Below are 72,089 nucleotides of genomic sequence, written 5' to 3'. Positions count from 1 at the left end.
CAAAGAAGGAGTGAGGAAGGAGTAAAGATTGGAGCTACAATTTTCTTCAAAAAAGGCAGAGCATTGTCATTTCTCGATATATTCTCATCCATTGTAATAATTATGTGTTACGGGCTCAATGAGAGTTCCAAGCTGTAAAGAAGATGTCAGTGTGCCTAGGTAGTAAAGATCAACAAAATTGAAGTTAGTGGAGAACATGTGCCCAACTTAACAATAAATTTCTCATATTAGTTACACCAATATATTTTACCTTTGGAAATAAAAATTACATAAAGGATTTAAACAATAAGGTTTGTTTGAGACTCCCCTACTACCTTAGTCCAAAAAGAAAAAAAAATATTGATGTCGTATGCAACTCTGCCATGTCGTTTTATAAAAGGCCATGCAATTGGAGACACGAAAAAGTAGGTGACAATACCACACTTTGGTGATATGCATTGACTCTCTCTCTCTCTCTCATACACACACACACACACACACACACTCACACTCACACATACACACACGAACTCCTTCACGCTACTTAAATGGTTTTCCCTACAATGCAAGTTTAATCTACACGTCCTCCATACTTACTCTACACACACACACACACACACACATGATTCCATACTAGGTGGAATTCTCATATTGGCTTACTCTACACACACACATACACACGATTCCATACTAGGTGCAACTTTGCTTTCACTTCCCTCCATCGACTACTTTTAGTTTGGATTACAATTAACTTTATCTTGGTGCTTTTGCCACCTAGAGAAATAAAAATGAATACAATAGAGATATTTTTTCTAAATCTATATGGCTCACACTTTAACTTGATGTATATATCTCACTCACTATCATCATCTTGACTATTATTATTTTAACTTATTTGGTTGGTAGAAATAATATAATTTTGAAACGTTAAGAATTTATAAAAATAAAGTTTCTCCATACATTTTGAGCATTCAAAATTTGGCATTGACCACACATAGCTTTATATTCCAAGCTAGTAGCCATTCTAAAATCTTACAAGGATAATCTTCCAAGCTAGTAGCCATAATTGATGATAATCTTCCTTTTGGAAAAACATCAACAGGCTTGCCATGAGCCGACAAATACAAGCAAGTATTTTAAATGAAATGGACATGAACGTGGGGATAATAGAGACATGGATGAAAATTGTTGGGTCCACGCTCAAATAAGAAACGTGTTCATTTTATAGTACCTCTTTCATTTTTTAGATGTAGCTAAACATCAGAACTCATTTTTATATGTACACATATTTATAAAACAATATTTGCACCCATCTACACTAGCCTTTGGCAATCCTCTTTTTTAATCCTTTGGTTCAAGTTGTGAATAATGTATGTAAATTAACAGTCAAACACACACCCATTGTCATATTAACTCACCCACATTAACCACCAAATTTATTCCAAATTCTCTTCTCTTGCTTGTCCTTTTGTACACACACACACACACACACACACACGTGCCACTTTGATAGGTGGCTTACTTTTGCCTATCCTCTACATGGACTCTTAGGTCTCTTATGATAAACTATAATGGTTAGCTCTGCGCAGTAAAAAAAAACCTTACAATAGCTGACTAAACAATTGTAGCTATTCTTTAGGGCTAAAACCCTTTCTACACTATGTCATAAAATCTAATATCTAACCAACCCAAATGATTTTCTCATATTAAATCGATCATTAAATGTGGGAGAATAAACGGGAACAAGGGTTAGAATATAGACATGTGCTTATGGATCTGTCTCAACACGGGGCCAAGGTTAAAGGAGTCCAAATGAGATATGGTCTGTTAAAGAGCAATGCTACCTAATGGAGCTTAAATACCTTAGCGTTAGATTCATTAAAGACCTTAGCGTTAGAGGACTCATGTCTAAATGATATAATTAAATAATACAAAAAAGAGAGAAGTGGACCAAGCATGAGAGGGGGTATAATCTCCCACACACACACACCCACACACACTCTCTCTCTCATTGTATGAAGTGCAAAGTGCAAGAGCTCCATCTCCTTCTTCAAGCTTGTTGAGAAGTTGAGAGCCTACACCAACACTTGGCTATGGAATGCAAATCCAACCAAGAGTCATGCTTCAATTCTTAAGGTTGACATCTTCTTCATCTTCATTACTATGCTATTATGCTATGCTAGGCAAGAAGAGTGATGATAAGTGAGGAACTATTTCTTTCTCCTACGAATGATTCTTCTTCCTCTTCCCTATCCTCATTCCCTGCTAGCTCTCTCCACCTTTGAAGGTGTTTGAGGCCTCGGGATAGTTAATGCTTTTTTGCAAATTTTATGTTATGCTCATGATGCATGAAGCTTTCCATCTTCATTGCATCACCTAGGTCACAAAGATTGTATTGTATCAAGTCTCTCTTGATGGAAGAATCTATAATACAAACACCTTTTGGAGGGGGGACCGGCTCCAAGTAAATCCAGTCCTCAACTATTGTCATGTTCTCCAATACTCTCTCTTGCAAAAGTATTGTTCTTGCCGAGTTAATTAAGTACTATGTTTATGTTGCTACCATCAATTAAGTTCACCCTCTATGTTTTCAAAGTAATCTCACAAAAATGCTCACTCTATTTTCTTAATTTTGCTATTCTCAAGGTTTATAGGCCGTTTCCATTACATTGGTATCAGAGCATTTGGTTTCTCTTTTCTTGCTTAAGAAGAGAGGTCCTTAAGTAGCCTATTAATGGTTGATTTTCTTAATTATATTAGGGTAAGTGGGACTGGGATCTATTATCGATTTTTTTGAGCCCATTTTGTGGGATATGGTGCACACCTTAGGAGATTTGGTCTTAATAATGTTGTTTTTTTTTTACTTGCCTACGGCTTTACCATTATTGATCCATAAGAAGTCCAAAAGGAGATAGCCCTTAGCCTGCAATATTAGACCCACTCCACTAATCTCTATAATTAACCAATTTGAGTTGTGGGGTGTAGATACTTAAGTGTTAATTTTCAAAGGCTAAGAGGAGTAGCAACTAAAAGAATACACTAAATAAACACATAAGTATAATTAGCATGGCTAAAGATAACCAAGAGAGTAGAATAAACATTGATTACTTTGACTTTTCACATGAAGGTGCTAATAATTATGCCCCCATATTTGTCAATTATCTTGTTACTAGGTTGCAACAAGCTATGGGCAGCCCTGTTTTGCAAGCCGAAGTCACTCAGCAATTTTGTGCTTATGGAATTTCCCTTCCTCTCCTAGAGGAGAGAGAGCTTAGGAGGTCTCTTGATGAGAATCTCAAAACAAGACTCTCTCCCATAGAGAGGAGGAATCCAAAGAACAAGAAAGAAGGGAATCCCTAAGTTTGTCTAAAAATGTGGCTCCACGAAGACGGCGGTCTAGATGGTCGCCAACTCCTCCCAAGAGGAAATGGTCAACCCATAGTCCTTCTCCTCGTTACTCAAAGAGGGAAGAGAGGAAACAAAGGAATAAAAAGGCAAAAAGAGGTCACCCTCTTCTCCTTCTTCTTCACCTTCCTCCTCTTTCGACAAAAGCAATAGCTATTCTCCTAGAGAATACAAGAGGAGAGAACATCACAAATCTTACCTGCATGGAGAAGGTCCCAAAAGCTCAAGAAGTTCAAAGAGGGAGGAAAGAATATCTCTTTTTTCACCTATGATGGCACCTTTGGTACTACCAATAAAGTATTGGCCTTCATCTAGCAATTTGATGCGGCCTTTGGAGATGAGGGCTTCATAGAGTCCTCTAAGCTACATCATGTAGCTATGCACTTCCGGTGGGCTAGACTTTGTGGAAACAACGAGGCCCCAAAGACATTGGAAACTCTATAAGTTTCCATCATGAAGCAATTCCGTGCAAGCAATGCAAAGGACAAAGTGCTTACCGAATGGTGGATCTTGAAGCTGTTCTTCAACGAGTCTATCCACAAATATGTAGAAAACTTTTGGGGTTTACATCTCAAAGCTACAGTCTTTCAAAGGATTGACTTTGCCGAACAAAAGCAACAATTTTGTGTGGGATTACCTGAAGAAATGGCCGAGTATGTCAACTCACAATGGCCTAGCACTATCACCGAAGTCATCCACCACACTATGGTTGCTTCGAGAATATATTTACAACAAGGGGCGAGAAGAAATTTCAAGCCCATGGAAAACAAGGATCAAAATTAATCTAACGGGAAGAGCAATGCTCAAAACTCTTCCCAAGGCAACACCAACACCGATAACAACAAGGCCAAGAAGAAAGGAGCTTACAAAGGTAAAAATAAGCTCTCTCTCCCGAAGAATTAGAGGCCTTTTGTAAAGACCATAAATGATTTAAGTGTGGGGAGCAAGGACATGGTTATCGTTCTTGCCCCAAAAGAAATGTATGCAATGAAACTCATAGAGCTTCCATGGTTGAAGCTCCAAAAGAGGATACTCATTGCAAAGGGGACCCAATGAGACTACAGCATGTGGAAAAGTCTCCACTCGCCTAAAGCAAGCAGGGGGGGTGCTAGGGGGATATACACCATCACACACACTCATTTGAGTCACCATTCTCACTTGGTGAAAGTTGAGGAACACCACCTCCTTCTCCAAGCTTGTGAGAGTGAAAGCCTACACCAACACTTTTGGCTATCGAATGCAAATCCAACTAAGATTCATGCTTCAGTGCTTAAGCTTGCCATCTTATCCATCTCCATTACTATGCTATTATGTATGCTAGCAAGAAGAGTAAAGATAAGTGAGGAACTAATTCTTTCTCCTATGAAATGTTTCCGTTTCCTCTTCCCTATCCTCATTCCTCGCTAGCTCTCTCCACCTTCGAAGATGTTTGAGGCCTTGGGACTGAGGCTTGGGATAGTTGATGCTTTCTTTAAGTTTATGCTATGCTTGTGATGAATGAAGCTTGCCATCTTCATTGCATCACATAGGTCACAAGAAACACAAAGATTGTATTGTACCAAGTCTCTCTTGATAGGAGAAACTATAATACAAATGCCTATTGGAGGGGGGACCGGCTCCACATGAATACGCTCCTCAACTGTTGTCATGTTCTCTAAACTCTCTCTATTGCAAAAGTATTGTTCATGCCAAGTTAACTGTACCATGTTTATGTTGCTACCATCAAATAAGTTCACCCGCTATGCTCACAAAGAATCTCTCAAAAGTGCTTCACCTATTTTCATAATTCCGCTACTCTGAAAGTTCATAGGCAATTTCTATTACATTGGTATCAGAGCATTTGGTTTCTCTTTTCTTGCTTGAGAAGAGAGGTCCTTAAGTAGCCTATTAATGGTTGATTTTGTTAATTATATTAGGGTAAGTGGGACTGGGATCTATTATCGGTTTTGTTGAGCCCACTATGTGGGATATGGTGCACACCTCGGGAGATTTGGACTTAATAATGGAGTCTTTTTATACTTGCCTATGAATTTACCATTATTGAGCCATAAGAAGTCCGAAAGGAGCTATCCCTCAACAACTTTGCTATGTTAGACTCACTCCACTACTCTCTATAATTAACCAATTTGAACCATGGGTAAAGATACTAAATGCCTATTTTCAAAGGCTAAGAGGAGTAGCAACTAAGGTTTTGAATTGCCAAAGCATACACTAAGTAAACACATAATTTTAATTAGCATGGCTGACAATAATCAAGAGAGGAGAATGAACATTGATAACTTTGATTTTGCACATGAAGGGCCAATGATGATGCTCCCATGTTTGTTAATTATCTTGTCACTAGGTTGCAACAAGCTATGTGCAACCCCACTTTGCAAGCCTAAGTTACTCAACAACTTCGTGCTTATGGGATTTCCTTTCCTCTCCAAGAGGAGAGAGAGCTTACGAGGCATCTTGAAGAGACCTCCAAAAGAAGACTCTCTCCCATACGAGAGGAGGAATCCAAAGATCAAGAAAGCAATGAATCCCTAAGTTCCTCCGAAGATGTGGCTCCACGAAGAAGGAGGACTAAACGATCGCCAACTCCTCCCAAGAGGAAACGGCTAACCCATAGTCCTTCTCCTCGTCACTCCAAAAGGGAAGCTCAAGGAAACCAAGGAAGAAAAGGGCAAGAAAGAGGTCACCCTCTTCTCCTTCTTCTTCACCTTCCTCCTCTATCGATGAAAGCTATGGCTATTCTCCTAGAGAATATAAGAGGGGAGGACATCGAAAATCTTACCCTGCATGGCGAAGGTCACAAAAGCTCAAGAAGTTCAAAGAGGGAGGAAAGTGTTTCTATTTTCTCACTTATGATGGCACCTTTGGTGCTACCGACAAAGTATTGGCCTTCATCCAACAGTTTGATGTGGCCTTTGGAGACGAGGGCTTCACGGAGTTCTCCAAGTTACGCCATGTAGCCATGGAGTTCCAAAAATTGGCTCGTCAATGGTGGGCTAGCCTTCGAGGCAATGGCGAAGCCCCAAAGACATGGAAAACTCTACGAGTATCCATCATGAAGCAATTCCTTGCAAGTGATGCAAAGGACAAAGTGCTCACCGAATGGTGGATTTTCAGGCTTCTCTCTCATGAGTCTATCCACAAATATGTGGACAAGTTTTGGGATTTACATCTCAAGGCTACTGTCTTTCAAAAGATAGACTTTGCTGAGCAAAAACAACAATTTTGTGCGGGATTACTTGAAGAGATGGTCGAGTAGTCAACTCTCAACGGCCTGACTCTATTAGCGAAGTAATCCACCATACCATGGTTTCTTCATGCATCAATTTCCAACAAGGGGTTATATGGAATGTCAAACCCATGGAAAATAAAGACAAAAGTGATGCAAAGGGAAAAATTAATGCCCAAAATTTTTCCCACGGCCATTCCAACAACAACAATAGCAATCTGTCCAAGGAGAAAGGAGTTTACAAAGGTAAAAATAAACTCTCTCCTTAAGAGCTTGAAACTTTTTGCAAGTATCACAAATGTTTTAAGTGTGGGGATCAAGGACATGGCTATCGTTCTTGCCCCAAAAGAAATGCTTGCAATGAGACTCCTAGAGCTTCCACTATGAAGCTCCAAAAGAGGATACTCATTGCAAAGGATCACCTCTCTCCTATGCTTGGGGAAAGGTAAGGGAGCATGATGCTTTCATCTTGTTTGACCCTGGTTCTGCTCTCAACTTCATATCAATGGAGTTGGCCACCAAGTTGGGCATTCATGCTTTTGAGATGGGAGATGCTGTAACGGTCGATGCCGCTTTCAAGGGACAACAAGCCTCCGTTACTCCCTTGATTGGGAAGTTGAGGCTTCATGTCCAAAGCTAAGTCGACAAAGAAGACTTCTTCATCTCTCCTCTCCAACATGAGGATGTTATCCTAGGGATACCATGGTTCAACTGCATGGCTACCAAAATGAAGTTCCCTGAAAGAAGAATCTACTTCACCTACAGGGGAAAGAATATGTATATAGATGCTAATGAGTCTGGTCGTACTAAACCACTTGTAAATCCTCTTGCCCTTGATAAATCAATGAAAAGCTCAGTTTTTGCATACATGATTTTTGTCAAAGAATCCCTAAAAGGTCCTAATGTTTCATCAAAGGTGAATGGTAGGAATCAAGAAGAGTTAGACTTGTCTAGCTTTCTAAAAGGATTCCAAGATGTGTTCATTGATGATATACCTATGGACTTACCTCCAAAACGAGGGGATGATGGCATTGAATTGAGCTCCTATCAGGAAGCTCACCGCCTAACAAACCTTCCTATCGAGTTTCACGAGCTCAACAACAGGAGATCGTGAGGCAAGTACAAGAATTGGTATACAAAGGAATGGTGAGGCCTAGCTCCTCTCCCTTTTGCTCTCCAATCCTTTTAGTGCAAAAGAAAGATGGTACATACCGCATGTGTGTGGACTATCGCGCACTAAACCATATCACTATCAAAAATAGATTTCCCGTACCCCGGGTAGAAGATCTATTTGATAAGCTACAAGGCTCTACCTACTTTACTTCAGTAGGATTGACCTTAAAAGTGGCTACCATCAAATAAGGATAGTGAATGAAGATATCCTAAAGACCGCGTTTCGTACAACGTTTGGCCTTTATGAATATCTAGTCATGCCTTTTGGCTTGACTAATGAACCAATTACCTTCAATTGATTAATGGAGAAAAGTTTTAGACCCTCCCACAAATTCACTGGAGTGTTCTTTGATGATATCATCATCTACTCCAATTCCTTGGAGGAACACAAGCAACATCTCCGAGTGATTTTTCAAGCATTATAAGGGAGAATAAGCTTTTTCTCAATCAAAAGAAAAGTGAATTTTTCCTACAAGAGATTCAATACTTAGGTCATATTATCTCTCGAGATGGTATCTGTATGGATCCATCAAAGTTGGAGGTAATAAAAGCATGGCCTAATCCAAGGAATCTACATGAGCTACGAATCTTTATTGGTATGTGTGCATACTATAGACGCTTCATAGAAAAATTCTCTCAAATAGCAGGACCACTACATGACTTAACAAAGAAAAACGTTAAGTATTCATGGACTGCTAAGGAGCAAAGTTCTTTTGACAAGCTCAAAAAGAAGCTTATCTCCCAACCAATCCTTATGCTTCCGGATCTCTCACAGCCATTTGAGGTCCAATGTGATGCTTGTGGTGATTTCCTTGGAGCAGTCTTGCTTCAAGAAGGGCATGCCATAGCATATGAGAGCCTAAGGCTCAACACGGATGAACGGGTCTTAGGCATTTATGAGAAAGAGATCTTAACTGTTCTACATGCCCTAGACACTGATAGTCGTTTTTTCGGCTCTTTGTAATTGCCACAGTGAGTTACCTCACCCTACCAAAATCACCCAAACACTGTGGCTATCCCTACCATTTCACTGTACATAGGCGTGCGTGAGTCACGGGACTTTTCCCATATCTTCTTAAAAACCCTCAGCTAGCTAGTCACTGGGCTAGGTGAGCCAAAAAAATAAAAAAATAAAAGTATATTATGGCCTCTTTGTGTGTAAATATTTCATTGTATATATGGCCTAAATATAGGGATTTTTTATAATTATTTTGGTATTTTATTTAAATATTTCTACTTAGGTGTGTGTTTTATTAAACCTATGTACACCTTCTTTCATCCTCTTACACCATAATTTTTTTTTTTTTTTGCCAATATGTACATACTCTAACCTCATATTTTTCCTTTACACAAATCACTCCCACATTTTCACCCTCACCCTTGTGAAAACAAAAAATTGATTTCTACTCATTGGTTACTTTTATTATATTATTTACTTGCATACCTTTTCCTCTTTCACCCAAAATAATTCAAGGAGGGACCATATCATATGATTCCAATATCTTTCCATATCCATAACTCCTCCATATTTTTATTATTATTTTTACTCATTATTCTAACACCATGTGCTCATTGAGCTAAAGTCCATGAATAGTCCATACACTAGTCCCACCATGTATATATTTCTTATTTCACCAATAATCCTCCTCCATGTATGGGTCAAGGGCAACTTGAATGCTTTGTATTATAATATGACAAATGAGGGGCTCGCTTTTGGATGCATTGTACAAATTCAACAAAGGAGGGGGCCACTAAAAGACTTTTGCAGGCATAAAAAACAGGCTTTTTGGTGAGAATTTTGGCACCTATCTCCACTCCGAATTTGGAGCGGTGGTCAAAAGAGAAAATGTAGCCCACGCTCTGAATAATCATTCCAAATTTTTTCATGATTTTTGGAGCTACCAGCTATGAGCTATGATTTTTTTAGTGGACCCCAGTTTTCCCATGCTATGCAGCCACACTCTCTCTTCCACTTTATCATTTTCCTCTTTCACATACACTTCTCCACTCATCATCCCCATCTCTCTCACCACTCCTCTCTGCACACTACTCACCTTCTCCTCAACCTTGAAGAATAAGAGAAACCATGGTGAACTCATACCTCCCACACACAATTCCATTCCAAAATTGACCACCTAGTCTCATTTTTCCTCCTCCAAATTACCCATATCTATAAAAAAACCACAAAATTCAGCCCCTTCTCTTAAAAGACAGCATCATGGTGGTTGATTACTCAGCTTCAATTACCTTGTCTCTCAAGGAAGGTCAAGAGTGGAGAAAAAATGTACCGTCAAAGCTAGTGGATCGACAACAAGCGTCAAAATTGGCCCTACTCAAGACACTTGGAGCATCAACCTTGTAAGAAATCCACCTTTTCTTACCTCTTAAGAGTTTTTCTTCCTTATTTGTATCCTACATGGATACTCCCATTGTAAATATCCAATTCCATTTGTAAATTAATACTAACTCTACTAACACTAACCCACTATGAAAAGTCCTATCACCTCCATTTCTCTCCTCTCTCTTTCCCCACCAACTTCTTGATAATTCCAAGCAAAAGAAATTAGATAAATTGCTGAAAATCTAACCCAACCATGGTTAGAGGAGTAACCCTAGCCTTAAAAATTGCTATAAAAGGAGGGTGTAGCTAGCATAAAAGGGGGGAGCCATAAGCAAGAGCACTATGCTATAGCTTGAGAAGCCAAGCTCAACCTCTCTAGAAGGAGCTCTTGAGTGGAAGCTCATTGTCTTATGCATGTGCATGTGTTGTAACAGGGGATTAGCAAGGGAAATCTATGCCATTGTAAGAGAGAGAGTGATCATTCAATTGAGAGTAGGAAATCTATCATTTCTCCTACTAGTGTAAGCCCAACATTCGTTGAATCAAGGAGGGTGGATTTGGACTAAGCTTGGATACTTTGTCTCCCTTCCAACGTGAAGTAATGGACAACAATGATGCGTAAGTGTCTTGGTGTTTTTTTTTGTTAAGTTCTTGATAGCTTGTCTCTGGTGTTGTCATCAATCTAGCCATAAATCCCACATACTGTAAGAGGGCGACAGGGTGGAGAGGACTCCCCTGGCCTTAAGACAGTGATTGGGGTGGCTTTTCTTGTGATGTGTTGTGGTGAAATTTACGCAAGCTATGTTGAACAAGTACTAATCTCACTTTGATTTGTCATGACAGATTTGTAAGAAGGTATTAATGCAACAAGCACCCCCTCCCCCTTTCTCTCTCTTTCTTAAATATATAGTTGTGTTTGCTTGATCATCGCCGATACGTTTCAAAGCAGCCCGAGCACTATCTCTCTCTCTCTCTCTCTCTCTCTCTCTATCTCTCTCTCTCTCTATCTCACTATCTCTCTCTCTCTCTCTCGTGTTTTAGTGTGTGAGAGTATTCCATTGGTGTTAGGGTTAGTGTAAATTCCTTGCTTGTTTGTGGGTTGCTCTAACGATTCTCCTCTTTTGCGTCCTAGTTCGCTCTTAAACTAGGTGGTGCCCCTTGTGTAGTTGGGATTTGGCGGTGGGTTTGTTGTTTTGGTTTGTGTTGTGTTGTGCCCCAGCCCCATTGAGCAGCACGGGAGCCTTGAAGGGTGTCTAGAGGCCACTCTTCTTGTTGCCCGCCCCGGACCGTCTCAACACATGGAAGCATTATCTATTGGGGACTCCATTCATCTTACAAACAGACCATCAAAGTCTCAAGGACTTCATGACGCAAACAAAGCTTTTCGACAAACAAATGAGGTGGGAAAATTTCCTTTCACAATTTAATTTCCACATTGCTCACATTGCTGGTAAGCACAATCAAGTGGCTAATGCACTTTCACGACGACCAAAAGTTAATGCTGTGTCAATAGCAACTCACAATGATCTATCTTCTATGATAGATGAGTATGCTACTGACCCTGACTTTAAAGACGTAATGTCAGCCCTTGCTTTGGGGAAGAAAGAGGAACCATTCACCTTGTAGGATGGTTATCTTCTCCATGGCAATAGCTTATATGTTACCCACTCCCTTTGTGAGAAAGTCATGTATGAATCCCATGCTCCTCCCTATGCGGGGCATAGAGGCATTCAACCTACTCTTCAAGGAGTAGAGACGTACTTTTATTGGTCTACCATGAAAGAGGACATACAAGAGTATGTTTCAAAATGTGTAGTATGCCAAAAGACCAAGTATGATAGAGGGAAGCAACCTGGATTACTCCAGCCATTGCCAATTCCTAATTTACCATGGGAGAGTATATCCATGGATTTTATCTTTGGATTACCAAAATCTATCCATGGGAATATGGGAATATGGACAATAGTCGATAGGTTTAGCAAGCAAGCACACTTTATCCCTGTCAAGAAGACTATTAAGGTACACCAAATGGCAACTCTCTTCATATCACAGATTTTCAAACACCATGGATTGCCAACATCCATCGTGTCAGATAGAGATTCTAGAATGACCAGTAATTTTGGAAAGGTCTCTTCAAAAATCTAGGTACAAGATTGCATTTCTCTTCGGCCTATCACTCACTTACGATTCTTGATCTACTAAAGACCTATGTTTTAGAAGTAGATCAACTCTCACAATGGGAAAAGTACTTACCACTTGTAGAGTATGCGTATAATAACACTATCCATACTTCTACGGGAAAAGCACCTTTTAAAATCATAGAAGGAATACCTAAAAGTCTCTTGCTACTTAAAGTACATAGGAAGATCTTCGTTGCCGATGAGTATAGCCGTGACCTGCAAACATATTTTCAAAATATTAAGGAGGCTATATCCATCTCCCAACTAAGGCTAAAATTTGATGTTGCTGACAAGCACAGAAGGGCCTTAACATTCAAAGAAAATAATTGGGTCTTACTTAAGTTTCCTAAGGCTTGATTGAGGCAAACGACGGGCAAAAATCCTAAGGGCCATCAAAAGTATTATGATAAACTAGCAAAAAGATACTATGGTCCTTTTCAAATTTTGAAGCCAATCAATGAGGTAGCTTATCAACTCAAGTTACCTAACCATTGGCTCATACACAATGCTTTTCATGTGAGCCTACTCAAGCCCTACAAAGGAGAGCCTCCAAATGAACCAATTATTGAAGACCCTCCTGAAATTGAAGATCAAGAAGAGGTACTACAACCCGAAGCTATCCTTCGGCATGAAGACAAGGTACTACAACATGGTAAGATTATCGGACGGTATCTTATTAAGTTCAAAAATTATCTTTTGAAGATGCTAGATGGATACAAGGAATCCAGCTTAAGGATAGTATGAACCTTGTCAACGCTTACAATGCTACATTAGAGTAACCAAATGTACATGTTTCTTTTAAATGATTAATGCTTTTGTCTTATAAGACTAATTCTCTCTTTATTGTGCACAAATTTAAGTAGTATGCATACTAAGAATCATGTTTGGGATGACGGAGTCTCTCAAACACCATGTAGAATTTGTCACTCTACTTGGGAGAATGAAATGGACTAAAGAGCAGACATGCTTGTGGCGGCAGCTATGTCTCCCAAGCACCAAATGGATTAGTCATCCATCTTGGAATGATGTCGTAGGGTAAAAAGGCTACCCGCTAAGACAAATTGACTAATGACTATGACTTTATCTCTTTTACCTCATAGTCGAGGACGACTATGATTTCAAGAGAGAGGTAATGTCATTAAATATCTAATATCTAACCAACCCAAATGATTTTCTCAAATTATACTGATCATTTAATATGGGATAATAAACGGGAACAAGGGTTAGAATATAGACATGTGCTTACGGATCTATCTCAACACGGGGCCAGTGGTAAAGGGGCCCAAATGAGAGATGGTCTATCAAAGAGCAAGGTTAACTAATGAAGCTTAAAAGACCTTAGGGTTAGCTTCATTAAAGACATCCAATGATTAGTGTTAAAAGTACTTTTGACCTTAAGCAAGCTAGGGTTGTGCTTGAGGTGGGAACCTTAAGCAAACTAGGGCTGTGCTTGAGGTGGGAATCTTAAGCAAGCTAGGGCTGTGCTTGAGGAGGGAATCCGATCTAAACTTGGGCAAGCTAGGGCTGTGCTTAAGGTGGGAACCGGACCTAAACTTAGGCAAGCTAGGACTGTGCTTGAGGTGGGAAATCCACCTAAGGTGCTTGTCATGCTTGATGATTAAGGTACTTGAGGTACTTGTCACATTTAATGAGGAAGTTTCTTGAGAAGCTTCCTATGCATGGGGGGTAAGATGCTTGAGTCAAAAAGAGAACCTACTCACTAAAAGAGGAAGCTGCTTGAGAAACTTCCTATGCATAAAAATATCAAAGTTAGGGGAATTATAAAAGAGCACATGGGACACATGTCAGACTCTCACTAAGCTTAACCACATGGTGAGCTTGAATGCTATTGGTTGGGCTAAAGAGGGGTCCAATGAGCTTCTAATTCCATCTAACAAATATCTAAATATTTTCAAGCTCTCTCTCTCTCTCTCTCTCTAAGGGGTAAGGAGGACACTTGTCAGAAGACTACCCATGTACTTGACTGCATGCTACATATGATTAGCCAGGGGGAGAGGGGCCCAATGAGCTTGCAGCATGTGGAAAAGTCTCCACTTGCCCAAAGCAAGGAGGGAGGGTGCTAGGGGGATATACACCATCACACACACTCATTTGAGTCACCATTCTCACTTGGTGAAAGTTGAGGAACACCACCTCCTTCTCCAAGCTTGTGAGAGTAAAAGCCTACACCAACACTCTTGGCTATGGAATGCAAATCCAACCAAGAGTTATGCTTCAATGCTTAAGCTTTCCATCTTCTCCATCTCCATTACTATGCTATTATGTATTCTAGCAAGAAGAGTAAAGATAAGTGAGGAACTAATTCTTTCTCCTATGGAATGTTTCTTCTTCCTCTTCCCTATCCTCATTCCCCACTAGCTCTCTCCACCTTCGAAGGTGTTTGAGGCCTTGGGACTGAGGCTTGGGATAGTTAATGCTTTATTTAAGTTTATGCTATGCTTGTGATGCATGAAGATTTCCATATTCATTGCATCACGTAGGTCACAAGGAACACAAAGATTGTATTGTACCAAGTCTCTCTTTATGGGAGAAACTATAATACAAATGCCTATTGGAGGGGGGACCGGCTCCATATGAATCGGATCGTCAACTATTGTCATGTTCTCTAAACTCTCTCTCTTGCAAAAGTATTGTTCATGCCAAGTGAACTACGTACCATGTTTATGTTGTTACCATCAAATAAGTTCACCCGCTATGCTCACAAACAATCTCTCAAAAGTGCTTCACCTGTTTTCATAATTCCGCTACTCTCAAAGTTGATAGGCAATTTCCATTACATAGCAGGACCATTACATGACTTAACAAAGAAGAACGTTAAGTATTCATGGATTGCTAAGGAGAAAAATTCTGTTTAGAAGCTCAAAGATAATCTTACCTCTCAACCAGTCCTCATGCTTCCAAATCTTGCAAAGTCATTTGAGCTCCAGTGTGATGCTTCTGGTGATTTCCTTGGAGTAGTCTTGCTTCAAGAAGGTCATGCCATAGCATATGAGAGGCGAAGGCTCAATACGAATGAGCAAGCCTTGGACATTTATGAGAAATAGATTTTAGCTGCTCGACGTGCCCTAGACACATGGAAGCACTGTATATTGGGGACTCTAATCATTTTCCAAACATACCACCTAAGTCTCAAGTACTTCATGATGCAAACCAAGATTCAACAAACAAATGAGGTGGGATAATTTTCTTTCACAATTTTATTTTCATATTGCTCACATTGCTGAAAAGCACAATCAAGTGGTCGATACACTTTCATGATGGACAAGGATAAATGTGGTGTCTATAGAAACTCACAATGATCTATCTTTTATGATATATGTGTATGCTATTGTGCAAGACTTTAAGTACATAACTAGAGACTTTGCATTAGGGAAGAAAAAAAGAACCATTCACCTTGGAGGATGGTTATCTTCCAAATGGCAATAGGCTATGTGTTACTCACCCATACAATAAGAAAGTCAAGTAAGAACACATGCTTATGGTTTCAAATCTCACTTTTGATGAAGTGCAAAAGACATGATCTTTAACAGCAGTGAGTTTTTGACCTAGTTGTTTCTAGCCCCAAATGTATCTAAATGCTTAGCAATGATGCCCCTATACCCCGCCTATGCTTACTTTGTGGTTTCCTAGCTTAAATTCCTACTTATGATGAAATTAGGACATGGGTCGCCAATGCCAATAGCTACAATTTAGCATGATATGTTTATGTCAGTGCTTGAAGTGCTTTTTGATATTTGATCCGCCATTATTTCTTAGGGACTTGCAGAAACTGAATAGTGACTTTATTTTTAAGTTTGATGGCAGAATAACCAAAAAACCTTGCTGTCAAATTGCTAATGACTGGCCCAAAAATCTTTGTACACCATGTGAAGAATCCTGTGTAAAAAGCCTCTTCAAATGCCAACATATTGCTTGATGGCAAGAACATACCTCTAGCATAGAAGCCGTAGAGTACTTCTTCTGAAGGTTGTCCACTAAAATCATAGCACAAGCCTTTGTTACCTTCTAAGAATGACATCTATGGGGCTCTTGCTTGCTCAGGATCATGAAAAACTTGAATGCATGTGAGCAGCATTTTGTAGATTTTATATAGCATTGAACAAGAGAGGTCAGGGAGGCTCTTGAAGAAGTTCATGGCGTCTGTTAGGGTTTTCACCATGTATTCCTCAGTTGTTGGTCCCTGCTCTGGAGCTGGGAATTTTGGGTAATTGAACCAAGTCAGCCTTTTCTTCATTAATGCTTCGTGTGCCTGCCATGTCCTTACCCTTGGTACATGAAAAAATGTTGGATCCTTCTATATTGATGGAGGTGCTCTTGTAAACAAAATAAGATACCTTGAGTTTCTGTTGAGCCAGTTCTTCCTCCATTTAGGATGGAAAGCATCTGACCCTTCTTCTTGCATATCCTTGTAAAGTCTCTTTTTTACTTGCAGCAGCTCTACCTTTATCAAAGGGTAGGACAACGAGACTGTTGATGCCATTGAACATTGATTTGGTTGGGAGTGAGATGTGTTACATTGACAAAGTGAAGGACTCTCAACTCCCAATCCATTGCCACTTTCCATTCAGCATCCACTTCATGGACAATCTGTTAGTTAAGTGCATTTTCTTCAGCTTTAGAAAGTTGGACCATTGACACTTGTTCCTCTTCAGTGATTGGTACTTGGAATTTACAATCTCCTATCTACCCTTTTGTTGACCATATATGCAAAGGAGACTAATGGTATGTCTATATAGTAGCTGGTTAGCTCTCTTTAATTCCTCTATCTCCTTGAGCAACAATTCTTCTCTTTATACCCGCATTAGGGTGAGGTCTCTTCTTTGTGTCTGTTCCAGCTTCAACTCAAGTTCTAGGTCTTCGTTCCTCTTTTTAAATGTCTTGTACACTTCTGTCCCCTTGAATCAAGATACGGATGGGTTTTCCCAGATATACTTTAGGAATGCCGCTTGGTCATTGATTCTCTGCTTTGAGTATTGCAAAGAGGCATTTGCTACATTTAATTGCACTTGGAGCTTTTGTAATGAATGAGTAGTGATCAAAAGTTTGCTTGTTACTTTATTCAAATGTTGGTCCTTGATTTTACATGCATCTGTTAGCTTTGTGAGAAGCTCCCCTAAATCTTCCATCTCCTTTTGTTGCCTTTCTTTGACAATTTGGTGTTGCTCTGCTTCGTATTTGAGATCTTTGATCTGACCTTGAAGATTCTTAATGATGTTCATCTTGTCTTCCAGCTCACCTTAGAGAGTATAAATTACTTGTTCCAACTCTCGAGCTGTAGCACTATGGCTAAGAGCTACTGTTCGCATCTTCTCTATCATCATTTGCATCTGCTTTTCATATTCATTAACTTGGATGGTGACTACATCCGTTGTTTTCCATTCTTCAGATTCTACCTAAGGCTGCTTAGAAGTTCCAACAAATTCAGCTTGTGGATCTTTCGATGGTGCAACGGATTCTGCTTGAGGCTTTGTTGATGGTTCAGTTGAATCGTCTTGAGGCTTTGTAGATGCTTCAAGTGATTCTTCTTGTGTTTTTGTAGAAGGTCCAACTTCATCTTTGTTTGTTTCCTTGGGTTGTTCATAACTGGCTTCCTCCTCTTGTTTCTCTTTCCCTTTTGTTTCCTTGCCTGCAGCATTGGATTTGACAATTGGTGAAGGGCTTGGACTCGGCATTGGTTGATCTTCTTGTTCAGTAGTAGGTGAAGGTGGTCTTGGAGACATCTCTCCTTGTTCATGTTGTGGTTGTTAGAAGCTGGACACACCCCACGACAGTAACTACTCGAAGGATTATTATTTTTGTAATTATTCATTCATTGAGGAAAACCTGATTTTTCACCTTGTAATTATTGGGACTTACAGAAGTTTCCAGATTGTATCCCAGTTTTGATAGTTAGATTGAGTAGATGGTTGATTTTGGAACTTTAGGGTTTGAGAAATTGTAAGGTAAATATATCACTTTTTGACCTTAATGAAAAAACCTTTTGTCATTTTAAAACAAGTTTGAAGTCTATGAGTGAGCGTACTGTGTACGAGAGAGAGAGTGTGAGCTTCATCTTGACGCTACGTGTGCTCCGGTGGTCGGAATCGAGTGCGAAGAAGTGCAACTTGTTGCCCCCGACGAGAGCTACGCGCCGATACCTACATTGCACACGTACGGTCCGATTTTGTGAGCTCCTTCTACGATCTTCAGCGGGTGTTTGAGTGAGCATACGTTGTCCGATTTTGCATTGTAGCATATCCACGCGTTCACATTGAGTGGAACTACACATTAGGCACTTTAGATTTTGGAAACGAAGACCTGCAGATTTTGGCCAGACATCCTACGTGTTTTGGGTCGGGATTTTGGTTCATGGACCTTAGGGAGAGCTACCTATTGGTATTAGTAGGGTCTCCCTCAAGTTCTATGGTGTTTCGAGATTGTTTGATGGGTGTTCGGCTCTAGCAAGCGTTGTAGGAAGTTTCCTCTTATGCACTCTTGAAGGCTGTGACTTAGACAATTGGTAGAGACCTCTGTAGGAATTAGTTAGGAGTCGATCGAGTGTAGGTTGACACCTTATGCTTGCTTCCACGAGCCTGCGGGTCGAGCTTCGTCCTTAACTGACATTACATGTTAGGTGAGTTCTCGCTGTGCTGACGTCTGTCGTGGTGTGTCCGTCCAACATTGGCGCCGTTGCCGGGGACGAAAACCTTAGGTAGGTGACCGAGACTAATCCTTGAGGATTGGGATTCTTGGCTTGCCAAGAGTCTCGCTTTACATTTGGATAGGATCAGAGGGTGGAGGACTCTCCAGGTCTTAGAGGGAGTCTAGGAAGCGTGTGCTTGGCCTAGATCCTTCGAGTTAGGTAGATGAGGTAAACTTAGGTAGTATTTGAGTTCTAGAGTAGGAGTTGGAGTGGTAGAAGCGGTGAGAGGAGAGCTTGAGAGTCTAGAAAGGCCAAAAAGCAACCAAAGACACCATTATCACCATTTCACATGATAGGTAGGACTAGAGTAAGTAGGACATCATGATTCAGGATCTAGAGCATTTCATGCATGTACACTTGCTTGGTAAAGTCATTACAAGTTAGTAAAAGACGCAAAAAGAGACAAAAAAACACAAAAGTGTGTTTGGAAGCCTAATTGAAGTCCAAAAGTTACTGTGAGTGTTTCTGATAGATCTACAGAGCATCAGGAGCATTCCTATCAGAAAAAAGTTTAATTTCAAGCAGGAGACATCCTATGCGTAGGATGTCTATAGGCTAATCTGGGAGGAATTTTGAGATTTTGAGTTGACCAGTGTGTTCAAAATGTAGGGTTTACCCTAATTTCAACTGGAAAGTGGAAATTTGGCCATATCTTGACAAGATAAGGCCAGATAGACTGAAATTACCAGACATCCTATCCAAATAGTGCCAAAACATTATTTTGAGACCAAAACCATTAGATGGATGCATGAGCATGTCTTGCATGATATATTGAGTGACTGAAAGGGGTTTCACCTCATTGGGGTGAGAAAATTGGATTCAAAGCGGACTTTAGCACTTTTGACTGAAAAAGGCAAGAACAGCTGAAATTTGGGACTATTGACATCCAAACCAAAATCTAAGCATACCATTGGGTTACTGACATCAAGGGGAAGCTGTGGGACAAGTCTGGGGTCAAACAAGCCAAAAAGAAATCCTACGCGTAGGATGTCTTCTGAGTGATTTTGGACTCCAAACTAAATTTTGAGTATACCAAAGTGATCATCAACTCAAGGGGAGCCTGGGCTTTGAGTTTGAAGCCATTCTGATGAAAAAGACATCCTACATGTAGGATGTCTAAAGCAATAAATTGAAGCTAGACTTTGACTTTGAGCATAGTAAGGTGTTATATAGCCTAAGGCAAGCCTCCTAGTCAATTTTGGTCCAAATTAGAGTTTATTAGGCTGATCAATATCAGCAACAGGCTGTCGAAACAGATTTCTGACTCATTGACCAGCTAATAGGTGTCCAAACCAAAAAGTAAAAGCACCTGTAAGCTCAGCACAACAACGGGAAACTACATTGCAAAAATCCAGGAAAAACACAGCAGGAGACATCCTACGCGTAGGATGTCTATTGGGGCATACTGCAAAATAAATTTGACCTAGCATAGACAGTGAGATTCCATTTGGTTTAAGGGTGCCAGAACTTCTTTCAGAAATGAAATTGGACCTTGATTGCCCATTTGACAAAGCAAAGACTGAATTCAATCTTTTTCGTGTAAATTGACCAACATATGAGGGCACTACTGTTTCAGATTAGCAGACCTAATCCAGAACATCAGTAGTGTATAAAATACAGTAGTGGTTGAGATTAACTCTCCAGTTATACCAATCATTACTAAGATAACCTCTAGCAGATAAATGATTTGATTCGATTGCCGAAATTAAAACGCTTGTGTACAGGTATATTCAACAACAAAGCGAGAAGTTGTGCATAAACTAACCCTTTTCCAGGTGAGTGGTTGGATTTGTGATAAATTGCATTGATAAGTTTGATGAATTTAAGATCAGGAAGATACATTGTTAGAGGCCAGAAGGTGGCAGGTGACCAAGGTAGCTTAGTGTCCACCGAAGAGAGTGTGACTCAGGCAAGGCTAGATCCGCTAGCACCGATTATTGAGGAGGGTAGTGATACTGACACTTCGTCAGACAAATATTTCTTCATGATGGGTAGTCAACAGCCAGGAGGTTTCACCTATGATGGACCTATGCGTGGAGGAAGCACCTCCCAAAATCCTTTGAATGATTCCAAGCTCACGGTGATCTTCTTAGAGGAACAAACTCGAGAGGAGCCCTAGTCTATTCTGACTATCGAGGCCTCAAGTGCATTTGTATCGAAGAAAGGCCAGCTCAAAGATTGGAGATAATCCGAGTGTATGATGATGGAGATAGATTCCGAGATGAAAAGGGGAACCACTATTTCGAAGAACCGCCACCAAACATTGATTGGCCTAGAGCTGTTTTTATGTATGATAAGAAAACAACCAGGGTTCCAACTTATAACGAGAACGTGGGAATCTACAAACATGAGAGTGAGGGTATAGTCTCTTACTTTTGCAGCAAAGAACCATACATAAAAGAATTAAGAAAAGACACAACGTATTCTCCCAGAGGAGGTAGAGAGGGCAACAGGTCCAGGAGCATCAGCATATGCCCCTGAGGAAGTGCCCAAAGCCACCTACACCCCAAGCAAGTCAACGAATCCTTTTTCAAATGAGTATGACGCAACCTCACATTCCACCCGACCGCAAACATTCAACAACCAAGACCAACCAGCAAACCAGCCATCATTGCAGGCATGGCTTTGGTAGAGTGCAACAATGGAACCAGACCAAAATCGAGATGGTTATCAAGCCGCATGAGGGCTCAGGGATTTGCAAGAACCACCACTCTATTCAAGGTATCAGGTAGAGAGCAAGCCAAAGACTCAAGGGTCAACAGAGCCTGGAGGACCACCCTTAGAATGAGTTCGAAGAGAAGAACCACCTCCAGCGAGAACCGTTAGAAATTATGGCTTAGGAGCACCATTGGGAGAGGAACCAGCCTATTACAAAAGACCTGAGGAGGTGTATCGATTAGGACGAGGGGATCCAATTATGAGGTTTGTAGAACATCAAAGAATTAGACCTTCTCAAGTGCAAAAATGGGTAAACAAGAAATACACAGGAACCAGAGACCCAAGAGATCATGTAACAGCCTTTGTGCATGTAATTAGAGCCGAAGAGGTGTTAGATTTTCCTACCCAATTTGCAGGGTTTGGACTAACCCTAGAGGATGATGCAGCCACTTGGTTCAACTCTGTAGAGCGTAGAGACTTTGAGTCGATGGAGGAAGTGTTTGACGAGTTTATCGAGGAATTCTCTCAAAGGGGAATAGCTCATAATACCGTCTCACAGATCCATAAATTCAAACAGAAAGATGGAGAATCTGTACGAAAGAAAACCCTAAGACTAAAAAGATATGTTAAGTTTTGTCCTGTTGAAGAACTCCCAACTCAGTCCAGACTTATGCTGATATTCATCCAAGGACTAAGGAATGCAGACCTCCAGAAAGACTTACATATGAAGAGGAGCACGACGTTGAATGAGTTGACCAAGGCAGGGCTCAACAGATCATTATGAAGGTTCAGGGTTGTCTCGTGGGCTTCCTGAACATCTATGCGCCCAATGTGGCGAGTGCACATGCAGAGTTTTGGTCTCAGATTGTTGAGTCTTTTCCGCAGGCAGAGCAATGGTGCATAGGGGGTGACTTCAACATGTTGGAGGAACCCTCTGACAGGATTGGTGATAGCCATACTACTATGCATGGAGTTGAGCTGGCAGCTTGGTGATAGCCATACTACTGTGCATGGAGTTGAGCTGGCAGCTTGGGAGAGGTTTTGTATGACTCTGTGGGTTACAAATGTGTAGCAGCATTCCAATTTTGTGAGGCCCCCAGACAGCCTGGACTTCTCCAGCTCGGACCGCAGAGTGGAAGGAATGAATCTCTCTCAGATAGATCGCTTCTACACTAGTGACAACTTATGTGACTTGGGTGGGACAGTTGGCATTCCGGCAAGGAGTTCCTTTTTGGACCATGCTCCAGTGATCCTTATAGTGAGACTGATAGATAGAGGAGGGGGAGCACGATGCTTCACATCCCAGAGAGGGTCTTGCTAGACTCAGCGCTTAGAGAGCAAGTGGAAGCTCTTTGTACAGAGAGCTTAGACATACAAGATTCTCTTGTTGGTAGAGTGGCCTCAAGACTTGCTCAACTTAGTCGACTCTTTCTCCAGGAATCTTTGGCTTGCCTAGCTGCAACGAGAAAGGAGGATTAGCAGCTTTGACAGGGCATTGCTTCCTTGCAGAGGATGCAGGAGTAGCATCCAGACAGTCCTTGGTTGGAGGAGCAGTTACAGCAGTCTCATCAGGAGTTTGTCAGCACAGAGGAGAGTCCCCATGAGTTTTCTTTCCATCGACATGCATCTCAGTGGACCCAGGTGGGTGACAGAGTGACATGCACTTTCTTTGAGGCAGTGGGACCTCGATATTCTCATGCCAAGGTCAACCAGTTGAGGAGGCCCGATGGGTCAATTGCTTCAGATCCAGAGGACATGCGTGCAGCTGCCACTGATTTTTACCGTGATCTAGTATCTACAGAGACTCAGTCAGAGCGTCAGGATGCCTGCATAGAGTAGGTGTGGGCACAGATGCCTTGTCTTGTGACTGAGGAGATGCGCCAGAGGCTTGAGCTTCCTTTGTAGCTAGAGGAGCTACACACGGCTCTTAGCACACTCCCTCGTGGCAGCTGTCTAGGTGAGGATGGCTTGACTCCCAGTTTTCTCTTGGAGTATTGGGACTTGCTTGGCCCAGACCTCTACAGTGCTTTTCTGTACATCCTTCACACAGGAGAGATGCCTGACAGTATCAGTGAGCGCCTGATCTACCTCGTTCCCAAGGAGGGTGACTCCTTGGATGAGATTTGATAGTGGCGTCCCATCACCATCCTCAACTCAGCTACAAAATTCTTGCCAAGGATCTGATTTTGAGGATTCAGCCACTTCTAGAGAGCATCATACATGGGACTCATACAGATTTTGTCAAAGAGCGTAGTATCCTTGACAACATCTTTACTTTTAGGGAGGCTTCTGCCCTAGCGTGGCTCCGTGGTGAGGATCTGGTGATTCTTTTTTTCGATTTTGAGAAGGCCTACGATAGAGTTGACCAAGACTTCCTGGAGGGCACTCTACGCAGCATGGGCTTCTCAGATGCTTGGATTAGAGGGGTCTCAGCTTTGTACAGACGGGCACACAGTCAGGTACTTTTTTCAGGAGGTAGAGGTGATCATTTCATGCTCACACGTTCGGTCAGACCGAGCTGCCCTCTTGCCCCCTTCCTCTTTTTGTTCTATGCTGAGGCGATGAGCAGGTTTTTGGTTTCATAGCAAGTTGGTTTACATGGCTTAGCACTTCCTATTCGGGGAGATGAGCTACTGGCACTGATTTTGCTAACAACTCAGCCTTGTACTTGGATGGCCAGGAGGCCAACCTTCATAAGTATAAGCAGGCTCTTGAGACTTTCTGTTGTGCATCTAGAGCATTGATCAAATGGAGAAATACAGTGGCTTTCTCGGTTGGTAGTGCTCCTATGCCTGATTGGATGCCAGGTGGGGGTTTCAAGTGGATTACCCCAGGGACTGCAGTTCAGTACTTAGGCTATTAGGTTGGTTTGGACTTGTCTCTCAAGCAGCAGATTGCTCCCCTCCTCCTGTCTATCAAGAGGAAGTTGTTACATTGGAGCTCCACATGACATTCTTTGGCAAGCAGAGTTGTAATGGCCAACTAGGTGTTGTTGGCTACCATGTGGTACATCACCTCTTGCTCGATCTTCTCGAGTTCTTGTATCAAACAGGTAGAGAGACTGATCAAGAACTTCCTTTGTCAGGGCGTGACACTCAGATAGATCGGGCCAAAGTGGCATGGCACATCATCACTCTTCCTTGCTCTAAGGGAGGGCTAGGGATCATAGACCCAGCACAGCATAGCAGAGCCCTTCTTGGGAAGTTCATCATCAGAGGACTTCTTCCAAGTGAGGAGCCCTGGAAGGAGTTCTTGCTTCAGCGGCTTAGTGCTAGGGTGCCTCAGGCTGCAGGCCCGTGGCCTACCATCGATTAGATGGATTTTCACAGAGATGCGCAGAGTTGGCTTGAACAAGAGACTTGAGGATCGCTTTATTGTGAGTTTGCTCCGATCTTGGGAGCAATTACGGTAAGGCCTAGAGCAGCGTCAGCCTACATGCATGGAGGAGCGCCTGAGATAGCCCCTTGTTTGGAACCCCATGGTTAGCACTCAGAGAGGCTACTTGGTTGGTACTTGGCCTCATGTTTCCTGGAGTCCCATGGCAGAGGGTCCAGGACGCTCTTTAGGTGACTAGTTACAGTTTTCAGGCTTGTCAGAGGAGCTTGAGGGCTTTCATCTCTACAGGGCATGAGAGGTGTAAATAGCATGTGTCAGGACATCTCAGAGGCAATACCAACGGAGTGGCTCACACCTCTCGAGTCAGCAGCACCCAGATGGATGGGAGCCTTCACGTGACTAGACATTCTCATCTCAGTTTGGCTTGCTCAGAGACTGTATCCTCCTTGTTTTTTGAGCTACAGGGTGAGGCCCCACAAGTGGAAGAGTGTTGTTTTCAGAGGATCCGAGTGGTGGGCATCTGTGCAAGGACTTGTTTCATAGATCCCGACTCAGCAGATCTTGAGTGTGGCCACTGGAGACTGTGGGCTTGGGAGAGTTTTCCACTGGCACGTGTATAGTGGGATCCTAGAGAGTGGCTTTGGAGGGACCCTTTCTCCTCTTCAGACCACCCAAGTGTCCCTTTCTTTCAGTACATTGTTTGACTGGGACGTCACATACTGGCAGCATAGAGAGAGGCTCGTCCTGCTGCAGCACCTCATTGGCAGGAGGAGGGTCTCACAGCTGAGTTCTTGAAAGATTTTTGGGAGAGGTTGTGGGACTCTAGACAACCAAGACGAGTCACTTTGTTCTAGTGGCTCGTTACCCACAGAGCTACAGCAGTTGGGAGCTCGCATGAGCAGCTTGTGACCATCTTGTGGAGAGCCAGCGCCACTATCTTTGGGACTGTCTTTGGCACAACAGGTGTGGCTTTGGGTTCTTCGGCTCATGCCATCTCTCTCCACAGCTCGGCAGTACACTTGGGGGGCAGCTGCTTGGTCCACTCTTACGGGCCCGGCACTTCAGTTTGAGCTATCTTCCACCAGTAGGATGATAGTGATGCAAGGGGGTCGACCTACACTCCAGCTGCCATAGAACTTACTCCACAGGAGTGGTGCAGTGAGAGAGAGGAGTGCTGGGAGCTCATCAGTGGCCTGACACTTTGGTTCATCTGGCGGGCCCACTGCTTCCGCATCTTTGAGGCTCGCCCCGTACCACCGGCAGAGATTGTTCGCGATCTTTGGCTAAAGCTAATCCATACTCTCAGAGGACAGCTCGAGAGACTCCAAAGCAGCTTCGACTGCATGCGGGAGCGCAGAGAGGCTTTCTTTCGACTTTGGTGTCTTGGGCCTTTGTTCACCATGGTCCAGGGTGTACTCAGATGGCATTACCATCCACCTATGTGGCTTTTCCCTCCTTCCATTTCTTGATTTAGCCTCATTATACATATGCTATTTTTTCATTGGGAGAGTCTCTCCATCATGATTGTTGTAGCCCTCTCTTGTAGAGGTGGTTGTAGCCCTATGGGCAGTTTCAGTAACTAATAGAAAGATCTTTTTCTCGGAAACAAAAATATTGGTTTTGTCTACTTGTTATCCTCCTAATTTTGGTTTATGCTATAGTCGACACACATGTGATATGTTCCATCTTTCTCTTGCACTAAAAGTACTAGTGAGACATACTCAGCCATTTCTTCAGGTAATCCCATACATAATTGTTGCTTTTTCTCGGCGAAGTCTATTTTTTGAAAGACAGTAGCCTTGAGATGTAAATCCCAAAACTTGTCCACATATTTGTGGATAGACTCATGGGGGAGAAGCTTCAAACTCTGCCATTTGGTAAGCACTTTGTCCTTTGCATCACTTGCAAGGAATTGCTTCGTGATGGAAACTCATAGAGTTTTCCATGTCTTTGGGGCTTCATCGTTTCCACGAAGGCTAGCCCACCATTGACGAGTAGATTTTTGGAAGTGCATAGCTACATGACGTAGCTTGGAGGACTCTGTGAAGCCCTCATCTCCAAAGGCCACATCAAATTTTTGGATGAAGGCCAATACTTTGTCAGTAGCACCAAAGGTGCCATCATAGGTGAGAATAGAGGTACTCTTTCTTCCCTCTTTGAACTTCTTGAGCTTTTGGGACCTTCGCCATGTAGGGTAAGATTTGTGATTCCCTTCCCTCTTGTATTCTCTAAGAGAATAGCTATTGCTTTCATCGGGAGAGAAGGAAGGTGAAGAAGAGGGTGACCTCTTTCTTGCCCTTTTCTTCCTTTGTTTCCAAAATGGCCTATAGAATAGCGGAATTAGGAGAATTAAAGACAACATTTTTGTGAGATTACTTTGAGAACATAGAGGGTGAACTTAATTAGAGGTAGCAACATAACCATTACACTTTATTAACTGGCATGAACAATACTTTTGCAAGAGAGAGATAGACAACTTGACAACAGTTTAGGACCGGATTTATGTGGAGCTGGTCCCCCTCCAATAGGCTTTTGTATTATAGATTCTCCCATAAAGAGAGACCTGGTATAATACAATCTTTGTGTTCATTTTGACCTTGGTGATGCTATGAAGATGGAAAGCTTCATGCATCACGAGCATAACATAAACTTTGTAAAAGCATTTTATCCCCAAGCACACCCCTTGCTTGCTTTGGTAGACCCCTCCTTGTAGCTCAAAACAATAGGATTCAAGTACACCATGTGGCTAAGCATAGGGAGAGCTTAACATGTGTCCATGTGCCCCTTGAGAAGGGGGTGCCCTTTGGGTGAGTGGAAAGTTAAGTCAAAGATTTTCCTAACTTTGGGGATTTCCCCCTCCTTCGTAGGGTCTCTTTTTGACTCAAGCACCTTACCTCCCATGCATGGGAAGCTTCTCAAGCACCTTCCTCATCAAGCAAGACAAGCACCACAAGCACCTCAAGCACCTTACTCATCAAGCATGACAAGCACCTCAATCTTGGGCCGGGTTCCCACCTCAAGCACAGCCTTAGCTCGCCTAAGGCCTAAGGACTTTTTACACTGACCTTTTGAGGTCTTTAATGAAGCTAACCCTAAGGTATTTTAAGCTCCATTAGATGCATGTTGCTCTTTGATATACTACCTCCTTCTGGACCCCTATTGAGATGTAACCATCTCTCCTCTTGGTCCCTGTAGAGGTAAGTCTAGAAGCACTTATTGCACATTGGTCTTTAGTAGACCGTCTCCTTTTGGACCCCTATTGAGATGTAACCATCTCTCCTCTTGGTCCCCTGATGAGATAAGTTTATTACATATTTCTCTTTGGTAGACAATCTCCTTTTGGACCCCTATCGAGATGTAACCATCTCTCCTCTTGGTCCCCTATTGAAACAAGTCTAGAAGCACCTTTTACACATTGCTCTTTGATAGAAAATCTCCTTTTGGACCCCTATTGAGATGCAACCATCTCTCCTTTTGGTCCCCTGCCTAGATAGGTCTAGAAGCACATGTCTCTATTCCAACTCTTGTTCCCATTTATTCTTCCACATTAAATGATCAGTGTAATATGAGAAGATCATTTGTGCTAGCTAGATATTAGATTTTATGACAAAGAGTGTGAATAGGAAATATTGTGCACATCCCTAGCTTGGTGCATAATCGGTGTTGCATGTGTTAGCCGTTGCTAACGCACCTTCAAGAACTTGAAACCACTTTGAAGTATTGGAAAGCATTCCCTGGCACTTTGAAACACTCGAAAGTGCTTGAAAGTTTCTTAAAATGCTTCATTGTGCTTCCAAGTGCTCTGGATAGTGATTGAAAGTGATAATATATGATAAACCTTCAAGGTTCATGGTTGATTGTGCAATTTTTAATTTTGTTTTGTTTTTCATTTTTTATAGGCAAAGTTTAAGATATGGAGAGGGTGCTACATGAAATAGAAGGCAAGCCTCCTAAAGAGAGAAGGCATGGCCCTTCTAGTGCCTACTCCACCTTCCAATTCTACCTCAAGTGCTAATACTGTTATAATTGGTGAAAATTATGTGTCTTGTGGAGAAGCATTGTGGGCAAACATGCAGCAAGGGTTTTTTATATGCCATGTGTCCACAAGTACCATTCCTTCTGCTTTTCTGTTGTTTGTGTGATTGAGTCAAAGTGAGTTGTATCAGAATTTCAATGGGAGATACCTGTTGTAGCAAGATGTTGGGCCCTTGGTAATGTGTACGAGGAGCCTATAGATAAGATGGAAATTTCATAGAACATGAATTATGCTACTTTGTTATGTATATTAAATATGTGCTATGTTTCAGCTGAGCGAGTGGTTGACAAGGGATGTGACCTAGGCACTTTCACATCGTTCATGGACGATGTGGACGAGCTCTTCGACCTGGATGCCATGGTGAGGAAGTACAAGAACTTTGACGGAGAGATTCTGAAGGAGACACCTTGTTCTACAAGTAACGAAGGTAATATTGGTTTTGTCTACTTGTTATCCTCCTAATTCTGATTCATGGTCAGAGTGTTCATTACCTTACTATTGCAAACTTACATTACCTTATCTCTTATCCTCCTTACTTGCATTACTATTGCAAACCCATGTACTGATATTGGTAAGGACGACCAAGATACTGAGTTGTTGGATCCAGAAATGGTGCAGCCCTGCAATATGTTGTGAGGGAGCTGCGAAAGAAAAGAAAATAGTAGGTGGAGGATGGGCTGGCCCGCGGCCCCAAAAAAAGTATTTAAATACTCCCCAACCAAAGCATGCAAGAATCTTTAGCTTCTTCCAGCTTTGTATGTTTTTTTTCATGTTTTCGTATTGTCTCCCGACATTATAATATATAAGTGTTTTCTCTCAAATTTTGTTCATATGTTAGTTAGAATTCATGTCGTTGGCTCAAAATGCCCACCACCCACTGATGAGATACAAAACATTGATCACAAAGCTCCTCCTCGCATTATCAATCACTCCAATGTCAATAGGGATTTTGGCAGTCATTGTTGACTTCAACAATGTACTTTCATATGTGCACAATAAGCACACAAGAACGCTGCTCCAATATGTATCAATGTTGTACTTTGCCAAAATAACAGGGGATGAGAACATAACCTATTACTTACAGCAAGACACAAAGATTTTCTTACTTGCACTGAGTCAGGTAGTATAGGTGTTTTTGTGGACCTGTCGCACTCAGCAAAAGTTGGAACATGCTATTAACAAGTGTCTGACTCAAGCTAAGTGTTGCTTGAGCGGCTGGCTCTGCTAGAACATCTGCAATGTTAGTAGTTGGATTTTTCAGAATCCTCCGAAGCCAATGTTCTTCAAAAATCTAGAAACTTTTTGGTATCTTTTCCCTAAGTTCAATAAGTCAAACACATTAGTTCTAGATGATCCCTTGTATAAGATGTACTTCAATGATACTTCTTACTATGTGATTCTTCTTGGGTTGGAGCAACAAAATGAGAGGCAGTGGGAGTATTTCCTAAATCAGGATGTAGTCAAATTCGTGTTACAAAGGACTGAGAGTGTTGACAGAGCAAAAACCGTTAGTGAGTGTCCATTTGATGCGAGGAAGGAGGCTCTTTCACAATAAAACTGGGATATCATGCATTATAAGGTACAATCCCAACATGAAATTACCTCTCCTCCCCTCCTGAATGTGCCCCACAACCATACTCGAAAAGCCCCATACAAGCGCCCAAAGATAGGAAAATTTCCATAGTCTTTATATGTTAACATCGGTTCATACCAAATATAATGAATCCGGACGTATAGAGGAATGCTTTCGTGTTGGAGTTTACTTTATTCTTATCTTGAGTGTGATGTAAAGTGGTAGTCAAGTAGTGTGAACCTAGTTTCAAGTAGTACATAGTGCATGATTAATGCTTTTAAACGGTTATCAAACAAAACCTGTTGATAAGTGCTAGAGTGTGTCTGTTATTAGTGTTGATAATTGATGTCAAGTGGTGCTAAGTGGTGGTAAAGTGCTGGAAATGTGTTGTCAAGTAAATCTTATTGGTGGTGAAGTGTTGGAAAGTGCTATCAAGGAGTGTTTTGTTTTGGTGAAGTGGTGGAAAAGTAGTGCTCAGTGGTGGTGAGGTCCTATAAAGTGGTGGAAGTGTGCCGCCAAGTATTGCTTACTGGTTGTGAAGTGTTGGAAAGTGCTATCATGGAGTGATGTGTTTTGGTAAAGTGGTGAAAAAGTAGTGCTCAGTGATGGTGGTGAGGTCCTATAAAGTGTTGTCAAGTGGTGGTAAAGTACCGGAAATGTGATGTCAAGTGGTGCTAAGTGGTGGTAAAGTGTTGGAAGTGTGCTGTCAAGTAGTTCTTATTGGTAGTGAAGTGTTGGAAAGTTCTATCAAGGAGTGCTATGTTTTGGTGAAGTGAAGAAAAAGTAAAGCTCATTGGTGGTGAGGTCATTTTAAGTGTTGTCAAGTGGTGCTTTTATGGTGGTAAAGTGTTGAAAATATGGTGGTGAAGTGTTGAAAAGTGCTATCAAGGAGTGTTATGTTTTGATGAAGTGGTGGAAAAGTAGTGCTCAGTGGTGGTGAGGTCATGTAAACTGTTGTTAAGTGGTGCTTTTGTGGTGGTAAAGTGTTAGAAATGTGTTGTCAACTAGTGCTTATTGGTGGTGAAGTGCTGGAAAAGTGCTATAAAGGAGTGATGTGTTGTGGTGAAGTGATGGAAAAGTAGTGCTCAGTGGTGGAGAGGTCCCGTAAAGTGTTTTCAAGTGGTTCTTTTGTGGTGGTAAAGTCTTGGAAAAATGATGTTACTTTATTAAATTACTCCTATTGACTGAGTACAAGCTGTGGAAAAACTTTGAATGATCACATAGATAGAACTTACAAGATCTTTTGTGGGACACGTTATTATCGATTTGTTGAAATACATCATTTGACATATCATATACATTAGGCTCACCTTCCCTCAGGCACATTGGAAACCCGATGCATTGCATCAAGTGGGAGTAGATAAGAGCAATGGGTTTGTTGTCCAAAAGAACATAGGTATCATCTTGCCCATTTACCTTGTCGTACAATAGTCCCTCAATGACTATTGTACGACAAGGTAAATGGGCAAGTGCTTTATCTTAGTGCATTTGAGGATGTAGAAGTCTGCGCCTAGCTCCTCTACAATCACTGCAAAGTTTTGGCCAACCATCAAACCATCACTCAGGTCATCGTGGTGGCCAATGTATATGGAGGCATATTCATCCTCATACTCGCTTGATGCTTGTCCATCCCTTTCATCCCTAACTGTCGGCTATATTTGCAAGTACTCCCACCCCTCCATGTGCTCTTTGTTTTCACATCTCCTCCATTGACCTTTAATGCACGCATGGCAAAAGAGAGACAATAGGCTGCGCCTTAGCCCGTGCCTATTTGTTTGACTATAGCAATTAACACAATGAAAGGATCAAGACCCTTTGATGTGCATGCAATCCCACGCTATGTCTTTGTCGACACCACCGAGCTTGACCTCCCAAAATAAACGATCGACTTTCTTGTGTGTCTGTGAACATTCTATTCTGAGGATTGCATTGAGGAATGCAACAACTCTTGAAGCGTTATGAAGCACCCATCCGTCAGATTTGAACTGCTCATGTGTGAGAGCTTGTTTGAGCACTACACGAGCCCCATCATGTTCACTCTTCCCATTGCCAGAAGCAAAGAAATTGTGCATCATCTCGATACCGGTCATATTGAAGAATCAGGCTACAAAAGAGAATGGCTGCCTTGCTTTGAATTGTGAAGCAGCACCATCAAACCACACCTTGTGTCGCTTGACACTGTAGCCTTGACTTTTCAGCCACTCATTGTGCTAAAGAAAATAGTGTTGCACAAACAAAGTGTCATGTGTTTTGTCATCAGAGATGTAGAGGTGACTCGTCTTTTGAATGGCACCAAGCACATCACGGATGTATGAAATGTGAATCAAAATTGTGACCTAAGTTGAATACCAATGCATTAATTGAATCTCATTATGCACCTTGAAGGAGTAGTTCTCTGCAAAATCTATTACAAACACCACTACATCGTCAGGAAAGTTATCCAAACATTCCTTGAATTGTTGAGCTTTCCATTTGTAGAGTAGTTGTGTTTGATGAAATTTATTAATTTGTTTTGAAGCAAGGAAATGAAACACATCGGACTGACATGCCGAACCACGATGTCTATTTGGGATTTTGTCATTAGGGCCAAGAACGTCTAAAAAAGGGTTGTTTGGTAATCCAAGATTAAGAAATAGGCCAATACTCACTCGACAGATATACAAAAGTATGGCATTCATGTCTCCTCTAGCTTGAGCTTTTGTGCTCCTACTTTAGCGGAAAATGTCTAAATGTCACTTTCATTTGGCTAAATTGCCTATACTTTATGGCGTTCCTGTTGTTTTTTACGGATAACATCATATTTTGGGCCTGATGTACAAGTGCTCTTTTCTATTTAATAATGTACAATATTAAGCTAGAAGATACGAAATATTTCTTTTCAAATAGTGATGATGAAACCCATTAATGACTAATACAATTTTTTTAATGTCTACTTTTTATTTATCCTCTACTTCTAAGCACCGCATCAAGAGCTTGCACTCATCACGTGCGTACATGATATTTACATCAACATGGGACCACACCTCAAGACATCCGTTCTCACATTGTTTTGGATCAATGACCACATTATGCGATTGTGGCTTGATTGATCTAGTCACTCTACCCCCACTCGCCCCATTTCGGTAGTGTACGCACATCGTGCGCAAAAGGACTCGATGAATTTTTCACTCCTCCCCCTATCACACCGTTCCAGGACTTGCTCACACTGCGCTTGTCATGTGTGAGCTTGTCACCCTCCTATCGCGTTGTTCTAGCTTTGCGGCCACACCACATAAGAACCTTGAATCACCTTGCTAATTCGATTCCTAAGGTTTTTCTAAATCATGTGCAAAAGCGCTCACAGACTTTGACATGCCCCCTGTTGCGTCATCTTAGCTCTTGACCACACCACGCGAAGAGGGCATCATAGAGCATGTCACTCCCCCCCTTATCGCGTCGTTCTGGCTCCATGCACACAACATGCAAAAAAAATCTTGAGTGACTTTATTATTTGGATTCCTATTGTTTTTCTCATACGTACAAGATATTAGAAAAAGGCCTATTTGGTGCCACACTATGCCTTGCTTGCACAACGGGATATGGAGTAGTTTTAGAATCTCACTACCCCAACCTTCATGTTGTGTGGACTATTTTCGGAACACCAATTTGGTGCTACACTATGCCTTGCTTGCACAACAGGATAGGGGTTAGTTTTAGAATCTCATTACCCCAATCGTGACGTGTGGGTTATTTGCATTCACAGATTCACCTTTCCTGCCTACTATAGATCTCTTTTTATATACAGATCTATTAAGCATATTGGACCCAAGCATAGTCACAAAATTACTCAATTCTATTTTACAATATATAATACTTGTAACTTTTTAAGGCTATATTATTTGAAGGTTTTGAAGTCACATATGAGTTAGAAATGTCCAAAAACCCCGAAAACGACTGGCTATATGCCTCGTTTTGACACCCGGAGAAGTCAGTATAGCCAAAAAAGGCCTCCGGAAGCACTATCCCGTACGGTGCGAGGAGATTCTACCCCTCTCCTCGCACCGTACGGGATAGTGCCTCCAGAGGCCTTTTTTGGCCATACAGACCTCTCCGGGTGTCAAAACGAGACATATAGCCAGTCGTTTTTTAGGTTTTTGGGCATTTTTTGACTCATCTGTGATGTTAAAATTTTGTCATTTCTCTCTATTTGAAAGTTATGATTTTAAGTTGAGTTAAAAGAGCTGAAGCGACAAAGTTGTATTGACATGGCTTAAAGGCAAAGGGACTCGAGGGTGATGAAGCTTCTAATAATGTTGGTCCATGCCAATGGTTTCTAGATGTTATGTTATAATCACGGTCACATGGAAATCTACATAGAAGAGTGAAAATTTTTCAAGCTCAAGTTTGATCTCACACAAATGTTAGAATAGTTAAAAGGAAACTTGTCTTAGGAGGTATAGATGAGTAAAACAATTGTGTGGCAAAGGAGAAATAAAGTGTTAATCATGATGTTGCAATGTTTAGAGGAACATATGTTGTAATTTTACAAGGTATTATATTGTGAAAATCAATGTTTTGCAAGGATATTTAAAGTAAATTTACAAGGAATTATATTGTTAAAATGATAGTGTTTTGCAAGGAATGATATTGTAACTTTGCATCTAAATAGTCTCCTCCTTGGAATGATTGTAATATTCATAGCAAGGTGGTTGTTGTTGGTTCTTTGATTTCATCCTCTATAATTGTCTCCCTTGGTACCGACTTAGTAGTTATTTTAGTGCATTGCTTCTTCTTTGTCATCCTCCCTTTCTTGTTGATATGAAAAATGAAGTTTGTGCTTGATAATGTGACTTCTATGTGTTGCAATGGGCCCTTGTTTTGCAAAATATGGTCTATATAGATAAGAGCATATGCCATGAGATCCAATTTCTAACTTAGAGAAAACTAAGTGAATCTTTTGTCTTTTAAACCTCCTGTTGGCATCCTTCAAAACATTTCCTGTCCTTTTAGAAATAGTTGGATACTTCTCCAAATGCAGATGGCCACCATGGAAATCTATTTATGAGAGTAAGGCTTCAAATTTTTCTATTTACCTTCCAGTTCGTGGATCAGCAGGATGCAAGATGACTTTTGTCCATATCCATTTTCTTGCTCCCTTGGCTTTGTAATGCTTGAGTTGAGACGCCTCGCAGCCTTCGATACACAACCCTTGTGGTTTCTTACACTTGGTTGAGCTTGATCTCCATATGGAACAACGTAATGAGTTTCTAAGCAGAGTGGAAATGGTGGAAAGCTTGTGAGGCTTCTAGCCAAAGCAAAACTAGTGAGAAAAAATTGGAAAGCTTGTGAGGTTGAACTGAGCTTCTAGGAAGAGCAAAACTAGTAAGAAAATTTGGAAATCTTGTGAGAGTGAGGAGAGAAAAATGGTTTCCATGCAGAGTAGAAATGATGGGAAAACTTGTGAGGTTGAAGTGAGCTTCTAGCCAAGCAAAACTAGTGAGAAAGATTGGAAAGCTGGTGAGGGTGAAGAGAACAAAATGGTGGTTCTCTTGCAATGGTGAAGAGAGCAAAATCGCGGTGGTCCTTCTAGCTAGATCAGAAATGGCGGGCCTCTTGCGAAGGTAGAGAGAGCTTGGAAAGCTTGTGAGGGTGAAGAGAGCCTAATGAAATGGCTTGAGAGAGAGAGAGAGAGAGTAGTGAGGAAAACCATCATTCAAAATAGGTCCAGTAGGGGAGAAAATAGTGTGAAAATGATATCTTTTTTTCATATCGAAAGATCAGTACCGGGATACTCTTTAAATGCTCTAGATATGCTTTGAATGCCCAAAATGAATAAATTTGGAGCCGTTTTGACCGTCAAATGCTCCACTAATTAGCAAGCTAACCAATTGTTTTGGCCGCAACACTATGAAGCATTAAAAAGAACTTGGAATCACTTAGAAAGAAGCATTTGAAATCACTCAAAACTCTTCAGAAGCACTTTTAAGTACTTGGAAGCCTTTGAATTTTTTTAAAAGCATTAAGAAGCAGTCATGATCACTAATGAACACATGGAGGTACTCAAAATCACTTGGCATGGTGACACACAAGAATGGATTGTCAAGCACTTGGAAGATCCTGAAGCATTTGAAATCATTATGGGACTTTTGGAAGCACTTAATTGCACTAATAGGCAATCATGAGCAGTTGGAATCATTTATCAATCTCAATCAAGAACTATATAGCACGGTTAAGTACTATAATTGACTACCATACACATGAAAACAGTTGGAGGAACCTTCAAACTATAAATGCATTTTGAAAAGATTACAAGCACATAGTAAAGCACCTAAATAACACTAACTAAATCATTATGACACACTCCCAAGACGTTCGGGTTAATATACCTGAAGCAAATCGAGTAGATGCAGTGGATGTAGTACATGCGTACTCTTCTATTCTCTTTTGAACAACTTATTTCTTGTTTGGTGAGATGCGTGTTTCCACCGACCAGAATTGAAACTTATTTCGGTCGTTAAGATGCATCCTATATGCAGTTGATGGTGACAGGCATCTAAAGGAAGTACCCCCTTCTCCACATCATGTTGCAGTCGAAAATTGGTAGCAGTGACATTTCTTCGGCGAAGCCCTAAAGCCTTGGAAACATCTCTACTACTTAGTCGATTGTTACCCCTACTTGCTCCATTGAGGGATGCCATGACCGTAGCCCGTTCAAAAAAAGCCCGTTATTTGAATGAGGTATCTTCGCCTCAGATAATGTATGACAAATGTCAGAGAAAATGACTCTATCAACTATTTTTTATGTGGGTTGCAACACTGAGTGTAACAAACTTGGACATTGCAAGACAAGCTTCTACCGCGACACAACAGAGATTCACTTCAAAACCGTTCACAAAGACAACACGGCCCAGCGTAGTTCTGTGCCAAGAGGTATTGGCCCCAAACGCTGGCGCCCCTTTCGGTATTTCTTTTTATATTAATCTATGTGCAAAGTACAAAGAGGGCCTGCGGATGCTCAGTCTCAGACTCTGCGTTCAGATGCTCTAAGAAGTGAGTCCCTAAGGCCACTTACAAATATTACATAGGGTTGCTAAAAGCAAAGCCCCCAAAAGCTTCAAACTCAAAAGCAATCATCTCCAAAAGCTTTAGTGTTAAAAACAGCCAGCGTGTTTCACCGAGTTCCGTACTGTTAGGCGATGTCAGCAGCCAACGCGTTTTGCGGCCATTCGTAGAGTCAGCGGGATTTGCGGAGATCCGTATGACAGCACGTCAATAGTTCCTGCGCTTTTTCTTAGTGTCCCCACGGTCCCCTCGTCACTTGACCCCATAAGTTGGGACAACTTCAAAGGATTTCCACGTCACCAATTTGTGACATACCCCCCTCTTGTAGGAATTGTATCGCCGTTGATTACGCTTGCAAAATAGACTGAGGCTATAAACTATCTTAGTAGACACTGACTGTTAGTACCGACGCACTAGACACAACACATCTAGCTCTTGTACAAATCGACAGTCACATCATCGGACATCATAGGACATCACTTAACATCACATGACAAATCACATACAAATTCATTCCAAATCTCAAACCATGATTAATCGACAACGTATTTAGTAATCGCATCTAGATCCAGCCAGGACCTCACAGATGCCCGATTAACTAATCCTTACTGCAATCATGTCTATAGAGATTTATGAGACCGAAATGTTGCAGTCATTTCGTCTTTCAGTTCCTGCACTTAGACAAGTCAAGTACAAATCAATCATTTTCATTTTCATTTTCGAGAATTCCAGTTCATAAAGTCATACAGCAGAATGCTGTCAGCCCATCAGTATCCCTGAAACCCAAAGAGACATCAATGACTCTATTCAAAATCGGGGTAATCCGTTGACAAAGGAGCGGAGTGACTCCCCTCTTGTGCAAACCCGTTGCACTAGATTCACACATGCTCAAATCGGGGTTCTATCGGAGTAGACTATGCTAAACCGAACGATTCAAGGTAAAGTCCCAAAATATGAGGAGTATCTGCTAGGTCCTCCTCCTCCATCCACTTCGCATCCAATGCAGGATAGTTCTTGAATCCACTTCGCATCCAATACGAGATAGTTCTTGAATTTAACCAAGAACCACCTAATCACTTTACCTTTAATCTTTCTATCCTTGTGTGCCAATATATGTTCTGGAACGAGTATCTCCTCGCTTTCCTCCACTTCGGGTTGCTCATTTGGCTCCCCATCATCGGGCACATCGCCTTTAAAAGGCTTCAATAGACTCACATGAAATGCATTGTGAATCTTCTAAGTGTCGGGCAGCTTCAATCTAAAGAAGACATCATTTATCTTTTCTTTTATCTGGAAAGGGCCATAGTATCTCATGCTAAGCTTTCGAAAAAGCCGCTCCTTTACCTTTTTCTTTCTTAGGCGTGCCTTCTCAAAACGTAAGAGCTCCCAATCGTCTTCCTTTTATTTCCAATCGCAACGGTGTCGATCTATAGCCTTCTTGTGTCTTTCTTGAGATTTCGCTAAAGCCTCCCAAACCTTGGCAAAAGCAGTGTCCAAGTCCCTCGTGTACTGGTCATCTTCAAAAACCTTATCTTTCGTGCTAAGGAAGGGTGGAACCTTCGAAGCACCTTCAATGATCTCAAATGGTGCCTTCCCTGTCGAAGAGTGAATCGTGTTGTTGCAGGAAAATTCCACCAAGGGCAAAAAAAATTCCCATTGAGTCTTCTGATCAGAAATGTGAGACTTCAATAATCAAGTACGACTGAATTTGCAATCTCAGATTGCTCATCTGTCTGCGGATGGAAAGATGAAGAGAACTGCAATTGTGTGTCAATGTTCTCCCAAATAGCCTTCCAAAAAAAACTCGTGAATCGGGGATCTCTATCAGAGAGGATCGTCTCAGGCATGCCATGTAATCTAAAAATCTGTGCAATGAACAGTCTCACTAAATGATCCGGCTTGACTGTTTTCTTCACTGGAATGAAGTGAGCTTTCTTGCGAAATCTGTCGATGACACAAATGCCATCATGCCGACTCTCTGTCTTCGGAAGATTAAAAATGAAATCCATAGCAATACTTTCCGAGTGGCGGGTGGGAATGGGTAAAGGCTATAACAATCCCTGTGCTTTATGCCTATCAAAGTTGACCTTTTAGCATACCAAGCAACTGCATACAAAGTCGTCCACATCCTTCTTGAGTCTCGGCCAAAAGAACTAACGCTCCACACCTTTCAAGGTGGTGTCAACGCCGCGGTGACTCGTAAAAGATGGACAATGGCATTCAGTCAGAACCTTTTCCCTCAACGGCTGTGTAACGCACGACATCGTTTTCTTCATCAAGTAGCCATCCCGTATGGAATATCCCGCTACTACCTACCCATTCTGTATTCGAGTGAATACATCCAAAAAATCTGGATCTGTGGCGTACTGATCAACCATGTCCTTGAAGATTCTATGATGAGTCACAGAAATAGCCAAGACTAGCGGCTTCCGAGACAAAGCATCTGCCATCTCGTTCTTATGTCCTTGAACATGGACAATTTGGAAGTGAAACTATGACAAGATGTTAGCCCACCACATCTGCTTTTCCGAAAGCTGCTTCTATGACAAGAAGTAGCGTAAACTCTGATGATCAGTGAAGACCGTAAGATCGGCTCCAAGTAGGTAATGTCGCCACTGAGTAAGAGCATGGATAATCGTCAAAAGCTCTTTCTCATAAATCTGTGTTGTCAATTCCAGCCTCAAAAACAATCGGCTCTCATAGGCAATGACATGGCCTTCTTGCATTAAGACCGCACCCAGACTACGACCACAAGTATCACAATACACTTCGAATGACTTTTGCAAATCCGGCAAAGTCAATACTGATCCCATAGTCAATTTCTCTTTCAATGTCTGAAAGGCAATCACCTCTGTGGGTCCCAAGGAGAAAGGGACTCCTTTCTGTGTTAGAATGTGCAAAGGGGAAGCTACCTCTGCAAACTTTCGAATGAACCGCCGGTAGTAAGAACATAAGCCCAAGAAGCTTCTAACTTCAGGAACATTCTTCAAATCGGGCCAATCACGTATAGTCTCACTCTTGGCCGGGTCCATCTGTACTCCTGCTGCTGAGACGATGTGTTTCAAAAAGTGTATCTCCAGCAAGAAAAATTCACTCTTTTTGGCATTGATAACTAACTTGTGATCTCGCAATGCCTGAAAGACCTGAAGCAGACGGTGTCTATGTTCTGTCTCATCCTTGGAGAAGACTATAATGTCATCAAAGAAAGTACCGACAAACGATCTGTACTCTCTGAAAATTCTATCCATCATTCGGTTGAAAGTGGCTGGAGCATTGGTAAGGCCAAAAGGCATCACCAAAAATTCATATAAACCAAAGCTCGTCCGAAAGATTGTCTTGTACATATCTCCTGACACAATTTCGATCTGATGATATCTGCTTTTCAAATCAATCCTGCTGAAACAGGAGGATCCCCTGTAGTCGGTCAAGAATATCATCGATCCTTGGAATCTGAATTTTTTCTTAATGGTGATTTTATTGAGAGCTCTGTAATCAATGCACATTCTCCAAGATCCGTCTTTCTTTAAAACCAACAACACCGGAGAGCAGTAGGGTGAAGTACTCGGCTGGATAAGACCCTTTTCCAGAAGGTCTTTCACTTGCTTCATAATCTCTTCATTCTAGGATCGGCTAACACGGTAAGGTGGCCGGTTCGGTGGTGTGCTTCCAGGTATCAGATGAATAGTGTGATCCTCAGGATGAGATGGTGGCAACTCGCCTTGCACGCCCTCAAAGAAGCAATCGGCATGAGTGTGGAGAAAATCTTGGCGTTCTTTATCAAGTTCAGACATGTTCGTTCTGTGTTCATCATTTAACTCTTTCAAATAGATCGAGTAAACAAAGAGACTGGATTTCATCAATTTGGAAATGGCAGAAGCCGATACAATAGGGACAGACTCGACCTTCAATTTTACATCAAGTATCATTTTTTGGCCCTTCTCATTTGTCAAAGTCGCTTTCTTTGCCCAATAATCGACCACGGTGTTGTTCTTATGGTACCAAGGGACTCCTAGGAGGACGTCACAACCTTCCAAGGGCATTGTGTAAAAGTCCTCGTGCCACAAATACCCCTGACAATGCAACCAAAGTTTGCCAATGACAGGTGTAATGGCTATGTCCCGTCCGGGTGCCGCTAGAACTGCCTCTGCTGGTGGTCCCATCCGATCGAGTGTAACCTCAAGCCGCGGCGCCAATTCAAGTGAAATGAAGTTGGCCTTGGATCCTCCATCAAAGAAAATCAAGGCTTCTTGATCTTTCACTTTGCCCCAAGCTCTGCAAAGTTCTGTACTTTCATCAATCAAGCTTGGGTCAGTACCCATGCAATTTGGAACCAGTCTTGCTTTCATCTTGCCTTTTTCTGCCATGTTCCTCTGCTGCTCTCGAATTCTTTGGCATGTCTTCATGTAAGACAAAGGTTTCCGATAACTCAAAGATTAAAGATTTTCGAAGATTCAATGCTTTTCCAAAGTTCTATCAACGGGAGGGAATGTCATGATTGTGACTATGTTAACAGTATTACATCTACTCCTAGTTGCAGATACGCGAAGTGCCATGCCAAGGAGGACCCCTACGCTTGGATGGTCACACCCCTTCGCCCAAAAAATATGTCTCTCAGAATTCAGCAGATAAAGATTTGCATATTTCAGCCCTTAGCATTTTCAGATTTCAGCCCGTCTCGTCGTCGTCCTCATCGTCGTTGACATGGTCGGCAAGTCCAAGCATTGTAGAGATTTGTGCAATCATAAGTAGACCTCTCTCGCCATAGAGAGTGGGGCCTTCGGAGGAGGGTTTGACAACTTCCCGGTGTCGTATTCTTCTCTCTCTATCTCTCAGTCTCAGCACCTTCACTCATAGTGTTCATCCACTTGTTTGTGTCCATTGCACTCTCTCACTAAAGGAACGGAAGGCTTTGCCTTCCGTAAGTAAAAAGAACCCTTGAGCACATTTCGGAGCACTCATCTTGAGCAAAGTTCAACATTCATTTCCGTTGCACCTTACATTGGTATCAGAGCTTTGGCAGTGTTCTATATCACTCAAGGAAAGAACCACATGTTTTTTTTTTTTTTTGAGGTCGTGGACGTGTCGATTCCTAATCGTGTTTTGAAGAGTGACAGGAATCCCAAGAAAGAAGGGCTTGTCCAACCTCCCCTTGTGCCTCTTTTCACTCATTGAGAGCGGACCGTGCACTTAGCGGCCGTCCAATCGACGTGAGGTGGGAAAAAGCAACCTTGGTGTGAGCGCAAGGCCGCCAAGGGGTGCGCCCACAGGGAAGAGGATAGCTCGGGTGAAGAGAAGATCCTTCTCTAACACAGATTGCAAGCGAAAGAAGAACCGCAAGAACCTCAAGACCCCCAAGAACCCAAGAACCCAAGATCCACAAGAACCCAAGCTCCTTGTGAACTTAAGAACCCAAGACTTCAGTGGATGGTCATCACCCGAAGCGGAATGGATACTTCGCATGGAGGTGATGAGCATGAGGGTGGCGAAGAAGAATTTTCCCCACCAGGAGGTTTTTCCGACCCTCTCCCTTCCCTATCTAGGACAAGGATTGCACTAACTCCTATGGAGGCTTTCGACAAGATGATGATGGACAGGAAGTTAGAGCGCGAAGCAAGAAATGCAGAAAGAAAAGCAAAGATAGAGCATGAACACGAAAAGAATGGCAGCCATAGAGTATGAGCACAACGAAAGGAAAGCCGCCTTGTTCCGATTCGTTTCTGAAGTGCAAGCACAGATGCAAGAGATTCGGGAAAAGGAGACTCTCTCAGTCTCTTCTTCTCCAAAGCATGACACACAGGATTTGCATGATGATAAGCATGAAGAATTGCATGACAATGACAAGCATGATGAATGGGATGACAATGACAAGCATGATGATTTGCATGATGATCAAGATGTGATTTCTCACAAGCATGATGATTTGCATGATCAAGATGTGATTTCTCACGAGCATGATGATTTGTATGACCACAATGTGATTGTTCACAAGAATGATGGGTTAGTAGATACTGTTTCTAGTAAATCTAACCTCATTGCAAATTCGATCAATCACGAAGAACCGATCTTGGCTCTCGAGCCTAGGTCCAAAGAACCGCCACAGGAAGGACTATGTGTTCACATGATTAGTCAGCACGCATTGTTTGAGTGTTTCATTCGTGATGCTTTCCTGTATTTTAGTCACCGTCCTTATGTGATCCCTTTTCACAGGCATGACATATTGTTCGATGAGCACGATTCACTCATAAGAAAGCACGAGATGGCTGGTATGATGTTGAACTATCTTAGCCAAATCATTGGACGGCCAGAGATCCAGTCCCGGGAAGTGAAGGAAGCCAGAGGGACCTTAATTCAGAGTGTCAAGAAGAAGATTCCCCCAGTCAGAAGCTAATAGCCCGGAAGGGGCATTTTCTGAAGACGAATGTTCACTAACATTGCAAACCCTTGGCAAGGAGAAGTCCCCTAGTTGGGATGGGATGACGGCGGAATTCTTTAGAAAATTCTGGGACGATCTCAAGGTCCCAATCACAAGCTTGGCCAACAAAGCCATTGCCGAAGGGTCGTTGGAGATAAGTGTAAAGAGAGGGCTTATCAAACCCATTTCCAAGCAGATTTGTTGTTCTCAATTGAAACATTGGCGCCCTATAACGATGATGTCGGTGGCATACAAAATTATTGCCAAGGCAGTAGCCCTCAAACTAGTCCCCCCTAATTGACAAGCTCATCTCTCCACATCAACATGGGTTCATCAAAGGTCCATCTACGATAACATATTGGCAACAATGGTGGGCATCGAATATGCAACTTACACAAAGCAAGAGTGCATTCTGCTGCAGCTGGACCTTGATAAGGCTTATGACTGAATAACATGGACATATATAGAAGCAGTCATGGAAGCTCTGGGCTTTGGGCCTCGCCTATGTCGTCTTATACGTCCTCTAGGGGCTGGTAGCCACTCATAGCTCCTATTTAACGATAGAATAGTGGGCTCTTTTGAGGTCAAAAGGTCCATTAAGCAAGGATGCCCTCTGGCCCCTCTGCTTTTTTCCATAAGATCACATCCTCTAATCGCGTCACTCGAAGCTGGTGCTGAGAGAGGGGAGTTGCAAGGCCTTGCTTTACCAGGAAATAACCAACTACTAGCAAAACTATTTGCAAACGATTCTCTCCTTTTCTTGAAGGCATGTCCCCAGGTCGTCAGGAAAGCTCTAGAGATTGTACAAATGTTCTCAGTAGCCTCGAGGTCCTAGTGTAAGATAAAGAAGTCGAGGCTGATCTCCTTGTCGGAAAATGACTCATTTGACCCTTCTGACCGGTCGGGGGAGATTGTCACAAAAGGGAATATTTTAAGACATCTTGGCCCCCCTTGGAGGTGGACGTAACTCACAAACAAAGATTTCAGTGGGTCCTTGAAAAAATCAGAACAAAAATGTGTAGGTGGGAGTATGCTATTCTCCCATTCCCAAGCCGGATAAAAGTGATTAATGCCTTTATACTCCCTTATATAGCCTTCACTAGCCCGCTTCTCAAGATAGCTAAATGTCTGTCACGTGACACATCCAACCCTATGTGTCTGTGGACAAGCTACAGCATGATTAGGGTTCAATCAGTCCAGTCAGTCTAGATTAGAAGTGATCTGGCACTTTTGTGAGTCTGTTCGTAGACCGTGCATGCCCAGTCACTTAGCATAGATGCATATCCTCTGGTTGCACACAACATGATCATTAGAATTCCCGTTAGAATCCATTAGAATCAGTTAGGGGAATTTTCCAGTGCATTTAGTCTATTTTCCCTATTTTTGGTATGTTTCACTTATTATTATTAAGTGACTTTCCAACAAAAGTAGGTAGGGCAATTTTTCTAAGTTTGTATATAAGCAAACTAGAGCTAGCACTATTTAGCAGAAGAGGCAACACGAGCCAAGCTCAGCAGGCAACTTCTCAGCAAGACCAAGCCTTGGTGGATTCCCTCCAAGCAGTAGATCCCCCTCATCCCAGCGTTTTTGGAAAGCAAGCCTCAGCCTTGGCGTTTTTGCATCAGCAGTCATCGCCATATCTCCCAGCCACTAGCGCTTGCATCAGCATCATAATCCATTGCCGGAAAGTAGACAAGCTAGCGCTTTTAAGTTCCAACAGCCTAGCGTTTTTGACAGATGCAGCATGGCATTTTCATGAGGATTCAGCTCCCTAAAGAAGCAGCAAGATCAGCCATAAAGAAGTAGCAGATTCGGCCCGGAAAGACCATCAGTTTTCAGCCTTTAGGAACCTCATTTTTCAGCCCTAAACCTGTAGATTTTCAGCGACAAGACCTGCAGAAAACAGCCCCAAAATCAGCGTTTTTGGCTCAGTCGCAGATTTCAGCCCATAGTGTTTTTGGACAGTAGTAGAAAGATTGCAGATTTCAGCCCTTAGGTCGACTTCGTCATCACCGTCGTCATCGTCGACATAGCCTAGACTTGCATCATTCTGATGCATTCAGTTTGTACCACTTTGTGCAATCATAAGTAGACCACTCTCGCCGACGAGAGTGGGGCCTTCGGAGGAGGGTTTTACAACGTCTTTGGTGTCGTATCTCTCTTCTCTCTCTATCTCTGTCTCATACACTTGCACGCACAGTGTCCATTCACTTTGTTTGTGATCATAGCACTTTCCATTAAAAATGGAAGGCTCTACCTTCCATAAGAACTAAAAGGAACCCTTGAGCACAGTTCGGAGCACTCATCTTGAGCAAAGCGCAAACAATCATTCCGCTGCACCTAACAATGTCACTGGAAAGAGTTCTTAAAACTGGTAAAAAGGTTTTTATGGAAAAACACGTTGCATCGTGTGACTCCTTCTATGGAAACACAGCCTATAGTCCTCTCCTCCTCTCGATTGGTCTAGCCCCCTTAACAAGATATGGAAAAAACAATGGCCGGAGGAAAGACGGGAGCAAGTAATGGAGAACATCTGGGAGTTAAAGGTTCCGCAACACATGAAGGTATTTCTATGGAAGGTAATTTGGGGTGCTCTACCGACGTGGGTGAAGATTTAGGAGAGAGGGATTGGGACAGATTGATGCTTGGGGTGCAGGTTGGCTAGTGAAGATCAGGCCCACCTATTCATGAAATGCCCAGCTATCAGAGGCCTTGCAGGAAAAATATGCAAGTGGGTCCAAAGAACATGGAAAATTGGTTTTTTTCAAGACTGATTTATTCCTTGGAGGTAAGAATTTGGGTAGTCCTGCCCTCCTCATCAGTACTCAAATTGTCAGGTACTTCTTCTTACATAATGTATGGCAGACAAGGAACTGTCGTGTGTTTGAAGGAGCTCTTGAGGTGGCAAGCTTCATAGAAATTATACTAGAAAGAAAAGTGCTAATATGGACGCTCGGAAGCAAGCAAAACTTGGATGATTGGTCTAGGATTACATGTGCCTTGTTGTCAGCAGACGGAATGCTTAGGAAGGGAAAAAATCTTGGCCATTGGAAATTAGAAGATCTTTGAAGCACATGATAATTGACCTTGTGGATCAAAGACAAGGGGGGAGGTCGTTAGGGGCGGCTCCGCAGATAGCTGATGTAATTATGGTCTCTTAATGATGTCATGGCTCGGCATGAGCATGGCAAGATCTTGTATTTTTTTGGGATGATCAATACAATTCACTCACAATTGTGAGTTTTGCAAAAAATAAAAAAGAAAAAAAAGAAAGCACGATTATGATAGTGGAATGGTAAGGAGAGGCTTTTTTTTTTCCGAGAAAAAGATCCTTCTATTAGTTAATGAAAACTGCCCATAGGGCTACATCCACCTCTGCAAGAGAGGGCTACAACAAGCATGATGGGGAGACTCTCCCAATGAAAAAATAGCATATATACAATGAGGCTAAATCAAGAGATGGGAGGAGGGAAGAGCCACACAGGTGGACAGTAGTGCCATCTGAGCACCCCCTGGACTATGGTGTAGAAAGGCAGGGCGCCAGAGTCAAAGGAAAGCCTCGCGGCGCTCCCGCATGCGGTCGGAGCTACCCTGTAGTCCCTCAAGCTGTCCTCTGAGAGTATGGATCAGCTCTAGCCAAAAGTCACGAACAGTCTCTCCTGATGGCACAGGGCGAACCTCAAAGATGCGGAAACAGCCGGCCCGCCAGATGAACCAAAGTGTCAGGCCACTGATGAGCTCCCAACACTCCTCTCTCTCACTGCACCACTCCTGTGGAGTAAGCTCTGTAGCAGGCTGGAGTGTAGGTCGCCCCCCCTGCATCACTATCATCCTGTAGCTGGGCTACAGTGTCACTTCACAAGACAGACAGTTGGACAGTTGGTTACAGTTGGTCTAGTTCACACTGGACGGACCCCTTGGGCTGGGAGTGACACGTGGCAGGGTACCGACGGTGGTCTAGTGGACATCGTGGCCAGGTCACCACCACCACTCAGTTTGGAGATAGACTTAGTTGGCTGACATTTATGAGCCGTTGGTGGCTCTTTATGGTGGTACATAGGAGTGGTAGCGGTTGGTCATCGGATCTGCTTCTTCACCTTTGGTCCAGCATCGTGCTAGAGAGCAAGGAGTCTTACACAGAGCACTGCTTCACCATCCATGCACATCTGAGCCTCGACACCCTATTTTGTACCTGTGAGTCTTGGGCTGGAGCTGAGTGTGCTGCCACTCTAGAGTCTGTACATGGTCCTTTGAGTTAGTCGAGTCCACCTGTTCTGGTCTACTGCTGTGTCTCTGTTATTATCCATTGTTTCTTGTTTCTGTTTGTTGAGAGAGTTTCTGTTTGTTGAGTGAGATTGTCACGCACATTGCACTGGGGAACACCCACACTGTAGAGGGCACGACACATTATCCGCGCTACAGGTGCTCTCATTTTGGCGATCACGGTGGGACCTCAACTGAAATCTCACTCTGTGAGGTGCAAATCTTGAAGCTAGTTAGGTTTATCTAGCTTCGCCTACCTTCGCCAACCTTGCCTTGCACTGTTCTCCTCTCGCCTAGTCCAACTGGTCTAGTCCCCTCTCGCCTGGTCCAACTGGTCTAGTCCTCTCCCGCCCTGGTCCAACCTGTCCTCGTCCCTGGTCTAGACCTCCTCGACCCTGGTCTAGTCCTCCTCGTGCCTGGTCTCGTCCCTGGTCCAGACGGGTCTAGTCACTTACCTGGTCTGGTCTGGTGGAGTCTAGACCCGTCACAAGTTTTCTTGCCCCAAGCTTGGTTGGACTGGTGGTCATTGCATGACACATACAAGGAGGTCAGTCGAGCGTCAAAACGCACTACTGAGCCCTCTGAAGTACTATCATAGAAGACGACCTTTGACACCTTGTAGAAATCCTTCAACCTCATCACCTATACCTCCACATACCACATCACCCATTCCTTCATCAGGTTCCCCATCTTCCCGATCACCTTCTCCAGTAAAGCTCTCTCCTATTCTGATACAGCAAGCTATAGAGCAACAGGCTCAGCAAGGAATCATGGAGCCACTAGCTAGTGTTTTGGCCAAGGTGAACATCAAGTTCTCTACATTCAAAGGGCTGTCTTCAAAAGATGCTGACGACCATGCAAGAAGATTTGTATCTCTCTGTAGGGGACGTGGGCTGAACAGAGAAGATGCTTACTTGGTACTATTTCCATCCACCCTGGATAGCCTAGCAGATAAATGGTACAGCCAATTTGCAGAGAACCATTTTGCAACTTGGGCAGCCTTAAGACAGCAGTTCTGTGTAGCTTTCAGGCCAGGTGACTACCAGGAGAAGGTGTTGGATGAGTTGGCCAACATGGTGCTCAAACCTGAGGAGACTTTTGCGGAGCTTATGACGAAAACTAAGTCGCTGGTGGCCAAGCTTCCCCAACAACCCGGTGAACTCATGGTTAAAAAGTGGGTGGAGAAGGCGCTTCCCAAAACATCTCAGCACAAACTCCGAGAGAGTCTCCGACCCGACGCCACTCTAGACGAGTTCATCGCAGCTGCTACTAGAATAGAGGGAGCTAGGAAGCTCTTCAACAACTCTCCTCAAATAGATACTCCCTCTGTGTTCTCGGAAGGTAGTCCTACTGATCCTTTAACTTCTTTACGCAGGGAATTGGAAGCCCTAAAGTTACAGCGAGCTCTTCAAGAGGAAAGGTCCTTCTCTCTTAGACAAGAGAAGCCTCCAAATCATGAGGCATTGGAACAGATTAAGCGCGAGCTAGAAGAGCTCAAGTGTCAGCAAGAGACTAAGGCTACAGTTTGGTGTAGCTCATGCCGCTCTCCAGGGCACCCTCCGCAGGAATGCCCCCTTCGGGTTTACTGCCACTTCTGTGAAAAATCTGGACATGAGGACAAGGATTGTTACTACCTAAAGGGATTGCACAAAATACAGCAAAGTCTTGGTCCTTCTCTCCAACAAGGGTTAGCACCATCATCCAACATGGTTTCCCACTACGGCCATCCCAACTACATGCCACCTTTGCTCAATACCCCTGCTGTCCAAGGTATGTCAAGTACTTTCCCGACTCAAAGTTTTTATAATGCTAATGCCACCTCAACCCCTCAGAGCTTCTACACTTCAGCCTCCAACTCCATGCAGCAACCACCTCGTCCCCCGTTTCGTCCTTCCAATCGGCCCATACTCTGCTACAGATGTGGAGAGTATGGGCATTATCAGAGCAAATGCCCTTTGCCAGAAGGCTCTTCTCTGTGCCAACTTTGCCCTGAGGCTCAGGACCACTACACTAAGGATTGTCCAAAACAACGCGCTTCTACCTCTGCGAGCCCAAGTCAGAGCCAACCTGAATTCACCTTTCCCAAGATCAATTTGATAGCAGTTAGTACCAACCCCAAGCCACCCCTTTCTACCCATATGATTGCCTCTCAAGACAAGTTGCAGCTGGTAGAGGAGCCAGCTGGTGTCCTCACACGAGCTCAAAGGGCAGCCCTCGGCCTCAATCTTCCAGCAGGTACAGCCCTTTCCCCCCCAATGCCTACACCTCCTCCAGCAGCTGACATGCCATCCCCTAGTGCTAAGAAAGGATATTTTACTATGCTCTCCGATATTGATGGGGCTTTCTTAGAAGTAGTTGCTGACTTACAAAAGATCCAAGTACCAGAGGAACAACAACAGGTAGACAAAGAGAAGCATACAGCAGAGACAGTCTTGAAGAACACTTTCCAACAAGTGTCCCTCTATGACATGCTTCGACTAGATGCGAGTTTCAGAAGTGACACCCTTGCAGTTATTCAGTCACTTTACCCTGGAGCAGGTCCTAGTGGCGGGCACCTCCCAGTGCGACAGTCAGAGTCCTATATGATATCCACTCCTGCTGCTCCACTCACTGATTATAGAAGCCCTCGCCTAACAGTGTCCGTTTTAGGTCGGCAATTCTCAGGAGTGATAGTGGATGGTGGATCTGGCATCAACCTGATGCCCGAGTTCACTATGCTAGCTCTAGGTCTACAGCCTACTCGCCCTGCTCCCTTCACAGTTACATTGGCCGACCAGCGGACAGTCTACCCAGTGGGCATAGTGGATAATGTGCCTCTGCAGGTACAAGACTTTACTTTTAACTTGGATTTTGTGGTGGTTCGTCTTCCCCAGGTTGAGGGCGGATTTCCCTTGCTTATTGGAAGACCATGGCTGCGACACACTAAAGCACTCCACGATTGGGAAAATGATGCAATGTGGATACATAATTCTGGCTCCTCAATGCAACCCATTCTCTTAGAAGGTGGTACGGATCACGTGGTGCAACATAGTTCTTTGTCCTTAGCAACCAGCCTCGAATTGGAACAGCCTACTCCACCTGACGGGTCAGATGAGGATCTGTTGGAGTGGTTGGATGCTACCAAATCTATGCCCTGTTTTGGAGTTTCGATTCACTCTTTGACTAAAGGTACACCCTCTTCCAATGAGCCACCTGAGCCAGCTCAAAGGTCGAAGGTCACAGAAGCTACTCCTGATGTGCCCTTGGTGGAAGCCTTTAAATTTGGTGAGCCTATGAAGAATCATAGAAACGGGAAGAAATCCCCTAAAAAAGAGTTCAGCCCCCATCAAACATCAGCCCCATTGGTGTCTGCTTCTCCAACCAAAACGAAGCTAACATCTGTGTCTGGCCAAATCCCTTCACAGAACAGGTCCTGCTTGATGAATTCCCTGCTCCTGATAGTCGTCTTGCTGAGAATAGTTGGCTCTGTCCTCAACCTGCACTTTCAAAATGGTCTGACACAATCTCGCCCCTACCCACCCCTTCTTGCTCTCGCCCCTACCCTCCCCCTCACACTCTCTCGCCCCTACCCTATCCTTACTCGCCCCTACCCTCCCCCTTCCCCTCGCCCCTACCCACCCCCTCACCCCCTCTCGCCCCTACCCTCCCCCTCTCGCCCCTACCCACCCTCTCCCTTCCCCTCGCCCCTACCCTCCCCCTCTCGCCCCTACCCACCCCCTCACCCCCTCTCGCCCCTACCCTACCCCCTACTCGCCCCTACCCTCCCCCTCTCGCCCCTACCCACCCTCTCCCTTCCCCTCGCCCCGACCCACCCCCTCTCGCCCCTACCCTCCCCCTCTCGCCCCTACCCACCCTCTCCCTTTCCCTCGCCCCTACCCACCCTCTCCCTTCCCCTCGCCCCTACCCTCCCCCTCTCGCCCCTACCCACCCCCCCTCGCCCCTATCTAGCCCTTCCCCCCTCGCCCCTATCTAGCCCTCCCCACCCCTCTCAGGTTCAGCAAGTTTTCCCCACCCTGCATGATCGGCTCCATTCACTTGGTTGCCATCCTATTTGCTGTGAAGACCCTTTCATTCTGCCATCATAAGGAGCTTAACCCTATTTGCTGTGTTACTCGGGCTTATGGTAATCCATCTTTTCGAGAAGAGTGTTGTTGCAGAAAAGTATGGCAACTGCAAGCATGGACCAGGCTATGCAATCATACATACTGGGGTTCCTGCCTAGTTAGAGGCTTAAGGCGATTGCAAGCAGTGCAGTGTTTTTAACTCCACTTTTGAGTTTTTTCAGTACTCCTCACCGAGACGGTGAGCAGTCTTGTGGCGGGCAAAACCTGTAGCCGGGCTACAGTGTCACTTCACAGGACAGACAGTTGGACAGTTGGTTACAGTTGGTCTAGTTGGTCTGGTTCACACTGGACGGACCCCTTGGGCTAGGAGTGACACGTGGCAGGGTACCGACGGTGGTCTAGTGGACATCGTGGCCAGGTAACCACCACCACTCAGTTTGGAGATAGACTTAGCTGGCTGACATTTATGAGCCGTTGATGGCTCTTTATGGTGGTACATAGGAGTGGTAGTGGTTGGTCATTGGATCTGCTTCTTCACCTTTGGTCCAGCATCGTGCTAGAGAGCAAGGAGTCTTACACAGAGCACTGCTTCACCATCCATGCACATCTGAGCCTCGACACCCTATTTTGTACCTGTGAGTCTTGGGCTGGAGCTGAGTGTGCTGCCACTCCAGAGTCTGTACATGGTCCTTTGAGTTAGTCGAGTCCACCTGTTCTGGTCTACTGCTGTGTCTCTGTTATTATCCATTGTTTCTTGTTTCTGTTTGTTGAGAGAGTTTCTGTTTGTTTAGTGAGATTGTCACGCACATTGCACTGGGGAACACCCACACTGTAGAGGGCACGACACATTATCCGCGCTACACATCCTGCTGGTGGAAGATAGCTCAAACTGAAGTGCTTGGCCCGTGAGTGTGGACCAGGCCGCTGTCCCCCAAGTGTACTGTCGAGCTGTGGAGAGAGCAGGCATCAGTCGAAGAACTCGTAGCCACACCTGCTGGGCCGAGGGACAGTCCCATAGACAATGACGCTGACACTCCACCAACTGGTCACAGGCTGCACATGCGGCCGAGAGACCACTATGCACAAGCCAACTCCCTACTGCTGTGGCTCTGTGTGCAACCAACCACTGAAACAAAGTGACGCGCCTCGGCTGTCTGGAGTCCCACAGCCTCTGCCAAAAGGCTGCCAAGAACTCGACTGTGAGGCCCTCCTCCTGCCAATGACGTGCTGCAGCGGGGCGGGCCTCTCTCTGTGCTGCAAGTATATGACGTCCAAGCCGAACAGTGTACTGAAAGAAGGGGACTCTTGGGTGGTCTGCAAAAGAGAAGGGGTCCCTCCATAGCCACTCACCAGGATCCCACTGTACTCGTGCCAGTGGACAACACTCTCAAGCCCATAGCCTCCAGTGTCCAGTCTCAAGAGCTGCTGGGTCAGGATCTATGACGCAAGTCCTCCCACAGATGCCCACAACTCGGATCCTCTGGAAACAGCACTCTGCTACCTGCGAGGCCTCTACTGCAACTCGCTGTAATTGTCCCCCACCCTGAAGCTCGAAGAACAGGGCTGGGACAATCTCTGAGCAGGCCCTGACTGAAATGAGAACCTCCAGTCGTGTGAAGGCTCCCATCCACCGGGGTGCTACTGGCTCGAGAGGCGTGAGCCACTCAGTTGGAACTGACTCTGAGATGTCTTGACACATGCTCTGCACCCCTCTCATGCCCTGTAGCTAGAAACCCTGCACCTCCTCTGACAAACCTGTGAACTCTAGCCAGTCACCTAGAGAGCGTGCTGGACCTGCTGCCATGGGACCCCAAGAAACATGAGGCCGACTCCCAACCAAGTGGCCTCTCTGAGTGCTAACCATGGGGTTCCAGACGAGGGGCTGCCGTAGGCGCTCCTCCATGCACGTCGGGTGTCTCTGCTCTAGGCCACGCCGTAAGAGATCCCAAGATCGAAGCAAACTCACAGCGAAGCGGTCCTCAAGTCTCCTGCTCAAACCAACTCGGCGCAACTCTGTAAAGATCCATCTGGTCCAAGGTTGCCAAGGGCCTCCTGACTCAGGCACCCTGGCACGAAGCCTCTGCAGCAAGAACTCCTTCTAGGGCTCCTCGCCTGGAAGAAGTTCTCTGACATGAACTTCCCAAGAAGGGCTCTGCTGTGCTGTGCTGGATCCATGATCCCAAGCCCCCCTGAGAACAAGGAAGTGTGATGACCGACCAAGCCACCTTGGCTCGGGCAATCTGAGTGTCACGACCTAACCAAAGGAAGTTCCTGATCAGCCTCTCTACCTGGCTGATACAAGAACTCGAGAAGATCGAGCAAGAAGTGATGTACCACATAGTCGCCAACAACACCTGGTTAGCAACTACTACTCTACCAGCTAGCGAAAGCCGTGCTGAGCTCCAATGTAACAGCTTTCTCCTGATGGAGAGGAGAAGAGGAGCAATCTGCTGCTCGGGGGACAAGTCCAAACCAACCTGACAACCCAAGTACCGAACTGCAGTTCCTGGGGGAATCCACCTGAAACCCTCTCCTGGCATCCAATCTGGCACAGGAGCACTGCCAACCGAGAAAGCCACTGTCTTTCTCCAGTTAATCAGTGCGCCCGATGCACAACAGAAGGTCTACAAAGCCTGCTCACATCTGTGTAGATTGGCCTCCTGGCCCTCTAAGTACAAGGCTGAGTCGTCGGCAAACTCAGCGTCCAGAAGCTCATCTCCCCGAATAGGGAGTGCTAAGCCTCTCAGACCAACCTGCTGTGACACCAAAAATCTGCTCATCGCCTCCGCATAGAACAGAATGAGAAAGGGGGCAAGAGGACAACCCTGTCTGACCGATCGTGTGAGCATGAAGTGCTCACCTCTACCTCCTGCCAAAAGCACCTGACTGTGAGCCTGTCTGTACAAAGCTGACACCCCTCTGATCCAAGCATGTGAGAAGCCCATCCTGCGTAGAATGCCCTCTAGAAAGTCCCAATCAACTCTGTCGTATGCCTTCTCAAAATCGAGAAGAAGAATCACAAGGTCCTCCCCACGGAGCCGTGCCAGGGCAGAAGCCTCCCAGAAAGTGAAGATGTTGTCAAGGATACTGCGTTCCTTGACAAAACTTGTATGAGTCCCATGTATAAGGCTCTCCAAAAGTGGTTGAATCCTCAAACTCAGAGCCTTGGCAAGAATTTTGTAGGCTGAGTTGAGGATGGTGATGGGGCGCCACTGTCGAATCTCATCCAAGGAGCCACCCTCCTTTGGAATGAGGTAAATCAGGCCCTCACTCATGCTATCCGGCATCACTCCTGTGTGCGGAATGTACTAAAAGGCACTACAAAGATCTGGGCCAAGCAGGTCCCAGTACTCCAAGAAGAAGCTGGGAGTCAGCCCATCCTCACCTGGACAGCTACCATGAGGGAGGGCCCTAAGAGCTGTGTGCAGCTCCTCAAGCTGAAGAGGCATCTCTAGCCTCTGGCGTATCTCCTCAGTCACAAGACAAGGCATCTGTGCCCAAACCTTCTCCCTGCATGCATCCTTCCGCTCTGACTGAGGCTCAGCCGACAATAACTCACGGTAAATGTCAGTAGCAACTGCACGCATATCCTCGGGCTCACAAACAACTGACCCATCGGGTCTCCTCAACTGATTGACCTTGGCATGCGAGTGCCGAGGTCCCACTGTCTCAAAAAAAGCACCTGTCACTCTGTCACCCACCTGAGTCCACTGAGATGCCTGTCGGTGAAAGGCAAACTCATGACGCCTCTCCTCTGTGGAAGCAAGCTCCTGTCGAGCCTGCTGTAACTGCTCCTCCAACCATGGACTGTCTCGATGCTACTCCTGCATCCTCTGTAGTGAAGCAATGCCTCGTCTGAGACGCTGCTCCTCCTCTCTCGCTGTAGCCCGTCGAGCCAGAGACTCTTGGAGAAAAAAGTGGCTAAGCTGAGCTAGGCCTAAGGCCACTCTGTCTGCAGGTAGAGCCTGGCTGTCCATGCCCTCTGTCCAGAGAGCCTCTACCCTCTCTCTGAGTGATGAGTGCAACAAGACCCGCTATGGGATGCGAAGCATCGTGCTCCCACTCCTCTGCCTGTCTGCCACTGTGAGGATCACTGGTGCATGGTCCAAGAAGGATGTCCCTGCCAGGATGCCCACTGATCCCCCCAAGTCACTGAAGTGGTCACTAGTGTAGAAGCGATCTATCCGCGATAGATTCACTCCTCCCACTCTGCGGTCCGATCTAGAGAAGGCAAGACTCTCTGGAGGCCTCACAAAGCCAGAGTGCTGCCATGTATCCGAGACCCTCAAAGTCATACACAACCTCTCCCAAGCTGCTAACTTGACTCCATGCACAGTAGCATGGCTGCCTCCAATCTTGTCAGAAGGGTCCTCCAACATGTTGAAGTCCCCTCCTACACACCAATGGTCAGCCTGTGGCAAAGACTCAACAATTTGTGACCAAAACTCTGCACGAGCACTCGCCACATTGGACGCATAGATGTTCAGGAAGCCCACAAGGCCACACTGAACCTGTATAGTAATCCACTGAGCCCTGCCTGGCACAATAATCCCTCTGCCCACAATGGCCTGCTGCAATGAGTCCGCAATAGTCATACATACCCCACCCTGGATGCCTCCAGGTCCAAAAGCAGTTGACCAAAAGGTATCATATCGTCCACGCAAAATCTGACCACATCTCCGAATGCGGCTCTCAGACAGATGATGCTCCTGAAGCATACGGAGATCAATCTCTCCTCCCACAAGGCAACGCTGAAGCTCCTGACGCAATCGGCGCCACTGTCGCTGAAACTGGGGCCCACCTAGTCCCTGCACGTTCCACGAGATGATCCTCATGGGGAGCGAGAGAGAACAGATGCTGCCGCAGCAGCAAGACGGGCTATCTTTGAGGCTGGCTTGGATGGGGAGTAATCCGCATCCGAGCGTCCTCTAGATAGGCGAGACTGCAGTGAGTGCCTAGCCCAAGCCCAAGCAGAGCGAGCCGTGCGTAAAGCAACCTCCTCTGTCCAGGAGTCCTCATGAATGTATACATAGCAAGGCAAACACTGCGTATCAGCAAAAAAGTACACCACAATGTGCCTACATCCTGCTGAGTCTGGGGGTGTCATCGCAAACTTGGCCAGTGGCCACAAAGTCTGCAGCAAATCTGTAACTCCAAGTTCTCCCATGTGGTGAGAGAACTCGAGAACCTGTGTATGCAACCATCCCACCACTGAGTCAAGGGACCACTCTGTCTCGGCCCTACCACAAAGGGGGAAGGAGAAACCAACTACTGAGTCCAAGCCTCTGTCCCCCTCGCGGCGAGGAACACAGCAAGGAGAGGCTTTTTCCAAAGCTATGTATGCGATACTATGGACCTGTTCAGATATTGGAAAAGATAAATGATGTATCCTTTAGACTGAGGTTACCAGATACTTGGAAGATTCACAATGCATTTCATGTGAGTCTATTGAGACCTTTCAAAGGTGAAGTGCCAATGGATAGGAGCGAGACGAGCAAGTCGAAGTAGAAGAGACGGAAGAGATCTTCATTCTCGAACAAGTCGTGGCAGCTCTCTAGGTGCCAGCTTTTGGAGCAAAAGAATTTTGTCACCTCAAGGAGGTGAGGCCAGGTGGTATGGGATGCTCGGTCTTACAGGACCACATCTATGTCCTCGAACGTTGGCTCTAGCACGGGGGAGCTGTCGGGTGGTGGCTATGGTCGGGTGGTTCGTCCGACGTGTATCTATAGGTGGTCCGGGTAGACGGGAGATCCCCTTCGCATGTTCGTTTCGGTCATCTCTACGACTATTGCACAAAGGTACGCTATTGGGAGGTAAGCAATCCAGGCTCAAAGAGGATAGGGTATTGCTGCTGTATAGAGGCTGGCATGTAGCCAGCCAAGGGGAGTTTTACCCCGATCAAAAATTTTACTCACATGTTGCATCTAGTATTGGGTTTCCAATGAATAAGGGGCAAACTACCACGGCGAATAAAATCATGAAATTTTACTCTGCCATTATGATTTCCCTAGCCTCTGCTGGAACTGTGGGCTCTTTCCTGGATACTTCTGCTGCTGAATTTGGTGAAAAATTGTTGTGTCAATCTTCACCTATGAAGCAATTTTTTTTTTGGTTCTCTCTCTCTCTCTCAACAACCACCCCCCCCCCCCCCCCCCCCCCCCCCCCCCCCCCCCCCCCCGCCCCCCCTTCCTTTTTCCATGAGTCATTTCTCTTGTGATTTTATTACTCTCATTGTGAAAATGAGGGAATGAGCTGACTGTTCTAAGGTTCAATTTCTTCTCCATTTGGTAGAGTAGCTTGTATTTGGGTATGAGTGTACTTTTGAATGCTCAATACTGGGTGTGTCTTTTGTTCCCTTATTTGTTGTCTCTAGAGTGGGTGACCTGATGGGTTATGATGGGCCAGTCACTTTGTATCTTGTCAGCAAGAAACGGAGCGTTTTTCAGCCAACATTAATGAAATGCAACAAGCTTAGTTGCAAGGACCTTTGTCAGCATATCTCTAGCATGTATAAAGTGCTCTGCTACTAGACCATCATGATCATATGCCCTCCTGGTCTTTATCCTGTCAATGGCCATCTTTGCCATCTCAGTGGTGGTAAAGAAGGTACTTGTAGATGGGCATGGCTTAGGAGCATTTGGAAGGGGTGTATGTCCAAGGACCGTATATAAGGATGTTGCATACTGGCCCCACACATCAGGGAAAGTAATCATTGGAGGAGGGGAGTGCACATGAAAGAGACACTATGCCTCTCCTGAGCCTCTACTTAAGAACAACTGGTATAAATCTCTCGCCATCTGAGCTAGGAACGCTTGCTTCTTCCGTTGCACAAGGCGTCAAAAAGCTATCCGAGACTGTCTGTGATTGATGACATCTAGAGAAGATCCCTCTAAAGCTGTGCTCTCATCTTTCTGCACTTCTCGTCATACCAACTGTTCTGAGGCATGCTCCCAGGACGGCGTCTCCGCTCAGGCTGAGTGTGTGGGTATACCTCTGTTGCTATAGCATGCAGTGTCTTAGTCAGCAAAGTGGTGATCTCCTCCACTGAGAGTCCTGGCCTGGCTGCTGTACATAGATGACCGTAGATCTCACTCTATATAAACAGAGTCAATCTCTGGTGTTAAGGTATGTGTCCTCCCTCGTGAGACGTGAGCCATAGGAGATTGAAAGTGTCAAGAGAGCATGATCCACTGCTACACCCACTGATCCGGGTCCTACCGTGAAATCCTGAATGAAAGGGATGAAGCTTGGCTAAATCATGACATAGTCCACTGTGCTGACCCATGCTTGTGTGGGAAGCAAGTAAAACCAGCTGCTGCAGGAAACTGTTTTAGGCCATTAAGTATGGCTAATCCATGTATAGCTGCAGTACATAGATGACCATAGATCTCATTCTGTATAAACAGAGTCAATCTCTGGTGTAAAGGTATGTGTCCTCCCTCCTGAGACGTGAGCCATAGGAGATTGAAAGTGTCAAGAGAGCATGATCCATTGCTACACCCACTGATCCGGGTCCTACTGTAAAATCCTGAATGAAAGGGATGAAGCTTGGCTGTGTCATGACATAGTCCACTGTGCTGGCCCCATGCTTGTGTGGGAAGCAAGTAAAACCAGCTACTGCAGGAAATTGTTTTAGGCCATTAAGTATGGCTAATCCATGTGAGGCCCCCATTTCCATCATATATCTCCCGTACTTGGTGTACTCATCTTGTGAGTGTCTGTCAAGCCCCATATCACTGGTATCTAGCTCTCTCAGTATCTCATCTGGGTATGATAAAATGTTGTCTGATGATTTCTCGTGCGATCAGTAAAGTCCCCCAAGAGAATGATGTCACCATCTCTGGAGAACTCCCATATATCCTTGTCTAATACATTGGGGCAAAGTAACATATAGCAATGCACAAAAACTTGCCTATCTTAGTCCTCAATCTCACCCACATGTATTTGGCCTGATCATCTCTCCGAACAATGTGCACAAGCGGCTGTAACTCTTCTTTGGATAGGACGCCTACTCCTCTTGACCCTCTGCCGCTGTGCTCTGATCTCAGCTCTACTCCACAAGCCGTCTCCTATCTATATCCATCCGCATGTGGCATAAGCTGTCCTGATGGCTGGTGTGTCTTTGTGTCACAAACTGATGACATGGCAGTGCCCACATACACAGCCACATGTTGATGTGGCAGCCAATACGGACGACTGACTGACTGCTGACATGGCAGTCCAGATTTTGCGGCAGAAAATGAATCGGATTTCATACTGATGACGCGGCAATCCGTACGCTGTATGCTGGCCAACTTTTAGGGCTTGATGCTTCAATTTTTAAAAGCTTTTGGAAGACCAATTATTTTTGGGAACTTTGCTTTGAGATTTTCTGGGCTCTGCTTTTGGCATCCCTTGTACCAATAAATAAGTTGGTTGGGCCTCACTTCTCAAGGCATCTGGATGCTGAGTCTGAGAGTGAGCACCCACCGACTCTCTTGTACTTTGAACACAGATTAATATAAAAAGAAATACCGAAAGGGGCACCAGTCTTTGGGTCCAATACCTGTAAGGTGCACTGGAAGTGAATGTTGAACTTTGCTCAGGATCAGTGCTCCGAACTGTGCTCAAGGATTCCTTTTACTTACGGAAGGGAAAGCCTTCCGTTCCTTTAGTGAGAGAGTGCAATGGACACAAACAAGTGGATGAACACTGTGAGTGAAGGTGCTGAGACTGAGAGATAGAGAGAGAAGAATACGACACCAGGAAGTTGTCAAACCCTCCTCCGAAGGCCCCACTCTCTATGGCGAGAGCGGTCTACTTATGATTGCACAAATCTCTACAATGCTTGGACTTGCCAATGATGTCGACGACGATGAGGACGACGACGAGACCGGGCTGAAATCTGCAAATCTTTATTTGCTGAATTCTGACTCTATGTCGACGACGATGCGACGATGACGCGCTGAAAACGCAGATGCTGAAATCTGTGTTTTCCAGGCTGAAAGTGCAAACTTCGCGGGATCTGACCGTGCAGCGAGGATCTGCTACGGGAAGGTGAGATTTGCGAGGTTTGGGGGTTCTACTGCGGAAACTGACTGCCGAAAACTGAAAACGCTGGTGTTCTTGATGTCCTTGTCGCAAAGGTCTACAAAAACGTTGCGGTTGATCTACAAACCAAAAACGCTAGGGGCTGAAATCCGTCCTTGCTGATGGAACTACGAACGCTAGGGCTGATCTACTGTTTCGGGGAAATCTGCTAACGCTAGGGCTGATCTGCTATCTACTGTCATCGGGAATCTGCAAGTGCAAAAACGTTGGGTGATCTTGTGCAAAAACGCTAGGCCTTCTCTTGAGAGAAAACGCCAGAGTTGTCGCGGGGGTCGGTCTTGCTGAGAAGTTGCCTGTTGAGCAAGGTGCTCCTGCTGCCTCTTCTGCCCGGAAGTGCTAGCGCTAGGTTTCTATATATACAAACTTAGCAAAATTGCCCTACCTAGTTTCCAACAAAAGTCACTTAAAAATAATAAGTAAAAAATGTCAAAAATAGGGAAAATAGGTCTATGCATTGTAAAAATGCTCCTAATGGGTTCTAATGGAAATTTGATGATCATGCTGTGTGCAACCAGAGTATATGCATCTAATCTAAGTGTCTGGACATGCACGGTCTATGAACAGACTCACAAAAGTGCCAGATCACTTCCTATTCTAGACTGACTTGACTGAACTGAACCCTAGTCATGCGGTAGCTTGTCCACGGACACATAGGGTTGGATGTGTCACGTGACATCCCCTCCTTTTTAAGTGACGTAGTGGTACCGAACTGTATGGCATCGAGGGAGATCGCCAATAACATCTGGAATCCTGGAAAGGACTCGTCGCCGACCCACTCTGATGCGTGGGTCATGCGATACTTGAACTTCATAAAAGTCTGCAACGCTTGCTTCTTTGGGCCGCGCCAAAAGCGACACAAAGTCTTCTGTGGCTCCTTCGATGCTTCAACTTCGTCGATAGTCATGCGGCTACCTTCTTCAAGGATCTCTAAGGCTGAAAATTCCTGAAACCACTTCCAACACAAAAACCCATTCCATGTAAAGTGACTGGAAAAATACTATTCCTTTAAATAAACTGTGCATGCAATGCAGATGAACATATAGACGGAGTGCCGAACCATTCATATCATCTTCCTTCAGCTGCAAGTCACGTCGATGCTTGTCTGTTGCCTTCTTATGCCATGCTTGAGACTTCTTGTAACAGACTTGGACACCCCAGGTCGAGAATTTGGCACGACAGAGAGAATCACTTTAAAATACTTCACTTAAATCACAGTTCAATTGAGTCGATGTCACGTGGCACATCTAACCCTTTCGGTATTTCTTTATTCAACTTACGGCACAAAAACCCTTGTAGGTCAAAAGTACCTGTCTAGGGCGGATTCCCTCCCTATCTGGAAGCTTTCTGGTGAGTTGTCACAGACATTCAGCGGACAGTAATTCTCTGTTTTTCATTGCCGGGTGTCCAAAAGCCTGTACACGCATCCCAAAGCTCTCACGAGGCTCCCCTGGTGTTCCCTTGCAGTTTAGGTGTGAAACCCTAAACCTACAGAAAAACACAGCAGGCTGTAATTCCCTGATTCGGATCGTTTTTAGCGGAGCGAACACGCCTACGCGTGTCCCAAGGGCTCCCGCACGCAATGGGACAGTTCCTCTGTGAATTGGACGAGTTTTCACGTGAGAAAACTCTCCAAACTCGCAATCTTTCACGATGGGATTGTGCGTACCTGTGGGGGATTAGCAATTAGCTAATCCGGTTCCTGTTCAAAAGGCTCTTGCCTTGGCAAACGCGCATAAACCCCAGAATTGTACATATTCATCTGAGTAGCCCAACTAGTGGGGCATTACCATATGTGCCAAAGGGGAGAAAGAGATGCACGAGAGCAAGTCATCGCGCTACATGAGACAGAGGAGAAGGAAAGCTTTCTATTAAAGCTGTAGACCTACACTCACTACTCACACACACACTGTAGGTCACTTAATGAACCAAAAACCAGCCCCAGCCTCAAAATGGGCGCCCCCTCTTGTTGAGGTGTCCTGCAGGCTACTCTCCTTCTACCAAGTGTCCAGTTTGCCCCTTTGAGTTAATTCCCTAGTTCCCACTGACTTAATAAGTTCTAAGTGACTTTCGAGCGGCCCAGAATTTATTTGGCGCAAACAGATTTCCATACTCATCAGAATTCAGTGCTAACTAGCCCGACCAGTCCCAGACTAACCGACCCAGACTCCCGATGTGAGAAACCTATTCGGCCGCAGCCCGTTTCACACTGGCCATGCAATGTCCACTTGCACCTTTTCAAGGGTTCCGGGCAAAACAAGTAAAAATAAAAATAAATAAAAATATATAGTACTTATTTACGGAAGGCAACAGAAAAAATACACCTCCTGGTGACGCACCCCACCCTTGAAATACTGCAAGCGACCTTGCTTGCATGCCAATAATACATGCGGTATCTCCTGATATCACATATATTCTATGATGGGAATCCAAGATATACATGCTTCTAGAAATGTAGCATTGGACGATTAAACGATCCCACCAACCTGGCTACGACACATATATCAAGCATAGAAGTCTTCCAAGCACAAACTTCTCTAGCTAAATTCTATATGGAAAGAGTAGATACAATTGCTTAACTACTCTATTGAGCATCATGAACCATGCTCTTGCCTTGCTCCAAAAAGGCTACATCAAGTCACTGTGGGTTCCATCTGAAAGGCTTCAAGATATAATTGCAATACTAAGGGGAATCAACCAATTTAGACTCTTCCATCCATTTGGCATCCAAAGATGGATAGTCCTTGAACTTCACCAGGTAGCGTCTTGAAACCTTTCCTCTAACCTTCCTTTCCTTATGTGCCAATATCTGTTCAGGACCCAGGATCTCATCCAATTCTTCCCCTTCGGGTTGTTCCTCCTCAAGCATATTCTCTGGCACATCACCAACAAAGGGTCTTAGAAGGCTGACATGAAAAGCATTATCTATTTTCCAACCTTCTGGTAGCTTCAACCTGTAAGCCACATCGCTGATCTTTTCCGAAATCTAAAAAGGACCATAATATCGTATACTGAGATTAGGAAACAAACGTTCCTTGCCTTTCCTTTTCCTTAACCTAGCCTTTTCAAAGCGCAAAAGCACCCAATCACCAAGGAAAATACAAGTTCACGATGGTAGCAATCTTTATCTTCCTGTATGTTTCATCCACATCTTGTACATACTTGTCTACCTCTTCCCTCCTTCCACTATCTCAAATGGTGCCTTACCTGTTGACGTATGCACAATGTTATTGTAAGCATATTCAACCAATGGGAGATGGTGTTCCCAAGTTTCCTTGTGCTCTGACACATAACATTTGAGCAGATCCAGGGCAGTAGAATTTTCCTCTTCTGACTATTCATTAGTTTGCGGATGAAACGAAGAAGAGAACTTTAGCGTAGTGTCCGTGTTCTTAAACAATGCCTTCCAGAAAATACTCGTCATACGTGGATCCCTGTCACTAACAATTGACTAAGGCATCCCGTGACATTTAAAGATATTGTTCATGAATATCTTGACCATGTGTTCTGGCTTTATCTTCTTCCTCACAGGAATGAAATGGGCTCGCTTACTGAACCTACAAATGATAGTCCAAATCCCATCATTGCCTGTTTGTGTTCTTGGAAGATCAAAGATAAAGTCCATTGCTATGCTTTCCCATGGCCTATCAGGGATCGGCAATGGCTACAACAATCCCGGTTGCTTTTGCCTGTCAAATTTGACTTTTTGGAAAACTAAGCATGATCTTACAAATGTGTCAACATCTTGATGCAGAGCTGGCCAGTAGAAGAATGCCTCAACCCCTTTCACTGTCGCATCAATTCCACGATGCCCAGCATAAGGTGGAGCATGACTTTCCATCAAAATCTTTGGCCGTAACTATTTAGTAACGCGTAACTTTCCATGCATCATGAGAAAGTCATTCTTAAGCATGTAGTGCTCATGATGTTGCCCATCAACAAGCTGGTCATACATCCTTGCAAAATCTGAATCTTCAACATATTGTGTCTTCATTTCATCTAGTTCACAATGGTACGGAATTGACACTGCTGAAATTTGGGGCTTTCGTGACAACGCATCAGCCACCACGTTCTTTTTCCCTTGCACATGCACAATCTGAAATGGAACATTGACAAGATGTTTGCCGATCGCATTGTCAAGCTGGGGCTGAGGCTGTGGTGCAGGTCGCGGCCTCCTCCGTGGACACGCCTTCGTTAGATGGCCCATCTCTTGGCAAATGAAGCACTGGTTCGGGAGGCCCGAGTACTCCACACTCTGTCTAAACCAACCCCCACTCACCCGAGGCAGAAGGATAACCTTTGGGAGCGTGTGGGTATCTCTGACCAAAACTCGAACTAAGGGGATGCCTGCCGCCTTGGCAGCTACTGATGCAGCCGTACGAGGTGTCTCCAGGACAGTCCCTATGACGGAGCCGATCCTAGAGAGAAGTGGTAAGTACTCCTCCGTAAACCCGGAAAGCAGACTGAGATGGGGATGTCTGACACAAAAATACGAAAGTGAAAATTGACTGTTAAATGCAATTTATATACTCAAGAGACTTTGGAGAGAAAGAGAGAAAGCTTGACACATCATTGGGGACCAGAAGATGGGCTGGTCCCCCCCCATAAAGAGAATATCTTTATTACTAAGGGATAATTCTTTACAAGCACAGGAAAAGGGCGAAAGCCTGTCCTCTATTCTTTCTTGTCCTTCTTCTTCTTCTGACTGAGAGAGTAGAAGAATTGCTCTCCTGACTACTAAGAGGATCTTTCCTCTTCTGTGAGATTTTGGGAAGCTCTCGTAGATGAGAGTCTATCTTTCACAAAACTCATCAAAAGCTCTCAAAAACGAGAGTCTATCTTCCGCTAACTATGTCTCTTCGGACATAATCATTCTTGCAGTCAACCCACGAAGGAAACATGCAAAACACACGCCACACGCTTGCTGTAATTTTTTGCACATAACCAGAGATTGTTACTTGAGCGCGTTCCAATGCCGAAACGGAGATCCTTTTCGCGACGGAAATGCACCAAACTTTGTGTGTGTGTATAGTAGGTAGAGAGGAATAGTTTCCTACTAAAGCTTTGCTGAAATTCACCCTAATACAGGTGATTAGGGGCTGAAAACAGAGAATTTGCAGCAACTAGTAGAGAGAGAAAAAGAGTTTTCTACTACTTTACGCGATGAAACTTCTCCCACAGCTGCCTATGACCATGAGAGGCCTTGTTCTAGGTGATGGGTGCACAGAGGCTCCACATACACCACAAGGTGCTGCTCTCAAGCTTCAATGGAGAGCTTCACTGCGTAGAGGACGTTCAACTTAGGGGGGGGGTAGTGCACTGCCAACCTGGCTAGAGGGGGAGGGGCTGCTCTCTTATAGCCTTCCAGAAGAGGGGGCGCTAGCATGAAGAGAGAGAGAGAGAGAGAGAGAGAGAGAGAGAGAGAGAGAGAGAGAGAGAGAGAGATTGCATGGCAAAGTGTGCCAAGTGGCACACTTACTTTAAAATTTAAAAACCATTCAACTTTTGACTTTAAAAATCCTATGCTAGTTAATGAAATGTGCAATTAAGTGCACAACTGCACACATAGATGCAACCAATTAAATTGTTAGCTGCTCCCCAGCGCAATGCCGTACCGACACTGCTCTGCCATTACCTATTCGCACTTGTCCGACCATTTGTTCCAGCGCAAATCATTTAAGAATACTTTCACTAACTTATCCTAAGGCCGTAAAATAATCAGGCCTTAGGGTAAATAGTCTAAGGACCCCATCTCATTCCTGTGCTTACACTAGCGCAAGTAATTTTCTGAGCCTCAAATCTGAGGCTACTATCTACCCCTTTATTGAAGACCCGATTTCCCAATCGCTAGGGCTTCAGGGTATTTTCTGCTAGGATCTCCCTGAGGTGCACTGGCCCAAACTTGGGCGCACCTGAGGCCCCATAACTGCTAAATCTATTCTGATGTGCACACAACTAATTAGATAATTCTTTTCTCGTAAATAAATTAATTATTTACAAAGTCTGACTTAGTTACATCCCTCTTGGTTCTAAACAGTTGACCCCAAATGTAGAGCGTCAACATAACTGTGCAAGATGTCTGGGTAGTCCTTAAGATCGGACTCAGTCATCCACTTTGCATCTAAAGGAGTGTAATTCTTAAACTTGACTAAATACTTTCGATGTAGACTCCCCGAATTGAGTTGTCTCTCCGAGTGGTGTATTATCTGTTCAGGATGAAGGATTTCCTCAGTCTCTTCGACTTCTAGAGGATCTTCTTGTACTGGCGCCACTGGAGGAGGTCCAACATATGGTCGTAGGAGACTGACATGAAAAGCATTATGGATACGCCAGTGAGAAGGCAAATCCAATCTGAAAGTCACGTCATTGACTTTATCTGTAATTTTGAAAGGGCCGTAAAATCTATGGGAAAGTTTGACAACTTTCCCTTTGCCGACCCGCTTTTTCAATCTAGCTTTCTCAAACCGAAGCAGGACATATTGTCCTTTTTCTAGATTGAGATTCCTTCTGTGCTTGTCTGCTTTTCTCTTCTGTTGCTCTTGAGAACGAAGAATCGCTTGCTTTACTTGTTGATGGGCAATATCAATATTGCGCACAAATTCATCTTCGGCGAAGATGTTTTCTTTGGTAACCATAATAGGAAGTAAGAGTGGCTTCCCATAAATAATTTCGAAGGAAGCTTTACCAGTTGAGGAATAATCAGGCCTTAGGGTTAATAGTCTAAGGACCCCTTCTCATTCCTGTGCTTGCACTAGTGCGCGTAATTTTCTGAGCCTGAAATCTGAGGCTACTATCTACCCCTTCATTGAAGACCCGATTTCCCAATCACTAGGGCTTCAGGGTATTTTCTGCTAGGGTCTCCCTGAGGTTCACTGGCCCAAACTTGGGCGCACCTAAGGCCCCATAACTGCTAAATCTATTCTGATGTGCACACAACTAATTCGATAATTCTTTTCTCGTAAATAAATTAATTATTTACAAAGTCTGACTTAGTTACATCCCTCTTGGTTCTAAACAGTTGACCTCAATTGTAGAGCGTCAACATAACTGTGCAAGATGTCTGGGTAGTCCTTAAGATCGGACTCAGTCATCCACTTTGCATCTAAAGGAGTGTAATTCTTGAACTTGACTAAATACTTTCGATGTAGACTCCCCGACTTGAGTTGTCTCTCCGAGTGGTGTATTATCTGTTCGGGATGAAGGATTTCCTCAGTCTCTTCGACTTCTGGAGGATCTTCTTGTACTGGCGCCACTGGAGGAGGTCCAACATATCGTCGTAGGAGACTGACATGAAAAGCATTATGGATGCGCCAGTGAGAAGGCAAATCCAATCTGAAAGTCACGACATTGACTTTATCTGTAATTTTGAAAGGGCCATAACATCTATGGGAAAGTTTGACAACTTTCCCTTTGCAGACCCGCTTTTTCAATCTAACTTTCTCAAACCGAAGCAGGACATATTGTCCTTTTTCTAGATTGAGATTCCTTCTGTGCTTGTCTGCTTTTCTCTTCTGTTGCTCTTGAGAACGAAGAATCGCTTGCTTTACTTCTTGATGGGCAATATCAATATTGCGCACAAATTCATCTGCGGCGGCGAAGATGTTTTCTTTGCTAACCATAATAGGAAGTAAGAGTGGCTTCCAATAAATAATTTCGAAGGGAGCTGTACCAGTTGAGGAATAATCAGGCCTTAGGGTTAATAGTCTAAGGACCCCATCTCATTCCTGTGCTTGCACTAGTGCGCATAATTTTCTGAGCCTGAAATCTGAGGCTACTATCTACCCCTTCATTGAAGACCCGATTTCCCAATCACTAGGGCTTCAGGGTATTTTCTGCTAGGGTCTCCCTGAGGTGCATTGGCCCAAACTTGGGCGCACCTGAGGCCCCATAACTGCTAAATCTATTCTGATGTGCACACAACTAATTCGATAATTCTTTTCTCGTAAATAAATTAATTATTTACAAAGTCTGACTTAGTTACATCTCTCTTGGTTCTAAACAGTTGACCTCAATTGTAGAGCGTCAACATAACTATGCAAGATGTCTGGGTAGTCCTTAAGATCGGACTCAGTCATCCACTTTGCATCTAAAGGAGTGTAATTCTTGAACTTGACTAAATACTTTCGATGTAGACTCCCCGACTTGAGTTGTCTCTCCGAGTGGTGTATTATCTGTTCGGGATGAAGGATTTCCTCAGTCTCTTCGACTTCTAGAGGATCTTCTTGTACTGGCGCCACTGGAGGAGGTCCAACATATGGTCGTAGGAGACTGACATGAAAAGCATTATGGATGCGCCAGTGAGAAGGCAAATCCAATCTGAAAGTCACGTCATTGACTTTATCTGTAATTTTGAAAGGGCCGTAAAATCTATGGGAAAGTTTGATAACTTTCCCTTTGCCGACCCGCTTTTTCAATCTAGCTTTCTCAAACCGAAGCAGGACATATTGTCCTTTTTCTAGATTGAGATTCCTTCTGTGCTTGTCTGCTTTTCTCTTCTGTTGCTCTTGAGTACGAAGAATCGCTTGCTTTACTTGTTGATGGGCAATATCAATATTGCGCACAAATTCATCTGCGGCGAAGATGTTTTCTTTGGTAACCATAATAGGAAGTAAGAGTGGCTTCCCATAAATAATTTCGAAGGGAGCTTTACCAGTTGAGGAATGTATGGTATTATTATACGCAAACTCAACGATTGGTAAGTACTGTTCCCATTCGGATTGTCGTTCCGAAACATAGCACTTCAGGAGATCTAAAACAGTGGCATTAGCGATTTCGCTTTGACCATCTGTTTGAGGATGATAAGCTGATGAAAAGTCAAGCTTAGTTCCCAAGTTTTCAAACAATGCCTGCCAAAATAGACTAGTCATGCGGGGATCTCTATCGCTGACAATAGTCTTTGGCAATCCATGGTGTTTAAAAATCTGAGCTAGAAATATTCTAGCCATGTGATCAGCTTTGATCGTCTTCTTTACTGGAAGAAAATGTGCTTGCTTACTGAATTTGTCTACTATAGTCTAGATTGCATCATTTCCATTCTTGGATCGAGGAAGATCCGTAATAAAATCCATGGCAATACTTTCCCATGGCGTGTTAGGCACAGGGAGCGGCTGAAGCTTGCCATAAAATTTATGTTTGTCATATTTTACTTTTTGGCAGACTAAACACTCACGTACATGTTTTTCAATGTCCGCACGGAGTGTTGGCCAAAAGAAATACCTTTCGAGGGCACTGGAAGCAATTCCCCGATGCCCGGCATAAGGAGAATTATGTGCTTCATCCAACACCTTCTGTCGTAAGGGCTGAGCTATGCATATTGCTTGTTGACGATAGAGTGTATTATCCCTGATGGAATAAGGTGGCTTTGAGTGACCAGCTTGAAGATTTGCCCAAATTGTGGCGAAGTCTCGATCTTGAGGATACATCTCGCTCAGAGATTCTAGTTCCTCATGATAAATTGTTGTTAGTGCATTGATCTTTGGACGCCTGGAGAGAGCATCTGCAACTGCATTCTTTGTTCCAGAAGTATGTAAAATCTGAAAATGGAACATTGAAAGAAAGTTGGCCCATCTCATCTGCTTTTCTGATAACTTTCTCTGTGTGAGAAAGTAGTGAAGACTTTGATGATCTGTCATGATAATAAAATCAGCTCCTAATAGATAGTGTTTCCAAATGGAAAGAGCATGAATTACTGCCATTAGCTCTTTCTCGTATATGGAGACATGCAACTCTGCATCTTTAAGGCGCCGACTTTCATAGGCTATCGCGTGACCCTCTTGGTTCAAAACTGCACCTACACAATCTCCAGATGCATCGCAGTATACCTCGAAAGGTTTGCGAAGATCAGGGACGTTGAGAACAGGTCCGTGGCTTAGCAGGTTTTTACCGAAGGTTCGTTAAAAACTATGCTCCATCGAGAGCATTTTTACAGTGCACAGAACTATTTTCCATATTTTAGCAATTTTCACTTATTATTAATAAGTGACTTTGTTGGGAAACTGGGTAGGGCAATTTCACTAAGCAGATATATAAGAAAACCTAGCGTTAGCACTTTCTGGCAGAAGAGGCAGTAGGGACCAAGTGTCCAATAGAGCACCTTCTCAGCAAGACTCCCCGGCAGGCAACACAGCGTTTTCAGCCAACAAGGACCAGAGTTTTTTCAGCATTGCAGATCAGCCCCGCGTTTGCATTTGCAGATCATCTTGGCGATAGTAGGACACAGCACAATCCATAGCGTTTTTGCATCAAACATCAGACCAGCCCTAGCGTTTTTGGGACAGCAGAGCACCTAGCGTTTTGTAGATTCCCGACGACAGAAGTAGCCTTTGCTTCAGCATTTTGCATTTTCAGAGTCAGAATTCAGCATATACAAGATTTGCAGATTTCAGCCCATAGCGATTTCAGTTTTCAGCCCATCTTGTCGTCCTCATCGTTGTCGACATCGTCGGCAAGTCCATTGCGTTGTAGAGATTTATGCAATCAATAGTAGACCGCTCTCGCCATAGAAAGTGGAGCCTTGGGAGGAGGGTTTGACAACATTCTGGTGTCGTATTCGTCTCTCTCTATCTCTCAGTCTCAGCATCTTCATTCACAGTGTTTACCACTTTGTTTGTGA

The sequence above is a fragment of the Adiantum capillus-veneris genome, chromosome 6 (assembly GCF_014529385.1).
Source record: "Adiantum capillus-veneris isolate H3 chromosome 6, ASM1452938v2, whole genome shotgun sequence".
NCBI lineage: Eukaryota > Viridiplantae > Streptophyta > Polypodiopsida > Polypodiales > Pteridaceae > Adiantum > Adiantum capillus-veneris.
The sequence above is the reverse complement of the archived record's forward strand: the minus strand, read 5'-3'. Positions refer to the sequence as shown.